This window comes from Oncorhynchus mykiss, chromosome 13 (genome assembly GCF_013265735.2).
Source record: "Oncorhynchus mykiss isolate Arlee chromosome 13, USDA_OmykA_1.1, whole genome shotgun sequence".
In the NCBI taxonomy this organism is placed as follows: Eukaryota; Metazoa; Chordata; class Actinopteri; order Salmoniformes; family Salmonidae; genus Oncorhynchus; species Oncorhynchus mykiss.
Genome location: NC_048577.1, coordinates 37817724 through 37889248, shown reverse-complemented (window position 1 = coordinate 37889248; position 71525 = coordinate 37817724). Strand labels below are relative to the sequence as shown.

The window sequence follows — 71525 nt, the reverse complement described above, 5'->3', positions numbered from 1 at the left end:
ATCCAGCAACCTTTCGGTTACTGGCCCAACACACTAACCATTTAGCAAAATACAAGTATTCTGAACATGTGTGACAGGTGTGTGTAGGGTGTAACTTTTATGTATTGGTCTTCAAAATATAACAAGTATTTCAGCATATTGATTATGAATTTGGACATTTAAATCATAAATCAAAAAGCCATGACAACAGGAAGCAGCAACAGTGTCATTTTCAATGTTTTTTTAGGGAATACAAACGGTACTTTAAAAACGATTTCTACTTTATCAGGTAAAAACTACTGAATGAGCCCAAAAAACGTGCTACGATTCATTGATTTTGATGATATTAGTGAAATCGTGAAAATATGTTTGTCCTGGCTAGTAATAATGCATTTATTATAACACTAGAGCTGTGTTGATTCCACGAGAGTCCGAGTGAGACAGAGAGAAAAAATAAAAACATAAATCTAGAGGAAAAGCCACATGTTGACAGATGTCAATAGGTTAAAAACACAGAGAGAGTTAGAGAGAGAGAGAGAGAGCGAGAGAAAGATACAGAAAGTGAGAGAAAAGAGTAAACCCATAGGACACATTACGGTGGAGGAAGCAGTCGTATTTGAAGCAGCGCCTGCAGAACAGCGTATGGAAGGAGTGCAGAGACTGCTCCCGCTGGACAGACTTGGCGAACGGCCCGTCTATGTTAGGGGTGCAGAGGGGGGGCAGCTTTACCGGGCTGGGGGGCTCCAGGAGGTCCTTGTACCTAGGGAAGTGTCATTTGGGGAAGAAGGGGATAAAACAAAACATAGCCTTACCATGCACAATATAACTTTGTATTAGGATTGTATTTTGGATGAGCATGGTATACTGCATGATATACAGTAGAAGTGGGAAACTACAGTAAGTAGCTGCATTCTGACTCAAGTAGGTCTATGCCAGGGGTAGGCAAAACTAGATCAGGCTGCGGGACGATTTTTGTCGGAGCGGATGGTTGGGGGGCTGGAAGATAATAATAATAATTTGTACATTGCAAATAGACCACAACTAAGCCCAAAAATAAACTGAATTTGGAAATAACAATAATTTCATACCTTGATTACATTGAGACACGATCAAGTCCATTTTTTTACATTTGTGGGAATACTTAGGAACAGATTTCCTAAATGAAATGAATATTTTGCTGAATTTTACAGTTATTTTCTGTTTAACGGAAAACAAAACATTATTATTCTATGTTTTACTAAAAACTTTGCGGGGCCCTGTTGCCGACCCCTGGCCTATGCTCATTTGCAGGTGGATTTGGATGAGAGTGTTCAGTTTGCGGTATTTGATAAGAAAAAGGCCTTTCAGACGGGGATGCAACTTTTCTATTGAGCGTGAGAAGAGAGGGCAGAGAGCATTATTAGCATCTCCCTGAGAGCTCCCATCTCCATGGTGAACACCAAGCAACGCTCGGCTAAGCACAGCACAGTTGATGGGCACTTTTCTTACTTTTCCTTCAGCTCCTCCGTCGTACCCTTGTAGGGGAACATCGAGGCGATGGCCGTGAATATCTTATCATGCGGGATCTTCTTATTGGCAGGCGAATCCCTCACTAAGGAAGGTAGTGAGAAGAAAAGCAAAGAGCAGATAATTAGCTACTCAACCACCCCTTTTCTAGTTCCAATTTCCCATTGAGATGTAATTGTATTTGCACTTCTTGCCATGTAAGCAATCATATTGGAACGAGTCCCGATCCTATTGAGGACTGTTTGTCCATGTGCTCTGTGTATTGAGAGAGTACCAATGAGTGTGTCAGTCATACTGATAAGTTCTGACACTGAGTGACAGTGTCTGATGACACAATATCTCTCTATGTGAGTGTGCCCCCCCCCCCCCCCCCACCAGTTCCCATAATCCCTGGTGCTCTCTATGCCAGAGGTCAAAGGGCCTTGTAACCAGAACCTGGTCGTATTGTATTGGTGTTATGACCAAACATGTTCCCCATCCACCCAGTCTGTCCCTGGGACTGGGAAAGTCTCTAGGTAAACAATGCCAGGCAGTGCCACTGTGTTGGGACAGAGTGACCTGCTGGCTCCTGTACAACATGGGGTACAGTACAGTCACAGTGATCAACCTGACCTGTACCCTCTGTTCTCTCATGCCACTGATAAGAGTAGGAGGACAAGTCTATAGCAAATACAAATAAGCATGCACATTTCCCTTCAGATAGTCCAGCATAGTAAAACCAGTGACTCTCATATAGAAAACAGCACGTATTACCTTTTGTTACATACAGTAAGCATCCAATCACATCTAGGAGACATGAACTACTGTATGTTAGTTGTGGTTACATCTTTCAGTCAAAAGACTCTGGAGGACACTCACCCTCTACGACACTCCTCCTCTTCCTCCTGAAGAAGGCTGTGGGCCCCACCTTGGCCTCTTCAGTCCCTTCCCCAGCGCTCTTCCTCACCCCCTTCTCCTCCTCCTCTTTCCCCCCTTTCTCCTCCGCCGCCTCCTCCTCTTCCTCCTCCTGGTCTGAGTACTGGCTCAAGGCCTCCACCAACTCTTTAAAGATCTCGTCGTTGATGAACCCTCCCTCTGGGAGACAAACCACACAGTCAAACATGTCCGCACCTACTGATGACATCATGCAATATACGTCAGCACATATCCCCTAAACAATTAAGATTTCCCCAGCAGCACACAGCAACGCACGTACTGTACCGATTGACCTCCTGGAGCCCGCCTAACCCCCACGTCTCCAATAATATAACTCTGTGATAGATCAGACTGACAGTGTGCGTAATCGAAACAGGACAGAAAGGTCTGCCTGGTCTAGGCAGGTAGGCAGGTCACCTCTGTCTCCATGGACACCGTCATAGTTGTCGATGAGCTCCTCCAGGAAGGCCTCGTCCTGCTCCAACACCTCGTCTCCCATGTAGGGGATGTTATGGAGGAACGTCTCATCCTCCACCTAGGAAAAAAAATATATTGTATTTGTATTTTATTTAACTAGGCAAGTCAGTTAAGAACAAATTCTTATTTACCCCGGTGTAACAGTATAGCTTTCATCCATCCCCTCGCCCCGACCTGGGTTCGAACCAGGGACCCTCTGCACAAATCAACAACTGACACCCACGAAGCATCGTTACCCATCACTCCACAAAAGCCGCGGCCCTTGCAGAGCAAGGGGAACAACTACTTCAGGTCTCAGAGCGAGTGACGTCATTGATTGAAACGCTACTAGCGTGCACCACCGCTAACTAGCTAGCCATTTCACATCGGTTACACTGGCCAAACCCGGACGACGCTGGGCCAATTGTGCCACGCCCTATGGGACTCAAAATCAACAAACACATAGTCACATCTGGCTGTTTGTGTGTTAATGTGGTACATGAATAAATCTGTGTGCAAATGTTCATATTAGGGTTTTTATACCTGTGTAATAACAACGTAGTAACGTTAGAAGCGACCTATCATGTTGTTGCACAGTAATTGAGAAATGACTTTGTTACTGCATAGAGATGAGCGTTTATTGTTATTACACAAGTGGAATAAGGGTGTGTCTTTTCCCTGGTGTGTATGTGCACTACCGTTCAAAAGTATTAAAACACCTACACATTCACAGGTCTTTCTTTATTTTGACTATTTTCTACATTGTAGAATAATAGTGAAGGCATCAAAACTATGAAAACAACCACCCACAAACAAGAGTGGGAAAACAGGCTACCTAAGTATGGTTCTCAATCAGAGACAACGATTGACAGCTGCCTCTGATTGGGAACCATACCAGGCCAAACACATAGAAATACCAAACATAGAACAAAAACATTGAATGCCCACCCCAACTCACGCCCTGACCAACCTAAAATAGAAACATACAAAAGGAACTAAGGTCAGGACGTGACACTGAGATTCTTCAAATAGCCACCCTTTGCCTTGATGACAGCTTTGCACACTCTTGACATTCTCTCAAACAGCTTCACCTGGAATGCTTTTCCAACAGTCGTGAATTAGTTCCCACATATGCTGAGCACTTGTTGGCTGCTTTTCCTTTACTCTGCGGGCCGACTCATCCCAAACCATCTCAATTTGGTTGAGATTGTGGAGGCCAGGCCATCTGATATAGCACTCCATCACTCTCCTTCTTGTTCAAATAGCCTGGAGGTGTGTTGGGTTATTGTCCTGTTGAAAAACAAATGATAGTGGGACTAAGCCCAAACCAGATGGGATGGTGTATCGCTGCAGAATGCTGTGGTTGCCATGCTGGTTAAATGTGCTTTGAATTCGAAATAAATCACAGACAGTGTCACCAGCAAAGCACCCCCACATCATAACACCTCCTCCTCCATGCTTTACAGTGGGAAATACACATGCGAAAATCATCCGTTCACCCACACCGCGTCTCACAAAGACACGGCGGTTGGAACCAAAAATCTCCAATTTGGACTCTAGACCAAAGGACAAATTTCCACTGGTCTAAAGTCCATTGCTTGTGTTTCTTGGCCCAAGCAAGTCTCTTCTTATTATTGGTGTCCCTTAGTAGTGGTTTCTTTGCAGCAATTTGACCATGAAGGCCTGATTCACACAGTTTCCTCTGAATAGTTGATGTTGAGATGTATCTGTTACTTGAACTCTGTGATGCATTTATTTGGTTGGTAACTCTAATGAACTAATCCTCTGCAGCAGAGGTAACTCTGGGTCTTTCTTTCCTGTGGCGGTCCTCGTGAGAGCCAGTTTCATCATAGCGCTTGATGGTTTTTGTGACTGCACTTGAAGGATCTTTAAAAGTTCTTGAAAATGTTCCGTATTGACTGACCTTCATGTCTTAAAGTAATGATGGACTGTCATTTCTCTTTGCTTATTTGTGTTGTTCTTGCCATAATATGGACTTGGTCTTTCACCAAATAGGGCTATCTTCTGTATACCCCCCTACCTTGTAACAACACAACTGATTGGCTCAAATGCATTAAGGAAAGAAATGTCAAACAATTACTTTTAGGAAGCCACACCTGTTAATTGAAATGCATTCCAGGCGACTACCTCATGAAGGTGGTTGAGAGAATGCCAAGAGTGTGCAAAGCTGTCATCAAGGCAAAGGGTGGGTATTTGAAGATTCTCAAATCTAAAATATATTTTGATTTAGTTTAACACTTTTTTGGTTACTATACGATTCCATAAGTGTTATTTCATAGTTTTGATGCCTTCACTGTTATTCTACAATGTAGGAAATAGTCAAAATAAAGAAAAACCCTTGAATGAGTCGGTGTTCTAAAACTTTTGACCCGTAGTGTATACTGAATGTGTGTGTGTTGTCGAGAAAGCCCCGTACCATGAAGTTCTGCTGCAGAGGGGACCAGGAGTACATGAAGGGGATTCCTGCCACGGTCGTCAGGGGCCGCACGGCAACCGCCTGAGCTTTAAAACGCTGGGAAGCCAAACTCCACCATGCACAACTGTGATTGGACCAGAGACAGATGGGTGAGTATGACAAAGTAGGACAGACCAGCACTGGATTATAACAAACAGGTAGGCTACTATTACCCAAATGGATAAAGACAATGCTATATCCACTGACACTACTCTGAAATGAACTAGGAAACAAATACCAAGACAATAGAGAAGAGCATAGTGAGAATTTCAGGAACACAAGATGCTGCTCTGTCTGCCTCCAGGCTGTTTTCATCATAGGTTCTGAGAGAGTTTAGTTATTGACCTCAGTAAGGCCGCCTCATGAACCCTTTTTGGCAGCTCAGGATCTCCCTGAAAGGGGATGAAACATCACAGTCCTCTGTCGGCCTGATGGGAGAGCAGACCCTGGCCTGGTTAATGAGGAGGCAGGAGCCAGAATGGGCTTGAAAGGGCTAGTTAATGGCCAAAATGTAGATTTCCCCTTAAATACACATACACAAAAGTAAATATTCTTCATGAGATGGCCATAAACAATAACTGGTAGTTCTGCAACATTTTTAAAAGGTCTAGAACTAACCTTTCTATTAAATGTATGCGGTCGACTCCCCTTTGAGGACACAAACTCAAGTACATAGTACAAATATTATGAAATATCTGATATTATGTTTTCCTATTCAAAAGTGGTACAATAGGGCTTGACATTACTGAAATGCTTTCTACATATAGTAACAATCAAATTATAAACGACTTACTGGAAGAGTTCACCTTTCCTATAACTGTAAAATAAATGTGATCACACAAACGTTCTCTGGTCACAGATTTTGTCCATCTGTGACTAAGAGAAAGTGTTCTTGTTTCAATTATACGAAATCATTTTTGATTTTTTTTTCCTGTTGAGAGCAATAAATCCATCTGAGAACATCAATGGGAGAGCTATTGCAAGCGCAGCCATGAGGTTCACTGGCACAGGAAATCGTTGCTTTGTCTGGATAGGCCAGAAAATGTGATGCGTCGCCTCCTACTGTATGCCTCGCTATCCTTTTGTCTCTTTCTCTCTCTCACCTTTTTGCCGGGTAGCGCTCCACCTGGGGTAGACAGGGGAACTGACTGGATCCTCAGCTTGGACCACTCCTCGTTCAGAAGGTTGGTACGTTCCTCTATCTTCTGCCGGTTGGACATGAACAAGGCCTGGAAAAGACAGGAAATGTAAGAATAGTTTGTAATAGCTATACACACAATCTCTCTCTCTCTCTCTCTCTCATTATCCTTACCTTGACCTCCTCTGCGTTTTTAAAGCGTTTCAGCTGACGGAGGCGCATGTACTCAGACTTCACCCTCTTCCTCCACTCCAACAGGCTTCGGGAGGGTATGTTGGAGGCAGGACAAGGTGTTGGGGTCAGGATTAGGGCCGGGTCCGGGACTGGGTCTGAGACAGGGACCTCTGGGGCCTCCTCCATGGTCCTGCACAATGATAGAATGATAGAGTTACTGGCACTGACACAAAACACATGGAAGTGCCCCAGTCAATCATGTTAAAGAACACTTTTCTATTACACCAATTCTTAAGGGTCAATTGTTGTGTTGTTAGAAGTAGCATTAAAGGAGGATATCACTGTTGGTGTGAGTGTGGTGTGTGAATTGGTTGTGCCTAACTCCAAAAACACGTTTTACTTGGATCTGGGATGTGATAACATCAATGGCAATTGGAAAAGTAATTTTCCAAGAGCTTCCCGTAAGAGAAGTGATCCCCCCCCCCCTCCCTCCCACACACACACACACACACACACACACACACACTCACTCACTCACTCACTCACACAGCCAAACGAAACGCATGACTCAAACTTCTGCATGCGTGTGCGTGCGTGAGCGAACCACCGCCCCCTTCTGTTAGCAAAAGCACCAAGGACTGCGTTAAAAAGGCTTAAAAAAACACCTTCCAGTGCATCCTGGTCAGCGCTATAATGTGCCATCGTAATTGTATCATGTGGGACTAGAACAACGGAATCATAAAATAACGGGCCTATAATAAAGTGAAACCTCAAACACGTCAAACGTGTCATATACCGAAACCAAATGGCAGTCTGTAAAACACGTTCTCCCCTGCACATACAACATTAGTAAAAGTGGGCGTTTCTCTTCTGAAAGCCAATATGAAAACAGAGCAGCTAAGTGCGTAGTACACTTTTCCAGGATTTCATAACCTCTTCTGCAGAATTCTATAACCCTATCCCACAAAATGTTGTGGGATTGGTGAGAAGCAAAATAAATGTCGCGCTGCGTAAAGGCTTTTCGTTTTCAGGGCAAATGATTCGTTTTAACCGTACCAGGCATTAGCCTTCCTTAGAATCCTACACCAACAGTCGATAACAGAAGTCACATACGTTGATGCATCGCCTATCCATTTCAATTATGTTCGTTTTACGCAATGGACAGCTTTCACGCCCAACCAATAACATTATAATGTGAATGTTCTAATGCGCTTCTCTGGGATGCGCGCACACATGTCCAGTTTTGATACAGTGTCGCAGTTAGAATTACCTTTAAGGGTCCTCGTGTCCTCTTATTTGTAGCGACTTGAGCTCGCCACTACAGCGTTGAACTCCCCGTATGAAATCCACCATAAAATACGGATTTCTTCGCTACGGACGCGACGTAAATAATAGGGTCCGTGTATTTGGGTTCACACGCCGATGGGATCCGAAGATTCCTATGTCGTCCGCAAGCATGCTGAAATTGAAGTTGTACAGTTAAAAGCTGCGCACTTAACTGGCTCAGTTAGAGAGTGACGTCTGTATTGTGACCACACTGTGCTTGGTAGCTGGACTATGGTAAAAAAGCGTGCGACTTGAAAGTATATGGACATTTGGATAGCCCACATGTAGCTTAGGAATGATTCTACTCACAAGGGCTACACGTCTGCTATAAGGCTACTACTAACATTATTACTACTATCAGAATACTATTACTATTAGTCAACTATTACATAGGCGACTAAGCTACTATAGGCTACTAATAACTAGTGGATAATACTAATTTATCAAAATGCTACAGTTGATAGGTAGTCATAATAATGATGTTTAATATGTGTTGTTATTTGTTCATATAATGAGATATAATTTAAAAAAAGAAGTAAAATAGAACAAATGCTATACCTATACGGATGTAATGCATTTTAATATGAGGGTCAGGTGATGGTATTTGGGAAGGTTATTTAGTAACATCATTCGTTCATCACCAACAACCTTTGCTCTCATACTGTATATTGGTAAGGTACCCTGTTCTATTTTTCCATAATTCATGTATAAATGTCATTCACATGTATACAGGGGTAATAACAAACATATATTATCAATGAGTATTGTTCCTCAATCAATCATGGAAGAGGAAGATCATGCTGATCATGGAAGAGGAAGCCTCCAGCCTCGAGTCTAGCGCATGTTGTTTTCCTTCTCTCAAGGGGCGGGTGCGCAGTGCGAGCTGGGGCTGTGGCACGCTACTCATAGTCACGTGATTCTCAGAGGAAAGAGAACTCGACTGGTCCAGTAACACAGACAACCCAGCGGACCAGCCAGTCCCATGTTAGCTGTGTTCAACAGTCAGTGCTCATTAAACAGTAGCCTGGCCTACCATTACAGACGTACTTCTTTTTATGATACAAACAGACATAGGTCTGTTTAAATTAAATGGGAAATAACTGTCTGGAAGATAGAAGGAAAATACTCTATGCTAAGCATAATCTATTATAGAGTGTTCATAAATACCTTAGAAACAGTTAATAGATACATATTACCTCATGATGGCAATGTAAATGTTACATAAATGAAGTACTGTGAAGGTAGGAGTGAAAACTAGCAAAACTGCTGGTGAAAGTGAACCCTGCTGTCCTTTTTTCCATACAGAAGATGGCACTGTAGGGCTTCTTTTATTAAAGTTGTCCATTATATTACAGTTGTACCAATATCACGATATTAGGCCTACATTTCTTCCAGGGTGTATAATGACAAGTCTATGGCTGCTTTATGATCTGGCCATTGACAAGCAACAGGATGGAAAAGGACAACATAATCATCTTCAAAACACCAGGCCCAACCAGAATAAAATAATGATTACGTAATGAAATCATCTTCAAAACACCAGGCCCAACCAGAATAAAAGAATGATTACGTAATGAAATCATCTTCAAAACACCAGGCCCAACTAGAATAAAAGAATGATTACGTAATGAAATCATCTTCAAAACACCAGGCCCAACCAGAATAAAATAATGATTACATAATGACATCATCTTCAAAACACCTGGCCCAACCACAATAAAATAATGATTACATAATGAAATCATCTTCAAAACACCAGGCCCAACCAGAATAAAAGAATGATTACGTAATGAAATCATCTTCAAAACACCAGGCCCAACCAGAATAAAATAATTATTACGTAATGACATCATCTTCAAAACACCTGGCCCAACCACAATAAAATAATGATTACATAATGAAATCATCTTCAAAACACCAGGCCCAACCAGAATAAAATAATGATTACGTAATGAAATCATCTTCAAAACACCAGGCCCAACCACAATAAAATAATGATTACATAATGAAATCATCTTCAAAACACCAGGCCCAACCAGAATAAAAGAATGATTACGTAATGAAATCCACTTCAAAACACCAGGCCCAACCAGAATAAAATAATTATTACGTAATGACATCATCTTCAAAACACCAGGCCCAACCAGAATAAAAGAATGATTACGTAATGAAATCATCTTCAAAACACCAGGCCCAGCCAGAATAAAAGAGTGATTAAGTAATGAAATCGTCTTCAAAACACCAGGCCCAACCAGAATAAAATAATGATTACGTAATGAAATCATCTTCAAAACACCAGGCCCAGCCAGAATAAAAGAATGATTACGTAATGAAATCGTCTTCAAAACACCAGGCCCAACCAGAATAAAATAATGATTACGTAATGAAATCATCTTCAAAACACCAGGCCCAGCCAGAATAAAAGAGTGATTAAGTAATGAAATCATCTTCAAAACACCAGGCCCAACCAGAATAAAATAATGATTACGTAATGAAATCATCTTCAAAACACCAGGCCCAACCAGAATAAAATAATGATTACGTAATGACATCATCTTCAAAACACCAGGCCCAACCAGAATAAAAGAGTGATTAAGTAATGAAATCATCTTCAAAACACCAGGCCCAACCAGAATAAAAGAATGATTACGTAATAAAATCCTCTTCAAAACACCAGGCCCAACCAGAATAAAAGAGTGATTAAGTAATGAAATCATCTTCAAAACACCAGGCCCAACCAGAATAAAAGAGTGATTAAGTAATGAAATCATCTTCAAAACACCAGGCCCAACCAGAATAAAAGAATGATTACGTAATGAAATCATCTTCAAAACACCAGGCCCAACCAGAATAAAAGAATGATTACGTAATGAAATCATCTTCAAAACACCAGGCCCAACCAGAATAAAAGAATGATTACGTAATGAAATCATCTTCAAAACACCAGGCCCAACCAGAATAAAAGAATGATTACGTAATGAAATCATCTTCAAAACACCAGGCCCAACCAGAATAAAAGAATGATTACGTAATAAAATCCTCTTCAAAACACCAGGCCCAACCAGAATAAAAGAATGATTACGTAATGAAATCATCTTCAAAACACCAGGCCCAACCAGAATAAAAGAGTGATTAAGTAATGAAATCATCTTCAAAACGTATCTAGTTGCTGTCTTCTGACGTCAACCATATGCTCAGTCTTTACTGTGTATCATCGGGCCTTATTGATAATTTATTGATCACTGAGTCACATTTAACACAGTATGGTCGGTCCACCTACAATGGAATCATTTTTGTGTACAATTAGTTCTGGTTCTCACTCATTGTTACTGGCTGTGTATTCCTGGGGCCATTAAGCATCTCAGAGTTGGAGTGCTGACTTGCCTTTTAGATCCTAGATCAGTACTCCTACTCTGAGATGCTTGATACATACAGCCCCTGATCCGTAATTCTGACACTGCAGGCAGTAAGGCAGTTTCAGTGTGTCACCTACAGTGCTCTTCTATGGTGCGTTTTTCTAAGCCTGCTCTCTCTCTTTCCTGGCACTTCCACAATGGTGCTTGATCTGGGCCGTGGCGAGTTTATACCAGACTGTAAAACAATAGCAAACATGAGAAAGGAGGAAGATATGCTTGAGAGCGAGGCCCTTATCAGTGGAAAGTTCTTAATTGTGCTCTATGTAAACGGTGTGTGTAACTCTTGGCACCTGGAAAGAGGGTTTTATGTGGTCAGATGTGCCAGTGGAGATGGATCAGTTCAGAAGCCTACCGGTGCAGCTGGCGAAATACACTACACAGTTATTAATCATCTCAAATAATTCTCTGATTGAGGTGCTGAGCAAAGCGTTTCTCGACGTTCCTCAAAATGTGCTTGTGTCTTGTAGCCCATTGAACATTGATTTGAGGCTCCAAAATGGAATCGTTTGGTAGAAGCTGATGCGTTAGAGAGAGAAGAAGTGTAGCTGAGTTTATGTTGAAAATTCTACGATGGAACCAACAGTACAGATGACATGTGTTGCATTATCCCTTGATGGCTCTGCGCAGATTCAGAATAGCTAATGTACTCAAGTCCTTAAACGTTGGAGGTTTATTCAACCAGTTGTATAAAGAAAAACAAATCATTGATCGGTGTTGAAATGTGGAAGTCATTTCGGCCCAGAGTCCCAGCAAGCTCAGTCCCAGCTGAGGCAGACAGTACATCAGTGACGTGGATGGATGCATCATGAATGCGTCATTCTTTGTGTGTACTGGAGGGCCCAGAAGTGTCTCAATGCACTACAGCAGCTCTGTGGATACGCCAATGACAGCCTTGCAGGGGGTGAGACATTCCACGGATTTACTGCTGCGGGGAGAGATTTGTCATCCGCCATTACCTCACACAATAACTACAGAAACACAGAAACATATCTCCCCTCATCACCAGCCGGGACTTCCCCCACACTCCTTGTGCTGACAGTGACAGAAAACCCCAATCATATTTGACCTACAGTATGTACACATCGCTGTTAGTGTTATGTTAATAAACGTTTCCCAACAAACAAAGTGAAGTTGATATAAGTTTCCTTACAGACTTGATTCAGCTCCGTCTGTTTCTCACAGGGAGCTCTAGCCTTGAGACATATCAAAATGGCAACACGTTTTTTTTTATTGACAGTTTGTGTTGTCAAAGAGCACGTTGAAGCTATCCATTTCAGCCTTTGTGATCTCAATCATTGGGAATCAACACTGAGGATACATCTTAAAAATAGTTTCCCACTTCAAGCAAGCTACACTGAGTGTACAAAACATTAGGAACACCTTCCTAATAATGAGTTGCACCCACTTTTGCCCTCAGAACAGCCTCAATTTGTGGATGACATGGACTTTGTGGAAAGTGTTCCACAGGGATGCTGGCCCATGTTGACTCCAATGCTTTCTACAGTTGTGTCAAGTTGGCTGGATGTTCTTCTTCTGGTGGACCGTTCTTGATGCACACAGGAAACTGTGAAAAACCCAGCAGCGTTGCAGTTCTTGACACTCTCAAACCGGTGCACCTGGCACCTACTACCATACCCCGTTCATCTACACTGATTGAAGTGGATCTAACAGGTGACATCAATAAGAGATCATAGCCTTCACCTGGATTCACCTGGTCAGTCTATGTCATGGAAAGAGTAGGTGTTCTTAATGTTTTGTACACTCAGTGTATATCCAGTCTATTTGAATAGACACTCACACCTTTTTGACAGCTGAAGTCTAGCAGGCTGTATTTTTGTGTTTCAGAGAAAGATATCTGTGTAAAGAATGCAACTCAGAAAAATGTCCCCGGAGCGTACATATCCATTCTGACTGGACTGGAATTGGTCAATTGTTGAGCTGACATGATACTACTCTAACCCAATGATTTTAGTTCACTGTCAGTTGAATTTGAGGGACCAGTTTACAACTAAACCATTTACTTCAGAGGCTGAAATACAATGCATTAAACCACATATAGCAAAAAAAAGTGAGTCTATTTTCTCAAACCATTATTGAAAATGTTTTTACCTGTTTATCTGGTCTGTGGTGATTCAAAATAATCCACTGTTCTGGTCCATTAATTGAAACATGACTGGAACTGGAAAGGAGTCCAGGGGGACTTTATGTCATTAACATACTTTACTCAACCAAAACAAGAAATATAACTGCCATCTGTCAATAACAAAATCATTTCCATAGTTGACCAATCATCTATATTATAGTTCCCCCCCCCCCCCAACTTCGGATCTGTTGGCGTAACTTCTAAGGTATTGGGTTGACAGTCGTTGGACCAGGGTTTGTGTCCTGGTTGGTGCTATGCCTGAATTCACTACGCTGGTTCAGCTTAAATAGTTCAGCTGCAATGTGATTTCTAGTTTGCTCAACATTTGGACATATTGTTGTAGCTGAACCAAAATCAATTCTCAAGTTGAATTGTAATGTTCCCTCGACCTAAAATGTCAAGTTGAGTGAACATACAATTCAACTTGAGAATTTATGTTGGTTTAGCTAATATGTAAACATAAAGAAAGTTGCACACTCTAGTTATGCTCCAACTGACATTTCAACGTTGGTTTTACAGGAACACATATTAGTTGGCAAATCAGTTTACTCACAGGATTTGAGAAAGTGAGAAAGGCTACAGAGTCATCAGCTTGTCAGCAGTCTATTTTCAAAACGAAGACCTTTAGTGACTACTGTACAGATAGATGTCTGTTCCTTCCAAACTGAACGTCTGATAGAGTGTGAGGAAGAATAGAAGAGAGAGAGAGAGAGAAACTAGGAAAAAGAGTGTGAGGGAGAGAGGGAGAGAAAGAAAGAAAGAGAGAGACCAATCGAGTGAGAAGGAGAGAGATGAATTGTATTGTAAGTGGTAGTGGGCTACAGTAGCTCTCCCCTTATCTGGGGCTGTCTGCCCTATTGTGGGAACCCGCCCAAGCCGCCCATCCTAGGAAACGAGAGCTTCCTGTTGTTTTATAGAGCTTTCCTGAGAAAGGTTGAGATATGTAATCTGGGTCCACCAGGGAAGAGGAACAGAGCAGTGTCAGGCAGAAATGAAAGCTCCTAATCCGTCTCCCGTGTCTTCTTCTTCTTCTTGCTGCTTTCTGCCTCTTCTTCTCTGGGGTAAGTAGATGATTTACAGAGTACTATATGTATATAAAAAGGGCCAGGGGTATGGAGAAGTATGTTGAATTACTGAGAGAAAAAGTATGTAAAATATTGCCCTAGATTTCAGCTCTTACAGAAAGTGGAATACTTAGAAGCGCACAGTGAAGTAAGGGATTGTAGTAAGAGCTTGGCAGATCTAATATTAGATTTTTTTTTAAAAAGTAGCCTAGACTTAGTGATTTTGATTTGTTAAAAACATTTTCTTGCTCCAATGGTGAAGAAACATAGGTTAAATATAGGTATAATGATATGGATCTGGTGTCTTTCGTGAAGATTTTAAGCAGATTGTTGTTCTAATTTAGAGGATCTGTTTCTACCAACAAATATATCAGAGAATGGAGTTGAGATAATCACGGTCTTCACAAAACACAATGTCACAATAACCGTATAATAAGGAACACCTCAACTTTAGACTCAATTTCCCAGACCAGATCACTCTCCTTCAAAAAAACAAAACAAACCAAGTTATCCAAAGATTACATTAAATAGTTTGTGTTTGAGGAAATGGCTGAACTGTTTCAGACTTTATTCAGAGAACAAAGGGAGGATACACTCCCTGCCACTGACCAGCTCTCTCTTCATTTGTTTCTCCTTCCCACACTCCTCTCTTTCTGTCTGTCCTATATGTTCATCAGTCTTCTGTCAACTCATTTCTGCATTTCTACTTGCTTGTGTTTGTCTTTGTTTATTTCGCTGACTGTGCACGTGTGAGAATGTGAGTGCACACTTTTCTGGAAAGAACTCTCCTGGTGACATTGGCCCTGTTTCGTGTCTGTCCCTGTAGCACTGAGCTCTACAGCAGCTGGTCTGATAGGACATTACGAGGCGCCACAAGCTACCACACCAGGTAACTGACTGTTGTCCTCTTCTTGTGGTCTCTACATCAACTAACACAACTCATCAATGTCAACTAGTGTTAAAGACCAAGGGAACAACAACGAATGTTTTTTGTTAGTCTGTCTTCACTTTGATGGGGGTCCCATTGGGGTCCCGTGTGGCTCAGTTTGTAGAGCACGGCGCTTACAACGACAGGGTTGTGGGTTTGATTCCCACTGGGGGCCTGTACAAAAAAGTATGCACTCACTACTGCAAGTTGCTCTGGATAAGATGTAAATGTAATGATAACTACAATTATATCAATACTTTGATTAAACAGTATGTTATTCTCAATTAGGTTTCACATCACGGCATGACTCAACAAGAACTGCAAACGACCAATACCATGGTAAGTTACCAGATTCAACTTTTTAGGCAACATTTTAATACCTATTTCACAATATTGGTATTACACAACATAATGATCATAGATGGATTATGTTTGAAATGTTTGTAAAGGTGAAACCCCCCATTCATGTTCTAAACAAACATTACCGCAGAGGTTTGTCCTTCGTCATCGCTATCGCGCAACACTTTGATGTGAAATTATATTTGAATCCATGGGGGACTCTGTTGGACAAGCACTGTAAACACATGGGTTCAGAACAAAACTGTTCAACCTCTTAAAAAAAAAAAAAAAAGACAACCGAGATGCAGCTCTCTGCCAAGAGTCCTAGGCTTCTAGCATAACGTGAGGCCAAGACAAACCTGTGGGGAGGTCTCCACCAGTGGTGAATCAGCAGCAGCTGACACAAGGCCTATAATTGTCTGGGGTCAAAGATTAAATTAAACCTTGTTACAGGCAGCCCCCCAACTGGGCTGCACTTCCTGTATTTGTTCACCATTCACCCCATGTGACGGGTGTGTTCAACACATGAACTCTAGAGTTGTGAAACAACTGGAACTTTGGAGCTGCTAGCTCCCCTTCACTGTTCCTCACCCTACGATTTCCCTTTTCTCTCTCTCCGCTCCCCTCCAACTCACCCAACTCTGAGCTCCTCCTCTGCTGAAAAGACACATTTCCTGATGTCATTACTAAATCAAAACCGTTGCTCAGCAAACAGATGTGTTCAGGGGCCCAACCACACTGCGTAGCATAGATTGTCCTGAGAATACATCCTCTAAATCTTTTTAAAGTCACTTTAAATGTTATTATTTCATCCCAGTAATCGACAAAGACTTGTTCTTTTGAAAAACGTCCTTTTTTGATAAGGAGCTTGAGGTACGAATAATCGTTTTAGTGGTCTAATGCGTTGTCTTTGAAGAGCAGTATGAAACGGAGACCGTAGTCTGCTGAGGTAACAGTCATGCAGCTCCACGTGGCTCAAGGTACTACATAAAGATCCAGGAGAAGTCCACCCATATTCCCAGCCTTATCCTATTGTGTGAACGCTGAAAGTCCCATTGAGTTGGAGCTTTGCATTACTTGCCTCTGGCTGTTGGGCAGATAGAGAGTAGGTCGTTGCAAACAGCTGGCTGACTCTAATAACGTCTTCCAGATATGAATCCACAGCCGTCTGCACAGCACACCGTGCGTAGTCATGATTACATCCACCCTAAACGCCCTGGTCCTAAATGTTTACTTATGTTTTCCGATTTGGCAGAGGCAGCCCTCAAGGCAAATAAATCACAAGCTGCACAAGTCAGCCAGGCCTTTGACTGTGAGAAATGGAGACTAAAATGTTTGAGAGTTCAAGAGTAAAAGGTTTTCAGATGTGAGTCCAGCCCAACTTGGGTGTGCTCCCTTTAATTTGAGAGAGAGAGAGAGAGGACAATGTTTTGAGCCTCCACCCCTTTAAAAGGCAAGACAATCCTAAAGAAATGCACTGGAGAGGGGAAGAGCTTGCTGCCAAGGCGCAGGGCAGACAGACAGATCCTTGAGGAACATCGCGGGTAACACCGATCTGACATCTGGTAGCCGAGGGTAATGCTGCGTCTAGCTGCTTCCACCCATGTCTAGTTTCCTGTTATGCCCTGCAGGGCTCGGTGTTAGAAGTTCAGGCTCAGTCTAGATGGTCGTCAGTCAGTGGGGGAAACTCTCTTATGTTCACTTTCTCTGACATGAAGGGAGCACTTGTTTTCTTTGGGATGCTCCTCTCTGTTCTCTCTGGTGAGTGTGTGGGCTCGGCCCGGGCCGGCAGTGAACGCACGTCCCGCGTTGCTGGACAGTCGGACTGAGTTGCTGACACGATGTGTGGCAGTAAAGATAACATTTATTGCATGCTTTGTTTTGATTGGGATCTAAAATGTTGCATTGATCATTTGAAAAAGATTTTTAAAAGATTTCAAAAAAGATGTTGAATGACACAGCTGTTCAGTCTGTCTGTTTGAGAGGCTGTTTTTAACAGACATTTCTGTTGTGACTACAACCATTGGCCAGTCAAATGAATACAAATGTATTGTAATTTTTTCTTCTCAGACGTTAGCCCCGAAGATAGAGGATTCTCCAGTGGATTAGGTGGGCCATTATTACTTTTCTGACTCTACATGTAGGCTAGCTAGTAATGTTGAATCAGAGGTGACACTGCTGCTTCTGCTTGCTGTTAAATCAACATAAGGTTAGACTGGGACTTGTTAGTAATAATGTGTAACCATGAATCTTCTAGACATCCTTCTAATCCTACATTTTATGGATTCGTTTTAGATGATGGAATCATTTCAAAGAACTGATTTTTTAACGTCACAATATTCTCTCTCTCTCTCTCTCTCTCTCTCTCTTACTGTACAGGTTGTGGGAATAAGTATGTTAACTGTGAACAATACTGTGAAGTTTGTGAGTATTTTCCCCCAAGGACGGAGTGCTACGTGACCTTATTTGAGGAAACCTGCTACAGTAATTTTGTAGGTGCCATGGAGTCATTAAACAACACAGACTGGTGCAACTGGAACAATGTGAAGAGGTAGGCCTAGATGCTTATTTTAATCCACGTATTATTCTGTTTACTTTGTTTCTGATCCAACTTATCATGCCACTGGTCTTGCATTGTCACTTAGTTCAAACAGTAGTTTTGAGAAACCCAACACATAGTCAAGTGAAATCAGAGTTAACTCACTCATTAATGGTCCATCCATACCATGAAACTCTTAATAATGTCTTTCAGACACATAACGTTGCCCTCTCTTGAACTAATAGTACCCCTCCTATCCCTCCCTGTAGGATGTATAACGCCTTCACCATGTGCACAGAGGAGATAGCAGAGTGTCTGCTGATCCCCTGGCCCAACAGGATGGTGGAGAATGTGTTTGTAAACATCCACTCCAGGTTCTTCCGGGACTGCCCCAACGAGGCACTGAGCGACCCCCCGCCCAGCATTGTGTTTGCCTTGGTAATGACCCCCATCTGCCTCATCCCCATCATGGTGGTCCTGGTGGTGCTCAAGACCAAGAACGGAGATGGCAGCTCCTGATAGGACGTCCTGGATCAGTCCTCATCCACCCTGCCTCACCTCCATGTTCAGACTCACTCTCGACATCCCCCGAGGATTCAAGACTGGGGCCATTGACACAACTATTTTACAGAGAACTGCTTATCGTCTTCCACCCACTGATGGCTTAGCTCTGTGGAGTCCTATCAAAACAATCTCAAAGCCCAAACACTTTACACGTGACCTTTTTGGATGCACCGATACAGAATGAGTAGTACCACATCGGCATTGGCATCGTCCAAGGACACAGGGGTTCAAGAAAGGGTCCATCGGTGTTGTGTAGAGTGTCAGGTCAGCATCCTCTGGGTTGCTTCTTGAAAACTCATCTTCTCCACATTCCTCGATGCTCCTCTAACGAAAGGTGGCGACAGCCATGTAAACGTTTCGACTCCCTACACGCCCTAGGAAAGTATTTAAGATAGTAGGGTTCATGGACTCATGTCCTTCTTGACAATCCATTCCATGACCATCTCCATCCTGTCCCAGATGTGAACCCTGACAGTGACTATGCTAAAATGGTTACATGTTTTACAATATTTTAATTGTTTATATATATACAGTGGGGCAAAAAAATATTTAGTCAGCCACCAATTGTGCAAGTTCTCCCACTTGAAAAGATGAGAGAGGCCTGTACAATGTGTACAATGTGATTTTCTGGATTTTTTCCCCCTAATTTTGTCTGTCATAGTTGAAGTGTACCTATGATGAAAATGACAGGCCTCTCTCGTCTTTTTAAGCAGGAGAACTTGCACAATTGGTGGCTGACAAAATACTTTTTTGCCCCACTGTATATATGTATATGTGTGTGTATTTGAAGAATGGCAAAAGTCAGGATATTCTTCAGCATTTGTGAAATTATTGTGGTTAGGGGAGGATGACAGAAGCTGTAAAGCTTGTTAAGATGATGGAAAAGCGATTTTGTTAGTGGATTTCCTACCCTCTGGCTGGGAAAACGTGAGTCTCGCATTGCTGGACATTCCAATTGAGTTGATAACCAATGACAAAGGCTTTCAGTTTGAGGAATTCCCACTCTCCATTTACTGTACACTCAGAAAAAAAGGTGCTAACTAGAACCTAAAAGGGTTATTTCGGCTGTCCTCGTAGAACCCATTGAAGAATCCTTTTGGGTTCCAGGTAGAAACATTTTAATAGAACCCCTTTGGGTTCAAAGTAGAACCCTTTCCAGAGGGCTCTACGTGGAACCCAAAAAGGGCTCTCCTATGGGGGCAGCCGAAGAGTGTCGTTATCCGTATAGGATCTCCATTATGTTTATTTCTGTATGTAACTACAGAACGAAATGTGATGTACCCTCTCACCTGGTTGCTTCCCTGTCCTTGAATGGGTTTTGTGTATATTAGAATTGTATGATGCTTCTGGAGAGTCCTCTTTTCCCCCCGAGTGTAGGGTTTAGAATGTATGCAGTATGGGGCCATGATGAAGGGTTTTGATCAAGTATTAGTCTGTGAGGAAGGTAGGGGTCAGGAACTAGGCACAATATGTGAGTAGCCTACGCGCAACATGTAGTCTATGAGATCTGTTTCCAGGAATTGTCTATTTCCCAGCATTAAGGGCCCAGCGCCTCAACCTCTCTCTCTCTCTCTCTCTCTCTCTCTCCCCCTCTTGAAAATGACGGTCCCCACTGTCGCCCATGATGAGCCAGTCGACGCTTGCCTGAGAGATGAATCAAGCACTAGATCAAAAGACTACAAATGTTTGGTCTCCCCCCGTCCCCCCCCCCCCCCATGCTCAGTATAGCAATGAGCACTGACTGAAGACAGAAGGAAAAACAAATGTCTATCTTTCCCCTTTTATTATGCTGTCGTGAATGACACTGAAAGCACTGAATTGCATTCAGTTTCAGAAACAAAGAAATATGTCGGCTTATGTATTGTATTTCTGCTCTTACTCTGGTCATAAGACGTACTGGACTTTGTACTGTCTGTGAGAGGGGTGTGGGTCTTAGTCAAAGCATAGCCTCTTCCCTCACACAATGTACTGTATATAATTATATTTTGCAATTAAATATGTTAAAGCCAAATTAATCGCTTGACTTTGTTTTGTAGGCTACGGAAAGGGATTGCAGAAATAGATATTGTATTTTTGTAAAGTTCGCAGAAGGTCCAAAGTGAATATCCCAACTGGATCTAATTGGTTTAAACCCCATGCCTTAATGGAATGCACAGCTGATAACGCAATGGATGATTCATCAAGTTTTTACTCGTTCAGACCCAGTGCAGAGATGGGTGTTATTGTGAATTCCAAATAGACCCTTTGCCCCTTCACCCTATAGGGCACCCTTGTAGATACAAAAATAATAAATAAAAAAGTATTTGCCCCGTCTTGTGACTGCATGGGTGGCATTTCCACCATTCTTTATTGCAGTCCTGCAAGAGTCCATTCAAGCTGTTTTACTCACAGAACATAGCTTGTGTGTTTCTGTGTGAGGTCTCCTCTCTCAGGAAGAAGTGGCAGCAGCTGTGTAATCTACACCCTTATCTGTCATAGACAAGACTGTTGGGTGGATCTCTGCGTCTGTCTGGCTGTGTGGGGTGGGAAATTGTGTTCGATGACCCTCTTCCTCTCTAGAAGTCAGGTCATCCTCACCCACTTCCAGTGTCACTCAGGTCCCAGAGGGTCAGAATAATAGAATTAGAATTTCTAGAATGGACATTCCCATGGTCAGAGGGCATACTGCATGTCCATTCTGTGAACTATATGTGTATGGTCATAGCACACCTTACCATGCAGGACCAGCCAGTTAGAGCTGCCCATTTCTGCAAGGACCCAATATGCAGAGATCTCATAATACAATACATGCATATATCTACATCAGCGGCTGGCCTCCCACCTCTCCTCCTTTTGCCTTTGCTCAGGTGTTTGCTCCAACACCAAACCATTGTGAGGTGTGTGGTTGTGTCAGCGGTTGTAGGGGTCATTAAAGAGACATGAGCTTCAGTAGGCGGATGATTGGAGAATGATTGCGCTCTACAAGCCACCCTCACAGCAGCTGTGAGAGAATACAGCAGAATAGGGCAAAAACAGAGGTCCTTTGTCAGGTCATCTCATCCTCCACCTGCCCCACCCCGCATTCTCCTTCTCAGACTCCTCACTTGCCATTGTACCACACTTTAAATACCTTGGAAGCAGTTTTTAACAAGAGCAACCTGCACCAATGTTGCAGTCTACCAGGCAGTGTGTGTATCTACAGTCCTTTATGGATGTGAGACACGGACAGTCATCAGTCGACACTTAAAACAACTGGAGTCCTTTCACATAAAATGCTTCCAACGCGTTTTGAAAGTGACCTGGCAGGGCCGTGTTTCACACTTAGAGATCCTGCTAAGAAACAAAAGCAGGAGCATTGAGGCGTCCATCACACACCAGCAGCTTAGATAACTTGGCCATGCCATCCGGATGCTAGAGGACCGCCTTCCTGGAAATATGCAGTACAGACAGCTACAACTGGGCCGTCGCACCGGGCAGAAAAAGCACTCTAAAGGATCCCTTGAAGACACTCACTAAAGAAGTGTGGGGTAAACTCTGCCTTCCTAAAGGCTGTTGCCACGGACCATTCCACATGGTGTGGGCTCTGAGGAAAAAAGGACCGAACAGGCCATTGTGTGCTCTGACTGTGGCAGACAGTGCATACCACATCAGATTATACAGTCTTCAGCAAACCCACAAGCAGTAGTGGATGTCATCATCAAATGCGATGGACTACCTTAAGTAAGTAAGGAGTCATTTGTTAAGAGGCTTGCTTGGCTAGACTACTTGAAAAAACTGTTTTTTTTCTTCTTGCAAAACATTGCCCTCTATAGGTTAGTCTCTCAAATAACATTTCAAAACTATTCCATACAGACATTAAAAATTATTTTGATTAAATTGGCAAATTTCTTTTAAAAAAAAGAGTCATTTAAAGACTGAAACCCTTTGAAACGCAAAGACACTTTGGGTCTGTGTTCAGTCCCTCATTCATTCGATTCAAGATTATTGCAAAATATTAGATACATTTTGATACATGTACCGGGTATATCTAAATTCCTGGTTAGTATAGTTAACTATTATGTCATGAAACATACAGGATTAATCTGAATCCCAAACTAATTTGATGCCAATAATGTAAGCAATTTGAGATAGTTCTCTGAGCACATCTTTCTTTCGCAAAGTACTCGGTTCACTCTGACATAATAGGCCGTCATGAGTGGAATCTCAGCGGCAGACCAACTTTAGTAACATCCTGTACGTTCTCACCTGTCCTCCAACAGACAGAAAAGCATTAAGTGCTGCCCATACTGCTGTCCCAGTTGCTCCTGCTGCTCCTACTCCAAACCTTCTCTCTGCTGCAACACGAGACACCCCAGCTGCCCATACTGCCCCCATCAGAGCCCCTAACGTGGATTCTGCCTCAAGCATAGGTGAGATCTTCTGGATGGCCGCTATCGTTGCACTTCCAGCAGCCCAGGCACCCAAATACATTTTACCAGCTCCATCATAGCGTCACAGATCAATCAGTAACAACACTCCAAAATAACCAATCCAAACAGCTGTTTGTTGTCAACACTCCAGTGAAGATGTCTTATATCACAACAGAGCTTGCCTTTATGGATTCTAGTGTCTCTGGGAACGACTCATCTGCTAGAGGGAGTGAGGACAACATTTTTAAAAGCCTTTTGTTTCTTTATTCTTCAAAACCACACAATCAAACCAACGGTACCCTTAACACAGTGCTCTTCACACACAGATCTTATTGTGCATATAACAGCAAAAACAAACACTTGACATGAGATTAATCTACATGCATAAACAATAACAGCATGATGTTAAAGGGCAATTCCTCCTTTTCTCAACATCATGTTCATCATCTCCAACACTGAACCAGTGTCTACATACACTACATGACCAAATGTATGTGGAAACCTGCTTGTCGAAACATCTCAAAGGGGGGACGGCTTTCCACTAGATGTTGGAACATTGCTGTGAGGACTTGCTTCCACTCAGCCACAAGAGCATTAGTGAGGTCGGGCACTGATGTTTGGTGATTAGGCCTGGCTCGCAGTCGGCGTTCCAATTCCTCCCAAAGGTGTTCGATGGGGTTGAGGTCAGGGCTCTGTGCAGGCCAGTCAAGTTCTTCCACACTGATCTCGACAAACCATTTCTGGACCTCGCTTTGTGCACAGGGGCATTGTCATGCTGAAAAAGGAAAGGGCCTTCCCCAAACTGTCACAAAGTTGGAAGCACAGAATCATCTAGAATGTCATTGTATGCTTCACAGGAACTAAGAAGCCTAGCCCGAACCATGAAAAACAGCCCCAGACTATTATACCTCATCCACCAAACTTTACCGTTGGTGCTATGCATTCAGGCAGGTAGCGTTCTCCTGATATCCACAAAATCCCAATTTGTCTGTCAGACTGCCAGATGGTGAAGCGTCATTCATCACTCCAGAGGACTTACACCACTCCATCCGACGCTTTGCATTGAGCATGGTGATCTTAGGCTTGTGTGCGGCTGCTTGGCCATGGAAACCCATTTTATGTGCTGATGTTGCTTCCAGAGGCAGTTTGGAACTCGGCAGTGAGTGTTGCAACAGAGGACAGACAGCACTCGGCGGTCCCGATGTACCACTTCGCGGTAAGCCGTAGGAAGCTTCATGAGGTAGTCACCTGGAATGCCTTCTTAAAAGTTCATTTGTGGAATTTATTTTCTTCTTAATGCGTTTGAGCCAATCAGTTGTGTTGTGACATGGTAGGGATGAAATAGAGAAGATAGCCCTATTTGGCTAAACACCAAGTCCATATTATGGCTAGAGCAGCTCAAATAAACATAGAGAAACAACAGTCCATCATTACTTTAAGACATGATGGTCAGTCAATCCGGAAAACTTCAACAACTGAAAGTTTCTTAAAGTGCAGTCTCAAAAACCATCAAGTGCTATGATGAAACTGGCTCTCATGAGGACCACCACAGAAAAGGAAGACCCACAGTTACCTATGCTGCAGAGGACATGTTCATTAGAATTAACTGCACCTCAGATTGCAGCCCAAATAAATGCTTCACAGAGTTCAAGTAACAGACACATCTCAACATTAACTGTTCAGAGGAGACTGTGTGAATCAGGCCTTCATGGTCGAATTACTGCAAAGAAACCACTACTAAAGGACACCAATAAGAAGAAGAGACTTGCTTGGGCCATGAAACACAAGCAATCAACATTAGACTGGTGGAAATCTGTCCATTGGTCAGATGATTCCAAATTTGAGATTTTTGGTTTCAACCGTTGTTTTTGTGAGACGCAGAGTAGGTGAGCGGATGATCTCTGCATGTGTGGTTCCCACCGTGAAGCATGGAGTAGGAGGTGTGATGATGTGGGGGTGCTTTGCTGGTGACACTGAATGTGATTTATTTAGAATTCAAGGCACACTTACTAGCATGGTTACCACAGCATTCTGCAGCGATACGCCATCCCATCTGGTTTTCACTTGGGACTATCATTTGTTTTTCAACAGGACAATGACCCAACACACCTCCAGGCTGTGTAAGGGCTATTTGACCAAGAAGGAGAGTGATGGAGTGCTGCATCAGATGACCTGGCCTCCGCAATCACCCGACCTCAACCCAATTGAAATGATTTGTGATGAGGTGGACCGCAGAGTGAAGGAAAAGCAGCCAACATGTGCTCAGCATATGTGGGAACTCCTTCAAAACCGTTGGAAAAGTATTCCAGGTGAAGCTGGTTGAGAGAATGCCAAGAGTGTGTAAATCTGTCATCAAAGCAAAGGGTGGCTACTTTGAAGAACCTAAATAAAATATATTTAGATTTTTTTAACACTTTTTTGGTTACTACATGATTCCATAAGTGTTATTTCATAGTTGTGATGTCTTCACTATTATTCTACAATATAGAAAATAGTAAAAAATAAAGAAAAATCCCTGAATGAGTAGGTGTGTCCAAACCTTTGACCGGTACAATATATATATATATATATATATATATATATATATATACTTATTTTGGTAGGGGGCCCCCAGTGGTCCTGATGGGCTAAACAAAGCATTGTCACGGGCTGGCCCACGGTCCCCAGTTTGGTCTGCCATGATATACATCTATACCTTTGGTTTCCCATCCAGGTTTTTAACCAAGCCCAATCCTTCTAAGCTTTGATATTCGCCACTGACTATTACCATTGTTTTATCTTGAGATTGATTCTTGAGAGATCTTCACTTAAATACTAAATATATTCACTGTTGCTATTGAAGTCATTCCAAAGGGTAGTTTTAACATAGCAAATGTAATGTGACCATACTTTATCACTCATAACATCAATGATGCTATTTAGGGCCTATATCAGTATCAACTGATATAGCTTCAATTCAACCCACGGTTCAACTAAAAATATACACTATAAATAGGGCTATGGTTTCAATCACATTTGATCTACAACTTAATAATGTATATGCTGGATTCACAATTCCATCTCAAGCAACAATCTAACTAAAAGAACAAGACCAAATCAAGTCAAACTTTATTTAAAGTACATTTCATGTCTGCTTTTACTGCATTATCTTGGTTGAGATGGAGACGTGAATCCAATCGATCAATTCTTCATTTGTAGACAAACTGGATTTAAAGCCTGACAGTCAATGGCACAATCCAAGCAGAAGATACATCTCTATGTTGATATTTGGTTGTGTCGACAACCAACCACAATTCAATATCAGTTCTGCAATATAGGAAACAGCCTAAAGTTAAGGCTAGCTTACAAACGGATATGACAATATTTATTCAAACTTAAAATGAGCTACACATCCATAGCCACATTTTGAGGGACTTTAACTATAATGTGTCTTCTAATGTAATCATAGAAAGTGTGTATGTTCAAGATCAAACGCTGCGATAATATTCTGCCCAGAATCTCCAACGCCATTGGTCACTTGCACCATGTACTTTTGTCACGCCCTGGTCTAAGTATTTTGTGTTTATCTTCATGTATTGGGTCAGGCCAGGGTGTGGCATGGAGTTTTTGTATTGTGGTGTGTTTTGTCTTGGGGTTTTGGTGTTGGTATTGGGATTGTAGCTTAGTGGGGTATCTAGCAAAGTCTATGGCTGTCTGGAGTGGTTCTCAATCAGAGGCAGGTGCTTATCGTTGTCTCTGATTGGGAACCATATTTAGGCAGCCATATTCTTTGAGTTTGTCGTGGGTGATTGTCCTTAGTGTCTTGATATCTGTGTTCCGTGTGTATATGCACGAGTATTAGGCTGTTTCGGTTTTCGTTACGTTTATTGTTTTGTAGTGGTTGTATTTAGATTCGTGTTGCTATTGTTAAATAAACATGGATCGCAATCCACACGCTGCAGTTTGGTCCGACTCTCCTTCACCACACCTAGAAAGCCGTAACAACTTTTAATATAATATTAACTGCAATCCAGGTCATTTGGTTGTGCTATGAGATGAAGCACAATGATAACGCATTACGTTGTTGTATAAATAAACTAAGTATCTGACATTGTATTCCCATTCATTGTTCTGGTTTTAAATGGTTCAAAGTGCAGTGATAATAGTAATATAATAATAATTTAGCTGACAACTGGCAATGGCAATAATCATACAAGCTAACAGGCCACAAACAGACAAATAATGGGGCAGTACAACAGAACAGGGGTTTGCAGAACGGCATCTCGGAACACACAACTAGACAATCCTTGTCCCGGATGGGCTATTGCAACAGATGACCACACCGAGTTCCACACCTATCAGCTAAAGCCAAGAAGAAGCAACTTGAGTGGGCAGGCGATCACCAACACTGGACAATTGGGAGTGGAAAAGCATTGCCTGGTCTGATGAATCCCAGTTCCTGTTGCTTCATGCTGATGGCAGAGTCAGGATTTGGCGTAAGCAACATGAGTCCATGGACTCATCCTACCTGCTGGCGGTGGTGTACTGTTGTGGGGAATGTTTTCCTGGCACACATTAGGTCCCTTGATACCAATTTAGCAACAAATGTTTTCCGACACCTTGTAGAATCCATGTCCCGGAGATTTCAGGATGTTCTGGGGGCAAAGTGGGGTCCGGTGAGTGTAGGTTGATCAGCGTCTGAACCAAATATTACCCAACATTTAACTTTGAAATTACTTGGTGTGCCCAGTCAGTGGGTCATCACTAATTACATTGCCCTTATTTCAATTGGGGATTGTCTAACTGCTTGGTGATGGAAAGTCTACAAACCTGTCAACAGACCAGCCTACGTATTGAATACATGGAATTAGATTCTGATGATACCAATTAATTAACCCATGCACGCAATGTGCTAATTTCCTTTTTGATCAGAAACAATATTTGATTTGATGTGCATGAAATTGTTTGGTGAAATATGCATAAAGAGTAGTTGCACCTTTTAATAGTTGTTTTTCCTATTTTGATCATCATGATGTATTTGGATCATCATGATGTGTCTGCAATGAAGATCTATTGATTACATCGGATGTAGACTAACTACAGTGCCTTGCGAAAGTATTCGGCCCCCTTGAACTTTGCGACCTTTTGCCACATTTCAGGCTTCAAACATAAAGATATAAAACTGTATTTTTTTGTGAAGAATCAACAACAAGTGGGACACGATCACAAATGCTCTCCATCCAACCTCACTGAGCTCGAGCTGTTTTGCAAGGAGGAATGGGAAAAAATGTCAGTCTCTCGATGTGCAAAACTGATACATACCCCAAGCGACTTACAGCTGTAATCGCAGCAAAAGGTGGCGCTACAAAGTATTAACTTAAGGGGGCTGAATAATTTTGCACGCCCAATTTTTCAGTTTTTGATTTGTTAAAAAAGTTTGAAATATCCAATAAATGTCGTTCCACTTCATGATTGTGACCCACTTGTTGTTGATTCTTCACAAAAAAATACAGTTTTATATCTTTATGTTTGAAGCCTGAAATGTGGCAAAAGGTCGCAAAGTTCAAGGGGGCCGAATACTTTCGCAAGGCACTGTATTTTTCTTTCTCAACTTGACTCAAGAGGTATGATTGTTTATTGCAGGCAGTCGCGTTCTTTTGGTCATGTATTATCATTATAGTTTTGATGAATGTATTTGCTGTTTTGAGACAACAACTACATTTTAAAAATGCATTTACTGTTATGCAAAATACCCCAGAGTTCCGTGCCTTGTGTACACTGTTTTAAAGATCGACAACATTGTTCAAATAATGTTGTGAGACGTCTCAACGTGCAGATTAAAGATTCAAGTCAAGTGATATAGAAGAGACCTCTCCCGGCCACATCGTTTCCTAGATCTACTGCTGACATAGGCTGACACGTCGCTGGCGGCTGTTCTCGTCTCTTCTCCCTGCTTCCCTCCCTGGGAAAGGACCAGAGGGTTATGCCACAAAGCAGGATCAATAAGTTAGCCAGCTGACTTTGATAAACAACCCAAAACAACAATAGATTTGATGTTTCATTAAGAAAGCTCAACTCAGACATGCATGTTTGATTGTTTATTCAACTTGATTCAACTTGATTCAATTTGATTCAATCTCATCCATATGGTGTACACACCCCTCTGTGGACCCGTTCACTTACGTAACACCAGTCGTTTCTGACAAACACATGTACTTGGATTCATTTATGCTTTTCAAATCCTTTCATTTCACCTTGGTGGGATAACCTAAAGGAAGAAGAAGCATAGTCTGTAAACACATCCAAACAGATCCAACGATGTGTTTTTTGAATCAATATGCAAATGATGACATTAAGGTTACCAATTGCATTAGGGAACTAAATCTGTAACTAAAGAGGGAGGTACAAGACCACAAACGATGTATACATTACCTGGGTATTTGCATTTCAGTGCGAGTTCAACCATCATTGGTCTGTGGGATTGTGCCCTGTTTATTCTGGTAACAACTGGATCACTGGCTGTCTCGTGGTGTGTGTGAGTCATGATCGGGATGGCCTGTACTCGATACCATAGGCAAACTGCAGTAACTGCAGTCAAAACACAGTGGAACAAACCCAGAATGCAGTAACTTCACTTAGTAACTTAAGTTGCTGCTGCTTGCCTTGGTTTTTACATGGATTTTGTAGTTACTGGAAATTTGACACTACAGTATTTTCACTGAAACTGGAGATAATTGAACCAGGACACAAGATAAAAACAGATACTACAAAACCTGATTTCGGTCTTTTGGCCAAATGTGGAGTTACTGTGGTTTGCAGTTGTACAGTAGTGTCAGTGGAGGCTGTTGAGGGGAGGACGGCTCATAATAATGACTGGAATGGTGTAAATGGAATGGTACCAAACACATCAACAATGTGGTTTCCATGTGGTTGATACCATTCCATTGACTCCATTCCAGCCATTAGTATGAGCCATCCTCCACTAAGTAGTGTAAACCTATGACCCTATCACTCTTGTTTGCACGTCTGGATATACAAGAGTTAGAGGAGGGGGTCGGAGGGGAGGGGGTGGCATGTTTGTGAGTGAAAGAGCTAGAGGACATCCTGCAGATGGGCTGACTAGCTGACAGATAGGACTGAGTGGCAGAGCATGCCCACTGGGCACAGACGTCAATTCAACATCTATTCCATGTTGGTTCAACGTAATTTCATTGAAATGACCTGGAAACAACATTGATTCAACCAGTGTGTGCGCAGTGGGTGGGTTTAGGTTGGGGGGTTAAGAGAAGGAAAAGCCAATGCACAGAACAAAGATGGGATGGGCAGTGGTTTGTATTGATCTCCTGTCTATCTTGCTGTCAGAGGATCAGTCCCAGACAGAGAGCTGGCGTTCATCATTTAGCCAATGTGAGGATGAGAGAGCACAGTCTGAGGATATGGAAATACACAGCAACTATTCAATAGAACCTTTTCGCTTACATGCAGACCGTGTGTCAATGTTTAAAGGTAATTCAGTAAATGGCCTACGCAAGCCACTAATTAGTAATTGTGAAATGTAGTGTATTGGCCTTGCAATAAGGGACGGCAGAGGAAAGGCAGAGAGAGAGACATGTTACTCATCCCCAATATGACAAGTTAGCACAACACATAGCAACCAAAGGGAAACAGATTGGATTTGATTTCATAGCCCTTTTTTACATGGACTCTGGAAAACAAAGATACTCCCAGCAGGGTCAGAGTGTATGTCTGATGATAGATAAAATAAGATAGATAGAGATAGAGAGAGAGAGAGAGACAGACAGACAGACAGAGAGAGAGACAGAGAGACAGAGAGAGAGAGAGAGAGAGAGAGAGAGAGAGAGTGAGAGTGAGACCCTGTGATCGTGAACATGAAAATACTGAGATCGCTCAAGGCAGACCCCAGTCAGCACATTCCACATGCCCATTAATAACAGTGTTTCACAGAGAGACCACAACTGCACCCCGCTTGCAGTTCATCTCCCACCAGAGACCATGCTTTTTGCACTCTCTGATGTCATCATGGTCATGTTCTCCATTCGCAGCCGCAGCTTCTCTAGCATTGGAGTCAGGCTAAGCTCAGGAGCCTCCATGGGGAGCTTCAACTCCTCATGCTCTGATATGGGCATGTCCATGATTTCCGGGAGGTCTGGAAGTGTGTACACAGGGACCGGAGGTAAGGGGATTTGCATCTCCTCCACTACAGCTTCACTTCACTTCCATGGGTGGGGGCTTTGGCTCTTGAGGTGATGGAGGGATGATCTTCGGTGGCTTCTCCATGGATGGTGGGGCTGGAGGAGGCGGAGGAGGCAGAGGAGCACCTGGGTACATACCTGGAGAGGGTTGCCACTCTGGATGAGGCCAACACCAAGCCGGAGCTACAGTTCAGGGAGCAGGGGCTCAGCCACGTCAAGGTCGACACCAGGGACATCAGCACCCATCAAGTGCCCATTGACGAGTTCCACTCCAAGGTATGTTTCTTGTAGGTTTACTACGATGGCCAAAACATGCATGAATTAAGATGGAGAAAACTCACAAATACTGATAGATTTTGTTGTGTTACTGTACATGGCATGAATATAATTTGTGAGTGCTGGTCGCCTTTATTCCTTCAACTCCCAGGTTACAGCAGCTGCCAGCCAAGACTTTTACAATACACAAGATTAACGAGAGTATCTGCAATTCGTTTCTGCATTTACTGAGCACTGATGCATTCATGACATATTGGGACCTATGCAAAATAACATTGGTGTCATGCCAAACTATTTAATGATGAAATTGAAAGGTGTCTACAGTGGCGTGAGATAATCTAACCTGAAACCTGATACTTTTCTCTGTGTGAAGTTCTTTGCAACCAGTACTGTAGTGGCAGAATTGGCCCTACCGGTGGATAACACCAAACTGGCTTCAGAATCCAGTCAGTCTAACATATCAGCTATTAGCAATTAGTTACCCTTTTTACTCAAGATTGATCTGAATATTTCAGGAATGAATAAAACAACATTATTCCATAGCATTACAATTGCTGAAATGTCAGATATCATATGATATATTGATAGTATAATTTGATCAACTGGAGTCCAAACTAAGTGTCAACCACACGGTTTGAGAGTGAGTCTGGCCTGCCCCAGTCTGTGGAGGCTGACATCGTGGGGGCTGAAGAGGATGCTGGGGGAGATGTCCCTGGCCAGGAGCGACCTGGAGATGCAGCTGGAGAACGTGAAGGAGGGGGTAGTTTACCTCAAGGAGAGCCATAAGAAGGTGAGTCTCGTAGTACAGTAGGGTAGCCTGGTCCCAGATCTGTCTGTGTTGTCTTGCCAACTCCTATGCCGAGACAGGTAATGGCGGGCTGAACGTAGTTATGTAGAGCACCTCAAGATAAAAACGTAATATTCATTATCGGCAAGTTAGACTAAATATTAGCACTACACAATCTGGTGGGCGATAACCTTCAATCTGGATAATAACACAAATCATAAGACTAGAGAAATTTGTTGACAAAATATTACGAAAACAAGCAACACCCAAACATTGCGGAGGGTAAGACGGGAACCAATTTCAAAACGAAAACGTGACTCTTCTACAGACACAGATGATTTCATATTTTCACCACTGGCAATGGTGAAAGTCGAAACCGATCTGTTAAAATCAATAAATGACAAACTGGGTATACTTGAATTAGTCAGTAAGGATATCAAAGAGTTGGATGTCAAGCCTCGAGATGAGTTACGAAAAAGCTGCGACATTGGAGAAGGAAACACACAAGCTAAAAGGGACAGTCAATAAGATTGAAACCGAAGTGAATGAATTTAAAAAGGAGAACATCGTTCTGAAGAAGCCTTACTTGACATAAAGAGTAGATCCATGCGAGAGAAGCTGGTACTTACTGGTATCCAGGAGAAAGAAGGAGAAGTTCCTGAATCTGTAGTTAAGAGAGTTCCCCCTTACAGTGCTTCAGATTCCACGCGAAGCTATCGACAAAATCCAACTCGAACCTGTACACCGCTTCAGACAGAGAGGGCAAATATTAAATAATGGTTAAAGCCTGGGTAAAATACTTGCTGGGACCAAAATTGGCATGAATGATCAGTTCCCAAAGGAAATTGCAGAACGGTGCAAAGTTCTGTATCCAATTTTCAAGGAAAATATATTTAAAGGGAAACGAGTAGCTCTCGTCGTTGATAAACTATATATTGATAACCAGTTGTTCAGAGACACAAAGACTACTCCATGGTTATTTAAAAAAGTACAAAGTTCTTATAGACGAGTAAAATAATGAAAACAATGAAAACAATACAATAAAAAATATAGCTTTTCTATATATCTTCAAACATAACTAATTGGAACAGACAAGCACTAATTCAACATGGTGAAGATATACACTCAGTAAACAGAAGGCACAGTATGTGTGGATGGTGTGGTGTGCGTTTATTTATTTTTGTTATGTTTGGGAAGGTATGGCGTTGAGTGAGAAATGAAATGGTTGCATATCCCAGAGCCAATGTATTGCTGTGAGCGGGGGTGTGAGAGAGCTTTCAATGTTGTTCAGATGATGGATATACTTTTTATAATGAATTATATGTCTTATTTATTTATTGTCCTATCATGGTGGAACTGTTTTAAAATAAATTATACATGTAATTTATTTGTTGTCCTATCATGGGGAACTGCATTTTTAAATAAATGATATATCTAATGTATTTATTTATGATCCTATGTTGATGGACCTGTCCACAACCCTATACCCTAGACACCCACTTGAATGACCCAGATACTAAGGAGAAGTCCCTAACTGTTTTATGGGCATGCTGTAAGTGGCCTGTATGCAGCCAAAATGCAGTCAGAGACCTAAAGCAGCACTGCCCCCTCAAGATTCTGAGCCTGCTTGGCAGGGTTGGTTCTGCAAAGCCAAAGCCCCTTAAAGGGAGAGCATACTATACAAGGAAATTCTCAAAGCTGCTAATGAGAACCTTGATGACGTACCTAGCCGGTGGGGATTCCGGTGGGGTGCCCCCACCCAGGCAGTGGCAGTGCTGGCAACACTAGCTGCAGTAACCCATGGGGGGGGGGGTCACACTCGGACATTCAGAGAGGGGGTATATTATTGTGACACTGGTGGCACAAAATCAAAAGTCTGACTGAATGGAGATGCTTGGGCATATGGTCAATACTGTGGACTGTGTTGTGGGTGTTTCAGGGAAAAGGTGTATATTTGACCTCCATCATCTAGGACGTGACAATGGTTCATAAAATCTTTCAATTTCTTCCCATTTTTTTTGCACAGTCTTGCAGGCCTTCTCATGCAGCTGCAACAGTAAGTGCGTTTGGAAATCAAGACCTTTCTTGAGTTGGGCTCTGGGATGGTGCTACTGTTGAGAATGTGAGCCTATGGTTGTGTGGGGGGAAAGGGTTGAGTGCGTATGAGTGTGTGGGTGTATGTGCGTATCCCACAACTGTTGCGAAGGAGTAAAAGATGTTAGGGACAATAGAGGATGATTCACAACAACTGTTTGCTAATATAATAATTGCTTGTTATAATGTAATTTTGGTAATGGCGAGACTGGTGAGAGGTAAATCCTTTTCATAAATTGCCTACATTACTACAAATATTAATAGCTAATTATGGAAAATAAGAAACAGGATTTAAAACAAAAATCATATATATATATATATATATATATATATTTGGATGGCTATATATAATACAAATCGAGGCGAGGGCAATGGAAATGCATTTGGCAGTTGATCTACTTCTGTTCTGTAAATGGCACTGTGTGCTCTTTTCAAAGGATGGATCACCAGTCTTTTCAGTGCTATGGGATACAGGGGGTCGGGGGTGGTCTGCCGGGCATTGGGATGACAAACCAACTCGGGAGGAGGAGGGATTTTAGAGGGTGGAATAGTGTGGACCAATTGGAGATTTACTTAGTAGCAATGCAAATATCATGGTACAGCTATATAGACACTCGATCATCATGTTACTTTTTAATGGTACGTTTACAAACATATATTTTGATAAATAGAATTGAAAGTTGTGTCTCATTATGGTAAGTGGTGAAACAAGTATAGCCAGTTAGAATTGTAATGGCTTAGCAGATAATAAGAAAAGACGATCAGTATTTACCTGGCTAAAAGAGAATGAATATAACACCTATTGTTTACAGGAAACTCATTCAACAATTTTAGATTAAGTTTTGTGGAAAAAGGACTGGGGGACGAAATCTATTTCTCCCATGGGCAAAGAAATTCAAAAGGGGTGATGTTTTTAATTAACAGTCATTTTGATCCAAATGTGCAAATTGTCCAAACAGATCATCAAGGTAGATGGATTATTTGAAATATGTTATTGTACAATAAACAGATATGGCTTATTAACCTATATGGTCCAAATAATGATGATCCAAGCTTCTTTGAAAATATATATAATAATTGATCAACTCTACAAGCAACATTAGACTCTATTATTATGGTGGGAGATTTTAGTACGGTTTTAAATACCTCTATGGACCGGAAAGGAAATCACACTACAAACCATCACCCTCAGGCACTTAAGGAAATCCTGAATGTCAAGGATATGTTGGAATTAGGACTAGGATTAGAACTAGGACAGAAGAATTTATAACTGACTTCTTCAGACATAACATAGGTACAGCAGATCCCCTTATTGTATGGGACACTTTTTTTTGCCTTTAGTGGCCATGCAATTCAGTACTCATCTATAAAACTAAAGCAATTTAGATCAAAAGAGTCCATATTAACAAAGGAAATTGAAGGACTAACACATTTTGCTGTGAGGAGGCAGAGTCATAAGATCATTTATTTTGGTATTGTCCACATGTAGCACATGTAGTTGATGTTGTTGTTGTTTCCTAGAAGACCATGTCATTCCGTGCCCCGATGAGTGGTCAGGTGCAGGTGGAGGTGGACGCGGCCCCAGCCCAGGACTTGAACACTGTCATCACTGAGATCAGAGAGCAGTACCAGGGCTTGAACACTGTCATCACTGAGATCAGAGAGCAGAACCAGGGCTTGAACACTGTCATCACTGAGATCAGAGAGCAGAACCAGGGCTTGAACACTGTCATCGCTGAAATCAGAGAGCAGTACCAGGGCTTGAACACTGTCATCACTGAGATCAGAGAGCAGAACCAGGGCTTGAACACTGTCATCACTGAGATCAGAGAGCAGAACCAGGGCTTGAACACTGTCATCACTGAGATCAGAGAGCAGTACCAGGGCTTGAACACTGTCATCACTGAGATCAGAGAGCACTACCAGGGCTTGAACACTGTCATCACTGAGATCAGAGAGCACTACCAGGGCTTGAACACTGCCATCACTGAGATCAGAGAGCAGTACCAGGGCTTGAACACTGTCATCACTGAGATCAGAGAGCACTACCAGGGCTTGAACACTGTCATCACTGAGATCAGAGAGCACTACCAGGGCTTGAACACTGTCATCACTGAGATCAGAGAGCAGTACCAGGGCTTGAACACTGTCATCACTGAGATCAGAGAGCAGAACCAGGGCATGGCGTCAAAGAGCCGTAGAGAGACCGAGGCCTGGTTCAAGAACAAGGCAAGGGGACAAACACACAGACATAGAATACGTCCCAAATTGCACCCTATTCCTGTAGGGTGCACTACTTTTAACCAGGGCCCATAGAGCTCTGGTAAAAAGTAGTGCACTATGTAGGGAATAGGGTGCATTTGTGACGTAGCCATAGTGTATGACTACAGGGACCTGAATGCACAACATTTCAAGATCATTATTTATATTCAAGAAATAACAGAATTGATGCTCAATAATAAATACTTATGTGGCTTTTTTATTATTATGTTTTCATGTCACATATTTGATAGATGTCTTATGAAACGTTTGTTCATGAGTTAATGATTTTGACCTGTGTGTGTTTGGTCCCCTCAGGCTGAAGAGGTGCAGCAGGAGGTGAGCTCCAGTACTGAGGTCCTGTAGACCACCAGTGTAGAGCTAAAGAGCGGCCAGTTCACCGCCAGAGACCTGGAGCTGCAGTGTCCCCACTCCGTGGTAAAGTGGCATTCCCAACACAACCGATGGAGAGGTCCATGGTAAGGTGGCATTCCCAACACAACCGATGGAGAGGTCCATGGTAAGGTGGCATTCCCAACACAACTGATGGAGAGGTCCATGGTAAGGTGGCATTCCCAACACAACCGATGGAGAGGTCCATGGTAAGGTGGCATTCCCAACACAACCGATGGAGAGGTCCATGGTAAGGTGGCATTCCCAACACAACCGATGGAGAGGTCCATGGTAAGGTGGCATTCCCAACACAACCGATGGAGAGGTCCATGGTAAGGTGGCATTCCCAACACAACCGATGGAGAGGTCCATGGTAAGGTGGCATTCCCAACACAACCGATGGAGAGGTCCATGGTAAGGTGGCATTCCCAACACAACCGATGGAGAGGTCCATGGTAAGGTGGCATTCCCAACACAATCGATGGAGAGGTCCATGGTAAGGTGGCATTCCCAACACAACCGATGGAGAGGTCCATGGTAAGGTGGCATTCCCAACACAACCGATGGAGAGGTCCATGGTAAGGTGGCATTCCCAACACAACCGATGGAGAGGTCCATGGTAAGGTGGCATTCCCAACACAACCGATGGAGAGGTCCATGGTAAGGTGGCATTCCCAACACAACCGATGGAGAGGTCCATGGTATGGTGGCATTCCCAACACAACCGATGGAGAGGTCCATGGTAAGATGGCATTCCCAACACAACCGATGGAGAGGTCCATGGTAAGGTGGCATTCCCAACACAACCGATGGAGAGGTCCATGGTAAGGTGGCATTCCCAACACAACCGATGGAGAGGTCCATGGTAAAGGTGGCATTCCCAACACAACCGATGGAGAGGTCCATGGTAAAGTGGCACGCCCAGCACGGCGGACTTAGAACTTCTTGGATGGAAGCACGTTGGTTTCTCATTTACCTGTCACATTATAAGACTCTCAGTTTGGACCCTATGATTTACTATTACAACATGCATCATGTTGCTCAGAACAAATAGGCCTAAAGAGTTTCAAAACAAGCCACAAGTGATTTTTACAGTGCCAAGGATCACTTCAGCTAAAGACATCACAACTCTTGCCCCTTGCTTTTCTGCTGTAGGGATTGAACATACATCTATTTGGAAAATAAATGCAAAATGACCTCCAGAAAAAACAAGTCAGGCCTAACCAAGAAGGAATGAGGAATCAGAGTTCAGCTCAGTTCTCACTGTGTGTCTGTGGCACTGCCCTTGTAGAAGGCTCTATGGAGGGGAACCTTGCGGAGATGGAAGCTTGCTACAGAGCTATGATGATGAGCCTACAGACGTCAGTGACAGGTCTGGAGAGCCGGCTGACCCAGATCATGGCAGACACAGAGCGCAGCTCCCAGGAGTACCAGGCCCGGCTGGACATCAAGACCGCAGGCTGCTGAAGGGAGGAGACATTGGGTGAGCTGACCTCTCAACTCTAACCCCTTGACTCTCAGTATGACATCAGTCCTCCTCCTCTCTGATGAAGGCTGTCTTGAGGATATTGTGTCCTTTGAAATCTGTTATCATGAGATTTTGTTTCATTGTGCTGACATTTGGGATTTTTCAAAACTTTCTCCTCCTCTTTTCTCCTCGTTTTTGTTCAATGGCAGCTAACTGTCAAGTTAGATGTACCTCTATATATTTTGCCCAGTATTAGTTAGATAAATGCTCCCTTATGTTCTGTTGTAGTGCAGTGTGAGTCATTACCTGGGACAGCCTCTAGGTGGCAGTCTTTGAAAGCAGATAAAGATGGCTCTCAGCACTTTAATAATAAATAAATAAATTGGTAACGTTAGTTCAGACCATGGAATGTTTTAGCAGATGAAGGTGCATTATTATCTTGCCAGTATTGTGTTTAACACCAGAGACAGGAGAATGTTCAGCTCTAATCAACTGATTCTCCTCAAATCAACGTGTAAAAGTACAGGAAATCAAGCAGGGACTTTAGCTGACTACCAAATGACTCCTGTGATACTGGCTTATGTGTATGTTGTTGTGCTTTGGCTGTTTTTGAGAAAATATACTAAATGCTAAGCTTACTATTGTATGAGTCTATACACACACACACACACGAACAGACTCACGAATGTAGTCACGCACGCACGCACGCCCGCCCGCCCACACCCACACAAAACACAATTACATACAACACAATACATGAAAGCATGCATAAGTATATGCAGGTGTATGAGTGAATACATGTGGGAGATTGAAAGAGGGAGAATGTGAAAGGAGTGAGGGAGTTTATCCTCTTTCAAAGATGTAACAGACAAAAAGCCCTGCTTTGCGCTGCCGAGTGGCCCCATCTGTTATAGGCGGCAGTGCCTGTCGCTGTTTCAATGCACCACTCAACAACGCTTCTGAGATTGAGCCTAAATAGAGCTAGTTTATGCTTCTATATTATGTAAATGCTACAGCGGGAGGAGAAACCTTTGATCTGGGCCTCTTTGTGGTGTAAACAGTTAACGTCGCTAAAGCAGAATGAATCTACCGCGGGGGGGGGGGGGGGGGGGGGGGGGGCGGAGTTAGAAATGCAGAGTTGGAATTGTAAATGGATTTGCTGTTAGAAACGCAATAACATCTGGCTGGGATGTGATTTAAGAGCTTCTGTAACGTTCTCTCCTAGCAGTACCCTCATTTTCACAAGGTTAATGATTGCATCCCTCCAATCGTAGCAGTACTATTAGCATAATAAGTGTGTACTCTATGTGTGTAAGTCACTCCCATTGTGGGGCTGGTGCAGTATTGTTGATGGTCTGATAGCTTTTCAAGAAATACCCATGCCTCTGCCTATGGGGCTAGGGAATTAGAATTAGACTGTAAGTAGAAGTGATAATGGTTTCTTCTCTGTGTTGGTATTTAGTGAATGATAGCTGTTAGGGGGAATAGACTTCCTTTTCACTGGCTGTCATCTCCTCCGTCAGTCCCTCGAAGCAGTCGGCAGGCCTACTGTTCCTCTGAAGAGCCTTTCAAATGCTCCATTTGCTTTCAATAGAGGTTTAATATTGACATGGTTGTGCTTCTCAAGGGTTACTATAATGCAAACCGTGCATTACGCCTTGAATGTGATGGAATAGGGTGTGCCAGGCATGGCCATTGACTCACTGCAACTCTGTGAGTCACTCATCTTGCTACAGATACACTATAATTTAGCTGATCACAGGTACCCTCCCTGTCTAAGCCGGGGGGGGGGGGGGGGCTACCCCATATAGAATTGTTTTAAGAAGGTCACACCAAGGATAGTTGCCTGTTTGAACAAAAACATGTTTTTAAATATATACAAAATGATTTGATGGAATATGTAATATTGCCTTACATACTGCACATAACCAGTGGTGTAAAGTAAAAAATGCTTAGAAGTACTACTTAAGTCGTTTTTTGGGGTATCTGTACTTTACTATTTATATTTTTGGCAACTTTTCCTTCTACTTCACTACATTCCTAAAGTAAATAATATACTTTTTACTCCATACATTTTACCTGACACCAAAAAGTACTCGTTACATTTAGATAGGGAAAAAATGCTGTGGCTTAACCAACAATGCTCGTAACAATTTTATTCATATTTACAGATGGCATACAAGTTCGTTATTAAGGCACATGAAAGTTCACATGTTCCAGAAGGCATTTCTGCTGAAAAACGCATTTTAATTTTAAAAAATGTTTTAAGTTCAAACGGCTCTCCTGTGAAGTCGTGACTTGTGACTCGCCTAGTTTCCTGAATCTCCTGAATCGGGTCACAGATGGTCCAATTCACACCTTTATCAAGAGAACATCCCAGGTCATCCCTACTGCCTCTGATCTGGCGGACTCACTAAACACAAATGCTTTGTTTGTAAAGGATGTCTGAGTGTTGGAGTGTGCCCCTGGCTATCCGTCAATAAATAAACAAGAAGATTGCCCCGTCTGGTTTGCTTAAAATAAGGAATTTGAAATGATTTATACTTTTACTTTCGGTACTTAAGTACATTTTAACAATTCCATTTACTTTTGATACTTAAGTATATTTAAAACCAAATACTTTTAGACTTTTACTCAAGTAGTATTTTACTGGGTGACTTTCACTTTTACTTGAGTCATTTCCTAATAAGGTATCTTTACTTTTACTCAAGTATGACAATTGAGTACTTTTTCCACCACTGCACATAACCTGCATGGTATAATGCATACCATAATGTTATTCAGAAGTTGAAGACTTCATATCAGTATTAGCTATCCATTAAAGGCCAGTATCATTTTCCTTCAGGGCCAGTGTTGCATAATATTTCCAGGCTCAATCAATAGAGAGAAACTCATCAAACACAAATAGCTTTAGCAAAACAACAACATTTATTCCATAGACTTGCATTGCCATAAGTAGATACAGACAAAGACAGCTCCTGGCCATGTGTTGTTAAGTAAGCTATGCACCCTCGTCCTCTGGTGAGTCATTGTTTGATTTACATTTCTAGAGAAGATGCCAGTTGAAAGAGGATGCTACTGAGAGATGAACAGAACAGTGATCTCTACAGAAAAGAGCAGATATCGCTTCTGCCTGGATTCATAAGCAAACTAAACTGTGATCTTAAGCAGATTTACTGAAAGGTGATGCCTTGAAATTCAGACATGTCAGCAACAAAACATACAAACAGTAGCAGTACGGCAGGATAGTAATATCTAATGGTGGAGGGATTGGTTACAGAGGTTCAACACAGCAGAGGTATACTGTAGTGCTGGTGGAGAGGGTGGAGGCTGGAGGTTCCCCTTAGTGGGCCTGCTGGCTGGGAGTGAACAGCTTGTCCCATACCTCCACCTTCATGATGGCCCTGCCCATGGGGGACATGGTGGCCTTGATGTCCAGGTAGTTCCCTTCATAGCTGATCCCTGAGCCATTGGCTTCTTCTCTTATGAAACCTTTCTGGTCCTTTTCGTTGTACATCTCTTTATACAGTGACGCATCACAGGCTCGGCCCTTGTTGAAGATGCCCACGGCGAACCAGTTCTTGTAGATGTTGTAGTCCCAGGGCACACCGAACATGAGGGCCACCGTCTCGATGTAGTCGTTCCGGGACCTCTCAAAGAGGTCATAGGTCAGAACGCCATAGCTGCCCGTTGCCTTGGCGCTTGATTTGCTGAATGTGCAGACTTCGATCTTTAGGGGCCGCACTGTGGGTTGGGGAGGGTTGTAGGTTTCCCCACTCTCCAGGAATACCCTAGTGAGGACACACGCACAACGTTACGCTTTCAACATTTCCTTGAATGTACAGCGTGACAATAACAATCGTTTGGTAAAGTGTGTACTCACTTTGGGTTTATGAGACAGTAGTTGTTTGTGAGATTGGTGATCTCAATGGTGACATTCCTCTTGCTGCTCAGGTTAGCGACCACGGCCTCTGCTGACTCTGCCATTTTGGAGTGGTTCTGATGTGTGCCTCTTTATTTCTATAATACAGAGGCTAGCAGGGTTAAGCCTTTCAGTTAGACTGCTGTGCAGAAATACATTTGTGGTTGACCCCCTGGAATGCCAAGGGGATCTGTATTCATATCTGATCCAATTCCGTCCAAAAATGTACTGTAGAATACAGTTACTGTAAGTGTCCCTCTGAAACCCTTCACTCTTTGTTACGACATGCCTTGCTCAGTGTCAAGAGGTTTTTTTTCTCAGAATCAAATACAGTAGAGAACAGTCTTCACTTTTCAACAGCAATTTCTTCTTCTCTGTTGGCCGTTTGACTGATGACACAGGCAGTAAACAGCCAGTTTAGAATGGGAGATGTCAGAAAAGCCTGAGAGCTGTGTGTAGTAAGGAAGATTTCAAGGCAGTTCTCAACAATAACAGAGCGGCTGCTCACTCTGCTCGGCTCATTAGGAAGCCTGGCGTTTTAATTACATTACTAAGTAACCGTGCAATAGCCAGTTTAGAGAGGGGAATCCTGGAGAAAATCATCTCCACTTTCATTTGCAGGGAAAAGGTTGCAAATCAAACGGATGTCCGACATGTAAATTGCACGAACAGATTCACATATGCCCAATAATGAATCTATAAATTGTCATCATACCAATGGTTACCGGTGGGAGAACCAAATGGAAATAAGATTTGTGTTAAAAATTGATTATGGATAGTGTTCAAATGTAGGTGGAATACTGTCACCCTTTCAATTACTATATAACCTCTAGTTCTACTTATTCCAGTAATACTCACAGTGGCCATGAAAAGGAGTAATGTCTTACCTGTAAAAGTAATAGGAGTAATGTCTTACCTGTAAAAGTAATAGGAGTAATATCTTACCTGTAAAAGTAATAGGAGTAATATCTTACCTGTTAAAGTAATAGGAGTAATATCTTACCTGTTAAAGTAATAGGAGTAATATCTTACCTGTAAAAGTAATATGAGTAATATCTTACCTGTTAAAGTAATAGGAGTAATATCTTACCTGTAAAAGTAATATGAGTAATATCTTACCTGTTAAAGTAATAGGAGTAATATCTTACCTGTAAAAGTAATAGGAGTAATATCTTACCTGTTAAAGTAATAGGAGTAATATCTTACCTGTTAAAGTAATAGGAGTAACATCTTACCTGTAAAAGTAATAGGAGTAATATCTTACCTGTTAAAGTAATAGGAGTAATATCTTACCTGTAAAAGTAATAGGAGTAACATCTTACCTGTAAAAGTAATAGGAGTAACATCTTACCTGTAAAAGTAATAGGAGTAACATCTTACCTGTTAAAGTAATAGGAGTAACATCTTACCTGTAAAAGTAATAGGAGTAACATCTTACCTGTAAAAGTAATAGGAGTAACATCTTACCTGTTAAAGTAATAGGAGTAACATCTTACCTGTAAAAGTAATAGGAGTAACATCTTACCTGTAAAAGTAATAGGAGTAATATCTTACCTGTTAAAGTAATAGGAGTAACATCTTACCTGTAAAAGTAATAGGAGTAATATCTTACCTGTAAAAGTAATAGGAGTAACATCTTACCTGTAAAAGACTTCTCTCAGCGTGTTCTCTCAGCTCCAGAATTTAGTTTAGTAAAAACGCACCTGAAAGGAGGGACCTTTTTTTTCAACCCTCCCCCTCTGTTGCAATGGTATTGTGCAACAGAGGCACTGAATAAGCTGAACAAGTAAATTCATGCACCCCTGAAGCTACGGTCATCTCTAATATGGTGCAGTTCTACAGGACGTTGGACAAGGCAGGAGACCAAGAACCATATAAATCCTGACAGGATAATGATCCATTCTGAGCCAATAGTCACTGAATCACATGGGATTATTGTATTATGGCGAGTATAAAGTCTCTTTATGATTCATTAAAAACTGACAGTTCTAGGAAACGTAATTCAATGTACAATCATTTATTCTTAATGGTAAATATTAATGATACGTGAAACTGTTCAGTAGATCAGGTGTGTAAGTGCATGTTAAAGGTTATCACTAAAACATCTTACACCAATTCATTGTTCAATGTTTTATTAAAACAAACATGTACAGGAGCAGGAAAAGAAGAATCAAGTATTGTGAACAATTAGACAGTAATATCTTCCAGTTAAATAAATATTTATTAATTGGATAACATTAACCACCTAAGTTGGGTGATTCTTATATTTAGTACGTGATTATGTATAAATATAAACTTTTTCCCTGCTGTGAGTTGGTAAAATGGCTCAGCTACCAGCTTGTCTACCCTCATTTGTGCCCCATTTTATCATAGAGCTCCACCTTAATGATTGACTTCCCAACATTGGACATGGTGGCCCTCAGGTCTACGTGTTGGGCCTTGTACTCCACCCCTGACCCACTGGCCTCTGATCGGACAAACTTGCTGAAGTCCTTCTCCTTGTACATGTGGTTGTACAGTTGCTTGTCGCAGGCGCGTGCCACCTCGAAGACGCCCACCCCCAGCCAGTTCTTGTAGAAGTTGTAGTCGTAGGGCACGGAGAACATGATGGCCATGCGTTCTGAGCACACGCGGCTCTGCATGTGGAAAAGGTCGTAGGTCAGGACCCCCACGGCGCCCGTGGCTGTGTCGTCATCCTTGGTGAAGGAGCACACCTCTGTCTTGGTGGTGCGGACGGTGGGCTGGGGTGGGTGGTAGCAGAAACCACTGGACATATACACCCTGGGGGGGTTAGTAATAGGAATGGGGGGTCATTAAAGTTCAAAACAATTATCTGAACATTCATGTTGCTGATAAAATGCAAAACCTTACAACTGGACTTAAAGTTGTGTGACTGTACACTTTTTCACTGTCCCTCTACTTTTAGTCATTTCACTGTTCCTTTCTTTCTGTCCAGCCACTCTGTGCTGATGGATGGAGTGCGAGTGCTGCTATGGATTCGTAAGCAACACAGAGTGAGCCAGCACGCGGTGTGCAATGAGCCACATTGTGTCACTTCATGATGGATCGGTGGATGTACTCAAAGCCACGTTACACATGAAAACCACCCATCCAAGAGAAGCCTGTCATAAAATATATTTACTCTGAGAAATTCCACCGAAAAGTAACAGACAAATAACAATCTGGGGATGGACAGCTGGTTTGTTAGTTGGCTAATTCATTTATTTTCCATAGTGGTGTACTGTATGTAATGTAAGGAGTATTAGAGTATTGAATGCCAACATACTTGGGGTTGATGAGACAGTAACCGGTGGTGACATTGGTGAGCTCTATAGTACAGTTCCTGTTGGTGGTTAGAGTGGCTGAAACGGCCTCTGCGTTCTCTGGCATCTTGGCTGGTCTGAGCGAGTTAGAGGGGGGAAAAAGCTGTATAGTGGTATTTAGATGTGTGGAAACAGAGTACGTCTGGAGTGTAAAGATAATGACAGCTGAAGACATAATAATTCTCTCATGAGAGTAGCTTTGCCAACACAATCAAAATAACATTCATTAAAAATCTCTTTATTCTTCCCTTTCAAACTCGAACCTCAGAACGGTTTGCAGGCAGATGCATGTTTCTAAAAGTCTAGGCAAGGTAGCAAACAAACCGTTCTGATCCCAATGCACCGCTTGCTAAATATTGTAGCAGGCAGAAGATGTGAATTATGATGAAGACAATGTAAAGATATTCACCTTCTAAGTTCAGAAAACTCCAGTTGTGTCAGGCAGAGTAGAGGAGATTCGTGTTTCCCCAGACTGGTGGAGGAGAGGAGGAATTGGCTGAAGTCACGCCTACTCCGATTACACTTTTGCGTGTTCGTGCACAAACACAGGTGTGGCACGGCACACAGAAAATGAGGCAAAATTTTGAACGAGAGCAGACAAGAAAATAAGGAAGAACAGGAAATACTGCATTCCAATGTATAGTTTGGACTTTTCCTGTATTTGCCGGTGTTCTACTGGCTACTGCTAGTTATTTTACATCCAATACTAAGGGAGAAGGTATTTTAGATTTTAAAAAAGTGTAAGGGATTTGTGCCAATGAGACTGTTGTAACAAATGCTATCCATACAGCCAGCAATACAACACTCATAGCACATTCCGCAGTACTGTGTTTTGTGCTCTGACATGATGAGGGAGAACAAATTGAAAACATTGCAGGTCTGGGTAAGATGTGGGTTCTGCATCTGTACATGTGCATGCACTGACCTGCAACAGATTCCTCACAGCCTGGTACCACCCTATCACAGCAATGCATTGTGACACAGCCTTTGACACACCCCAGCTTCACAAACCTCTCCCTCACTCACACTTGTCAATGGAAAAAGTAACACACCCTTCTTTTCATGTAAAAACCGAGCGGGGCAATAATTACTCAGCATCGACTGAGAAACCCCAGTGGATACTGGATGTCCAAAACGTCTGCTGGTTATTGGTGGCTGGGAATGACAACTGAAGGAACAAGAGCTACAAATGTGTGCATTGGAAACCCATGTAATTATCTAAGGTTGTCTGCATCCCAAATGGCAACCTGTTCCCTATATAGTGAACTACTTGTGACCAGATCCCTATGGGCCCTGGTCAAAAGTAGGGCACTATAAATGGAATAAGGCGCCATTTGGGACACACTAAATGCTGTGAGATGTGCTGGTGTAATTGGACCGTTGCTTACTGCTGTAATAGTGCTGCCAGATTTCAGACTTCACCAGATGGCGCCAAACATGCACTTACAGTTTGAATGGGCAGCCTTATGGACACATGGAACTTTCTTCACCAAGGTCGTAATGCTTTCAGAAATGCACCGCTGCTTCTGTGTGGTAATTGGACGATAAACCACATCCCCTTTGACCTTTCAATATCAGATATGAACATTTATTCCTGCACAGATTTTCTATACAGTGTTTATACAGTATACAGTGACAATTTTCTCTGAATTTCATGTTTTGGTCAATAACACTAACTGTGAATCACAGGAGGTTGGTGGCACCTTAATTGGGGAGGATGGGCTCGTGGTAAACGGCTGAAAAGGAATTGGTGGAATGGTATCGAATACATCAAACACATGGTTTCCATGTGATTAATGCCATTCCATTTGAGCCATTCCAGGCATTATTACTATCCGTCCTCCCCTCAAGCAGCCTCCACTGCTGTGAACACAGGACACACAGCAACCTTCAGCCATAAGGACTAGAATAAGGCATTCTTTCTGTATGAATGAGTCTGAATGTTAAATGCATCGTGGTATTTATGTTTGTGTAGGTGGGATATGTTAATCAAAAATCTCAACCTAATCATATTAGTCATACTATTTACACTCAAAATCCTCTTTAAACTTACACACCCAAAACTAAAAACCACAACCGGATAAGAGCTGAACACACAATAAACATTCGACAAGATGCAGTGAAAATCCAGTAGTCGGTCACAGTAATTGTTGTAGTTTATGTCTTGATTGTCTTTTATCTTTGTCGCTGGGGTTGATCTGTGACTGAAGAACTGCATATTACACTGTTATTACTCGTGCATAGAAGCTCAACGTTTCTGAAATATCATTGTTCTGTATATAGAGCCATTTCTTATTGACCTAACACACCTACTGTATATCACAATCACGTGCTCTGCTTGCTTGATGGCAAATTGCTATGGAATGTTCTACACATCGCACATTACACATGTTGGGAATAAGAGAGAGAGAGAAAGGCAGAGAGAGAGAAGGAGAGAGAGAGAGAGAGAAAGGCAGAGAGAGATAAAGGCAGAGAGAGAGAAGGAGAGAGAGAGAGAGAGAAAGGCAGAGAGAGAGAAAGGCAGAGAGAGAGAAGGAGAGAGAGAGAGAGATCAATTCACATTTTATTTGTCACATGCGCTGAACACAACAGGTGTAGACTTTACTGAGAAATGCTTATGAGCCTTTCCCAACAATGCAGAGTTGAAATATAAGACAGTCACAGAAAAGGAATGAAATAAAGTACACAAGAATGGAGCTATATGCAGGGAGTACCAGTATCAGATCAATGTGCAGGGGTATGAGGTATTTGAGGTAGATATATACTAGAAGGCAGGGTAAAGTAACTAGGCATCAGGATAGATAATAATAAGAGTGAAATAAAGAACAAAGAGAGAGAAAGAGGCAGACAGAGAGAGAGAGGGAGACAGAGAGGGTGACTGAGGCACTCAGACTCCTGACTCACTGTCTGCTGGCTTCCAGACGTCGTTTGCTGTCTATGCCAAACTTGTATCTTGCCCCATCTCTGATGCACCACATCCAAGACTGATTCTAGCAGTCACATCCATCTATAGTATATCTGGAATGTCAGACTAGCTTGTCAGGCATTTCCCTTTTTCTATAATCTGTCCATTGGTCTGAGTCCAAATGTGAAAATTTTGGTTCCAACCATCGTGTTTTTGCGAGACGCGGAGTAGGTGAACGGAGGATCTCCACGTGTGTGGTTCCCACCGTGGAGCATGGCGGAGGATGTGTGATGGTGTGGGGGTGCTTTGCTGGTGACCCTGTCAGTGATTTATATAGAATTCATGGCACACTTAACCAGCATGGCTACCACAGCATTCTGCAGCGAATACGCCATCCAATCTTGTTTGTGCTTAGTGGGGACTATCATTTGTTTTTCAACAGGGCAATGATCCAACACACCTCCCGGCTGTGTAAGGGCTATCTGACCAAGAAGGAGAGTGATGGAGTGCTGCATCAGATGATCTGGCATCCACAATCACCCAACCTCAACCCAATTGAAAGGGTTTGGGATGAGTTGGACAGCAGAACGAAGGAAAGCAGCCAACATGTGCTTAGCATATGTGGAAACTCCTTCAAGACTGTTGGAAACGCATTACAGGTGAAGCTGGTTGAGAGAATGCCAAGAGCGTGCAAAGCTGTCATCAAGGCAAAGGGTGGCTACTTCGAAGTATCACAAATATAACATATATTTAGATTTGTTTAACAATTTTTTGGTTACTACAGGATTCCATATGTGTTATTTTATAGTTTTGAAGTCTACAATGTAGAAAATAGTAAAAATAAAGAAAAACCCTTGAGTGAGTAGGTGTGTCCAAACTCTTGACTGGTACTGTATATATGCATACACACATTAAAATACAAAAACACAAATACGTCTCCAGTCAATACTTTAAACTGCCCGGAAGGCACCAGAACATCAAGATCAAATGTATTTGCAATTTTGTTCAAGCAATACGGTGCATTAAAACTAAAATACCATAGGAACCTCAAGAGTTAACCAATCCTGTGAATGGGTTAGGCAACTCAAGTGTCTACACTTCAACAGCAAAGTTAGATAAGGCTGAAGTTTATGATGTAGGGCCCACAAAAAGGGAGTCATGTAGAGATCTACGGGTCTTTTAGTGAAGTCCAGCCAACCTTTTGATACAGGATGCAGTGATGAGTATCAAAACTGTCACCTGTAACAAAACGAAGGGCACTTTGGTGGTGAGAATCCAAAGGTTTAAGACTATTAGCAGCTGCACTTTGATAAATAACATCACCATAATCAAGAACAGATAAAAAGGTTGACTGAATAATCTGCTTGCCTTAGAGAAAGGCACCGTCTGTTTCTGTAGAAAAAGCCAACTTTAAGTCTTAGCTTCTTAGCTCGTCTATATGTTTTTTAAACGTCAAATCCATATTGTCATGACGTGGCCCTCTGTGGGTATAGCGAGTACCCTCCCCCCTCTCTCTCACCAACTCTCTCTTCCCCCTACACCCAGGTTCTGTTATCTCAGGTCGTAAATTCAATGAGGAGACTCTCCTCAGGGCCAGGCAGTATATATATAGAGAGAGAGTTTCACAGTAGAACAAAGGAACTTCTTCTTCATCACAGAACTTGAGAACTAAACAATATCCATGTTTTGGAGAATGTGTAACCGGTCGGTGGAAAAGCCAGCTATGACCCGGTCCTTTTTGTTTTGCGATTGTGACCTCAGGAAAGACAATATGGCCACATTACCATAACTCTGTTTATACAGGAGCCTCCGTTATGAGGTTAGCATCTAATTATTGTATAAAATGAATGAGTAAAGATTAAACTATTTGTGAAATTATGTAAGGTGATGTTGAACCATTAATGTGAGAGAATTGTATTCCCTTCAAAGTTTAACTAAGTCATTGGCCCACCCCCATGAGCACAGACATTGATCTGGCATCATGGGACAGCCCTTTTCTACTGTTCCGAATAAAACCCCCACCTGATGGAATCCTCTTCAGACATGCCTACCTCGGTCAGCTGAGGGAGCGAAGGTTGAGTAGAGACCACAAAAAAACCTCAGTAGAAGCTAAGGTTGTAATGGTTGTTGAATCTCTGAAACTATCGATACCGATAGAATAAGAGCAAATCTTCGATACTGATTACTAGTCTGCAGCTAGGAATTATGTATCATGGAATGCGAAGACCGACAACCGCCGAAACATCTATTCTATAAGAATTTTTTGGAATGGGACTCTGAAGTATCCATTTTAACCACGAAAGACTCCAGGAAAGGAGAGAGCAGTTCGGATGAACTTTCCAACATAAAGATGGACGATTCCAACAGAGATCTCTGACCACACACTGAGCATATATTGATTGCAAGGATTCCTGAATGAGTGAGCGTTCCTGTGCAAAGGATTAGCATTTCAATTAATAATTATCAACTGTGTAGTCAACTGTGTAGTGACTCTCGCCCTTCTCAGTCCACACCCACTTCCCTTTGTCTACCAAGCCGTCACATCGGCTTAGCCCACTAGGGAACCGCCCCTATCATTTCTTTGTAACCATATCTACTGTTTGTTTGTTTATGCATCTCTGTGATTATTTAGTTAGTAAATAAATGATTAAGACAATTGATGTATGGATGATTCATAGTAAAGGCTAGGTTCGTGCAGATAACCAACGATTTATGACATTCGGAATGAGACTAACGTTCGGTACAGAATAATTCATTAGTTAGAGCAGATATTATAATATCTGAAGAGTTATAGTAGGAAAATTATAACTTTGTAATCTGAAGATTTTCCTTGGTGCCCCGACTTCCTAGTTAATTACATTTACATGATTTGTTTAATCACGTAATAATAATTACAAAGGATTGATTCGATAGCAGGAGCGGTAGAGATACTCTCAATGATCGGCTATGAAAAGCCAACTGACATTTACTCCTGAGGTGCTGACTTTGCACCCTCGACAACTACTGTGATTATTATTATTGGACCATGCTGATCATTTATGAACATTTGAACATATTGGCCATGTTCTGTTATAATCTCCACCCGGCACAGCCAGAAGAGGACTGGCCACCCCTATAGCCTGGTTCCTCTCTAAGTTTCTTCCTAGGTTCTGGCATTTCTAGGGAGTTTTTCCTAGCCACCGTGCTTCTACACCTGCATTGCTTGCTGTTTGGGGTTTTAGGCTGGGTTTCTGTACAGCACTTTGAGATATCAGCTGATGTAAGAAGGGCTATATAAATACATTTGATTTGATGATTTGATAAAATAACAGTCTTCAATTTAATGAGGCCAAAAACACGACGATATCAATCTAAATGCCTAAGTATTCATTTGCGGGAACTCGTTCTATTGGAGAACCATGTAATGAGTGAACATGTAGTTCATGTGAAACAAGAGTTTTAAAACAACATGCATTTTGTTTTTCCTGTGAACTTCAACGTAGTGCGAACAGTTTCAGTCAGCCTGCCATTACCTGGCCCTTACCAATGACTAAGCATTCAGTTTTCAGGAAACGTTCAATCTTTCCCGTGTCTAGACCCTATCTATCTATGGTACCCATTTAATGTAACTTTCCAGCCAGTCAGTGGGCCTACATGTTTAATGGCCCGCCAGTTACACATTGAATGCTTGACTTGCATTCATTCCAGTATAGAAGAAATGCTAAATGTCTAATCAACAAGGATTGTGATACAATGATCGTATGCAAATTCACCATTTTACATATCATGTTATGGTTGTGCAGAAGTCGTATAAATGCATAGGTCTCGGTGAATGAACTATTTTGATGAATCCTTCGAGCCATCGGAATAGTCTGTAAAAGGTAAAGGTTCTCAAACACAGGGTGATGGGGAGGTGGGAGGAGACGGGGATTATGTAAACTTCAGCGTGTGATTCATTTTGGCCTGAGACCTATCTCTGGTGATGGCGGTAAAGCGGGTAGAGGAGAGAGAGGAGCGTGCTGATTGATTGCCGCAGTGGGCGCAAGGTTCTGCACGTTAACTTTTTGATGAATAGGCTGTCAGGGCCCGCGAACAACCAAATATGGCCCTGTAAATGAATGCTTAAGCGATTATGCTATAAGTATAAATATTAAACGTCCATTAAGGGGGATTACACTTGGTGCCACTTTGAAAAAGGGATAATAAAAGGGGAGGGGTGGGGAAGAACCCTGAACAGTCCAGGTGCTTGGCTGCCTGTGTGTTTGTAATTCTCCTCTAACAAATGTTATTCTCAGCAGAGGGGAGAAGTCCTTGACATTAATCTCATTTATTCCATGTGTGTGTGTGTGTGCGTGTGCGTGTGCGTGTGAGTGTGTGTGTGCGTGTGCGTGTGAGTGCGTGAGTGTGTGTGCGTGTGTGCGTGTGCGTTTGTGTGTGTGTGTGTTTGCAGACCCGCGTGTGTTTTCAAGAGGGCGAGAAGAGGAGGACTAAAGATAGGGAGGCTTTAACTTGACAGAGCATGCCAGTGCATCCCCCTTCTCAAATTACGGAGCGATTAAAAGCATCCACGGTGGTGCACTTGGAGTGAGAGTGTGAATAAATGCCTGGTTTAAAGATTATTTGTGCTCAGCATGGAATAATTCCCCCTCCAAAGAGAAATCAATAGCGCTGTGCTGTATGAATACATTTGTGTCATTGCCTGCCGAGGGGACAAGGAGAGGAAACCTTGCTCAGGAAATGGGTTTAGACAACACACATGAAAATGACTGAAACCCACAACATCCAAACGATCAGTGCTGATCCAGGGAGGAAAGCCTGAGCAAGTAAGAAGGCATTGAGAGCAAAACCAGTTCAATATGGAATTTAAAGGCCCAACTGTCTTCAGTCCATTTAGTGACAGGCATAACGAGACACGTGATCCAAATTGAATACTAACAGCTCTATTTCACATACACATCCCTCCCAATGTGATTTCAATCTGTTAGAACTCAGTAAGAGAAAATTCAAATTGGCAGTATAGGAATCAGTAACTTTTGAAGCTCCTGCGTTTGATTAGTCTAAATATGCAAATATATTCAAGTAAGCATATTCTATCTAATGTTTGGCAAGAATCCCATTCCCCCCCCCCCCCCCCCCTCCCATATGTGTTTTTCACCCTCATTTGAGTACTGGCTAATCTTTTTCAAATGGGCACAGATCTTTTCTGCTTAATTATTAACTATGCCAAAACAAAAACAAAAATGCACACACACAAACACTCTCTTTGTCTCTCTCTCTCAAATATACTGTACACTCTGGCTCTGCTGGGAGTATCTTTGTTTTTCCATAGTCCATGTAAAAGGACTCAACATCTCTCGCTCTCTCTCCTCTCCTCTCCTCTCCTCTCCTCTCCTCTCCTCTCCTCTCCTCTCCTCTCCTCTCCTCTCCTCTCCTCTCCTCTCCTCTCCTCTTCCTTGTTGCAAGACCAATACACTACATTTCACACTTAGTAATTAGTGGCTTGCGTAGGCCATTTACTGAATTACCTTTAAACATTGACACACGGTCTGCATGTAAGCGAAAAGGTTCTATTGAATAGTTGCTGTGTATTTCCATATCCTCAGACTGTGCTCTCTCATCCTCACATTGGCTAAATGATGAACGCCAGCTCTCTGTCTGGGACTGATCCTCTGACAGCAAGATAGACAGGAGATCAATACAAACCACTGCCCATCCCATCTTTGTTCTGTGCATTGGCTTTTCCTTCTCTTAACCCCCCAACCCAACCCAACCCAACCCAACCCAACCCATGCCCTGCCACTCAAGTCCCCTCTACAAACACATGCCGTCCCCTCCCCTCCTTCCAACCCCTCCTCCTCCACTTCGCTCAGTCCTCCATCCTGCTTTATAGGAAATATAATCCCATTGACCCAAAAGCCGATGGGAAGTGTTGCTCTGTAAACAGACTGGTGCTCAATAGGAGACGCTGAGCACCCCAGGGAGGGAACGACTGCTGTAGAGGATAGGTGTGTTTCTGAAGGAGGTAGTGGGGAGGGTGGGGAGGGGGGGCATCTGAGAAGTTTGGCATCATTTATCACTTTTATTGCTTTACTGTCTTGTTGCTATCTGCCACCATCCCTGGCCAACCCCCACTGCCCTTCCTGCACCTGTGACCCCTGTTCCTACGCCACGTTCCCTTCGATCACTCCAGGTTCCTCCTGTGCAATTAAGCGGCGGCAGAGGGCGGGGAGATGAAAGGTGTGACATTTTGCTTTTGACTGCAGATGAATTCGGAGCGACGGAATGGACGGATGTGTCCAGGCGTAAATATGGATTTATTTTCCCTGCGTTCCCACACTACTCCACTTTCCTCACTCTCTGAAGTGATGGGGCTTGGCTTTAAGAAAGGGCGACATGTGCCTCAGACTCATCCTAAATCATGAGTTGACAGTTTAAAAGGGCACGATGCAATGGATGTTTTGTTTTCTGTCTCCATGGTTATTTTTCCCATTGGATGAGCTGGGCTATGTCTCTTGCACCTGTGTGTGTATTTGGTGTGTTTTTGTTGGAGAGAGTATGTGTTACTTTTCAACAAAAAAAAACCTAGTTATGGTCCCTTCTGTCTTTATAGTGTCAGTCACAGAGTGTGTGTGATAGCTGTACTGATGGACAGAGGCCATTGGTTGAGATGGAGCAGAGCAGCATGAAGGCTGTGGGCCCTGAAAAGAGTCTACCCAACCCAAGTTCAAATGTGTCACCCAAACACTAACAAACACTTTAATCATCTAATAATTTATATTTGCTCACACTCAGTCTCAACCCTCTCTTTAGATCTCCATAATCTTAAGGATCTGCCCCCTTTAAAAAAATTGCCTAAAATGACATACCCAAATCTAACTGCCTGTAGCAAGGATATGCATATTCTTGATACCATTTGAAAGGAAACACTTGATGTGGAACTGTTAAATTAATGTAGGTGAATGTAACACATTAGATCTGGTAAAAGATAATACAAAGAACACATTTTTTTGGACCATCATTGAAATGCAAGAGAAAGGCCATAATGTATTAATCTAGCCCAGGCGCAATTTAGATTTTGGCCACTAGAAGGCAGTAGTGTTTGTGCAAAGTGTTAGACTCGTCCAATGAACCATTGTATTTTGGTTAAAAATGTTGTATCAAGACTGCCCAAATGTGCCTAATTGCTTTTATTAATACATTTTCAAGTTCATAACTGCGCAGTCTCCTCAAACAATAGCAGGGTATTCGTTCACTGTAATAGCTACTGTAAATTTGACAGTGTAGTTAGAATAAAAATAATTTAAGCTTTCTGCCCATATCAGATATGTGTCACGACTTCTGCCGAAGTCAGCTCCTCTCCTTGTTCGGGCGGAAAATCGGTCGATCGACGTCACCGGCTTTCGAGCCATCGCCGCTCCATTTTTCGTATATCCTTTTCTCTTGTCTTGTTTCCATACACACCTGGTTTTCATTTCCCCAATTAACTACTTGTATTTAACCCTCTGTTTCCCATCATGTTTTGTGTGTAATTGTTTTCATGTTAGGGAGTGTTAGTTTACGCACTCTACTTTTATGTTCCATTTTTTGAGCGAGTTTGATTCATTTAGTGCTCTCGTTTTTGGAACTATAATAAAAGTGTGCCTGTTCATTATAATGTGCTCTCCTGCACTTGACTTCGCCTCCAATACACCATCCTGACACTATGTCCTGGGAATTTGTTGTGTTACTGTAACGGCCGTTGGTGGAAGAAGGTGAGGACCGAGATGCAGCGTGGTAAGTGTTCATCATTATTTTAACAAACTGAACACTAAATACAACAAGGAACAAAAGAAACAACCGAAACAGCTCCGTCAGGTGAAAAACACAGTAAACAGAAAATAACTACCCACAAAACCCATGTGGGCAAGAGCTACCTAAGTATGGTTCTCAATCAGAGACAACGACAGTCCCTGATTGAGAACCATACCCGGCCAAAAACAAAGAAATACAAAAACATAGAAGAACATAGAACGCCCACCCTAGTCACACCCTAGAGAATAAAAAGCCTCTCTATGGCCAGGGCGTGACAGTTACTTACTCCATGCTAATCACATTAGCCTACGTAAGCTCAACCATCCTGCAGGGGACCCACCGATCCTGTAGAGGCTTTAAAGGAAAAGTTTACCCAAAATCCCCAAACTCCTAAGTGATTCCATACATTGAAACTTGTTCAGTGGAGTTTCCCCTCTCCCCCTCTTTCTCTGGAGTGCAGAACTGAGACAGCTGCAAAAATGAGTCATGTGACTCGTGACATTGCTGTATGCAGGCCTCACTCTGCTCCGCAGTCAGTGGTTGTGTGATTCACCCATCCGCAAACTGTGGATAAATTCATTGCTTTAGGGAAAGTGTACAGCTGAATGAGCTATTTTTGTTAAAAGTACTATCAGTTTTGAGTCAGGAAATGTATACTTTTCCACCTAAAATATTAGTGATTATTTTATATCATTATTTTATGCAGCAGATTGCCACAGCAGCGGAGAAGGGTTACAACTGCACATGAGCACCCTCGTGGGGGTCACATCGCTACTTAGAAACGTCACTATGATATGCACTTACATGGAGGTTGGTGTCACATGTTTTTTTTTGGGGGGGGGGGGGGGGGGGTAGATCTAGTGAGGATATTGAAAGACACAGTATGTAAATGTTGGGGTGACCCGAAAAAAAAAAATAGGCTTATAGATCTGTCATTCTCACTGAAAGCAAGTCTAAGAAGCGGTACGATTTCCGTTTCACCTGGAAGACAGTACAGTGGCGTTATAGTTCTCTTAAGAAAAACAACCAAGAACATGTCTGACGACGTGAGGAGGAAGTGTAGCCTACTAGCGGGACGTTGACGTTGTCGAACCTTACTTAGTTGAGCCAGAATAGCCTATTCTGACAAAAAATGTAGGCAAATTGAACTTCAGATGGCAGCCACCGTTTTAGAAACCCTTCCCCAGGATCAACACAGTCTGGTGGTTGAATGCACAAGACAAGAGGTTTAAGTGAATGCACAAAGACAAGAGGTTTAAGTGCCGTTGTATGGCACATCTACATGATATGGTGTAATGGTAATTACACAATAAGAACACCTCAAACGTCAAGGATCAGGCTACATACACCCAAAACGCTTGCTTTCTCTTCTCACACACACCTTTGTATTTTGGCACTGTGCCAGATCCAGTCCATGGAAATACAGTAGAAACAGCTGTGTGTTTTAGTACCCTTCAGCTTTCTACCCCCATCATTTCAGATTGCAGATCTCGTTAATTTGCATCGTCGCTGAAGTGCTTGCTACACACACACACACACACACACACGCACACGCACACACGCACACGCACACACACACACACGCACACACGCACACACACACACACACACACACACACACACACACACACACACGCAGCGATGTAAAGTTGGCTGCAGGAGTTTGTACGTCGTATTTACTACTTCTAATTGCTGCTAACCATCTTCTGCATCTCCATGTATCTTCTACCGGAAAACTGTGACATTTTGTGTCTTCTTCCCTTTATTTCCTGTATAAAGTGCAGCCGGGGAGCAAACACCAGCCTGCTCTTGCTACCATCTCTTTTTCCACTTTGCATAACTAACTTCACTTGTCATAGGGCTAACTCTATGAACAGTCACACCAGCTCCTTCTCCCAAAAGTAATGCTCCATATAAGGGCACAATGTGAGCAGGGTGTCCCCCAGGATGGCGGACATGGTTGCGCATAAGTCGCACACAGTTGTCACCCATCTCCACTGCTGTGGCAATCTGCTACATAAAATAAGAATATCAAATAATCACAGATGTTTTAGGTGGGAATAACACATTCTACTTTTGACAAAAATAGCTTATTTGGCCGCTTTCAATAAAATAGTGAATTTGCCAGGTTTGTAGATTTGTGATTCACGCATTCACTAACAACGGAGAAGAGCGAGCCTGCATCCAGCAATGTCAAGTATCATGTGACCCGTTTTTGCAGCTGTCTCAGTTCTGCAATCCAGGGAGCAAGAAGGGGAGAGGGCAAACTCCACTGAACAAGTTTCAATTTATGGAACCACTTGGGAGTTTCTTGATTTTGGGTAAACTTCTCCTTTAACCTTTGCTTCACACTGAAGTAGAAATGGTCCTCAACTCTCAAGACCTGCTTTTGAATCACCAGAAGGAGAGGTTAATGGCATAATTATTCTAACAAACGTTTCAATGATATTTAAATGTCATACTTTGGAATATGAGCACAGAAGATACATGCAGTATGAGCCTATTTCACATTCAAATAGCCTGGTTCCTCTCTAGGTTTCTTCCTAGGTTTTGGCCTTTCTAGGGAGTTTTTCCTAGCCACCGTGCTTCTACACCTGCATTGCTTGCTGTTTGGGGTTTTGGGCTGGGTTTCTGTACAGCACTTTGAGATATCAGCTGATGTAAGTAGGGCTATATAAATACATTTGATTTGATGTTGAAATTCTTGGCCCATTCAGTAATACATCTTTCAAATCTAATTGAATAGAGCACAGCAACCTTCATGGGCTATGCAAACTGCCATCATTTGATATACATGTGATTTTCATGTAACTGGGACTGGCGAGTGGTGATCATTCCGTCAATGTGTTCTTGGTTACCCGTCAATAAGGGAAAATAATCCCATTTGTCTAATACAGTTTAATAACCTATTCACTTGCCTAATTATCATTTATCGAGTGAAATTAACATTTGTTTTAAGACACTGCTCTCTATAGTTGCCACAGTGTGTCTATTCTTGTTGATCACTTACAGTAATTGCAAACGTATCAGTTGTGTGAAATTGTAGACGTGATTGAGATGGTAAGAGAAATGTACCAGAGTATATCTGAAGACAGGGACATTGAATCATTCTCTACCGCAACCACTAACACCATCTATTGTTTTTTGATTGCTAATGACCTGGCATCCACAGAGGCTGAAGGTCAAAGTTCCTGCCTTCTCCTTCTCGCCAACGACCCCTTTAACTTGACAAATCCATCATCACTATTGACACAGCTGCTCAGCTTCGACGAAGTCCCCCCCCCCCCCCCCCCCCCCCCCAAAAAGCAAAAACAATGCCAGGTGCATCAGGTGCATGTTTCTAAAAAATAAAAAAATGTCTCCACTCAAGAAAACTTGAACAAAGAGGGATGAGTATGATCCCACTCCAACAGAAACAAGCTCATTTTGAGGCAGCCTGTGAACATTGTAGTGTGGGTGCTAAAACATTTACAGAGCTGCCTGCCGTGATTGCCATCCATGGCAATAGAGCTACTTGGAGAGGACCCTTGAGTACCTGGTTCATTAAAGTGGGTTTTATACAACAAAGGGAGGCAGCGATAAATGAAATATAATTCTGCTCTACCACGTTTACCACGTTTTGCTCTCTCTCTCTCTCTCTCTCTCTCTCTCTCTCTCTCTCTCTCTCTCTCTCTCTCTCTCTCTCTCTCTCTCTCTATCTATCTCTCTATCTCTCTCTCTCTCTCTCTCTCTCTGTCTCTCTCTCTGTCTCTCTCTGTCTCTCTCTGTCTCTCTCTCTCTCTCTCTCTCTCTCTCTGTCTCTCTCTCTCTCTCTCTCTCTCTCTCTCTCTCTCTATCTCTCTCTCTCTCTCTCTCTGTCTCTCTCTCTCTCTCTCTCTCTCTCTCTATCTCTCTCTCTCTCTCTCTCTCTGTCTCTCTCTCTCTCTCTCTCTCTCTGTCTCTCTCTGTCTCTCTCTGTCTCTCTCTCTCTCTATCTCTCTCTCTCTCTCTGTCTCTCTCTGTCTCTCTCTCTCTCTCTCTCTCTCTCTCAAATTCAAATTCAAATTCAAGCTGCTTTATTGGCATGAAAAACATTGTGTCAATATTGCCAAAGCAACAATGTATACAATATACATTGTAACAAAATTGTAAATGATAGCAAATAATAATATAAAATGGTAGTAAATAATAATAAAAAAATAAATACAATAAAATGGTAACAGTCTACAGTAAACATTAATAATTATAGTAATAACAATAATAGTAATAATAAGTAAGTTACTGTTTACTATGCAGATGTTATTATTCAGTGTCCCTCAGGCTATGGCAGGAAAATACATATTTGGCTGCAAGAGGAGCCATTGCTCCTTCGCCCATGAGTATTCTTAGTTTTTCCTCTGGGTTCAATTTGTAAAAATGTGGAATATATGTAGTCATTTCTGTGAATAATGAATCTCTTTGTGAGGAATATTTATCACAGTAAAGGAGAAAGTGCATCTCTGTCTCTACCTCCCCTGTCATGCAGTGACCACATACACGCTCCTCTTTGGGTAGCCATGTCTTTTTATGTCTGCCGGTTTCTATTGCCAATCGGTGGTCACTCAGCCTGTACTTGGTAAGGATCTGTCTCTGCTTCGTATCTCTGACAGAGTAGAGATAATCAGCCAATTCATATTCTCTGTTTAGGGTCAGATAGCAATTTAGTCGGCTTTGGGATTTTGTTTCGTTTTTCCAGTATTGTAAGTATGATTCCTTTGATTGGTTCATGATTTTGTTTATTGGAATTCTTTCTTTTGAAGCAGTGCTGGTGTCAGCTTGATTGGTGAGGTCCAACACCAGCTGACTGAGAGGGCTCGTTTCTGGGCTCAGCTCTTGGGCTTGAAGTGCTTTAAATTGCAGACTCGAATTTGGACTTGAATTTAGATGTAGCCAAAATTTTAATGATCTTTTCTGTATTTTCATTATTACTGGAAAACGGCCCAATTCTGCCCTACATGCATTAGTTGGTGTATTTCTCTGGACTTGTAGAATTTTCCGACAGAATTCTGCATGTAGGGTTTCAATTGGATGTTTGTCCCACATTTTAAAATCCAGTTTATTGAGTGGCCCCCAAACCTCACTTCCATAAAGTGCTATTGGTAGGATTACACTGTCAAATATTTTAGTCCAAATTCTAATTGGGATGTTGATTTTGAATAATTTCATTTTTATTGCATACATTGCTCTGCGGGCTTTTTCTTTGAGTGCCTTCACTGCCATATTAAAGTTTCCCGATGCAGATATGGTCAGACCAAGGTAGGTGTAATTTTTTGTGTGTTCAATTAAGGTGTTGTTCAGGGTGAATTTACATTTTTGTTTTTGACATCTGGGTTTTTTTTGGAAAATCATGATTTTAGTTTTTTGGAAATTTACTGCCAGGGCCCAATTATGGCAATATTGCTCCAGAATATTAATGTTTTGTTGAAGACCTTCTTTGGTTGGTGATAGAAGTACCAAGTCATCAGCATATAGCAGGTATTTCACCTCTGTGTCAAATAGTGTGAGTCCTGGGGCTGGAGATTGGTCCAACATGTCTGCTAATTCATTGATATAAATGTTGAAAAGATTTGGACTCAAATTGCAGCCTTGTCTCACACCTCGACATTGTGAAAAAAATTCTGTTCTTTGGTTTTTGATTTTTATTGCACACTTATTTTCTGTGTACATACATTTTATTAAGTCATACACCTTACCACCAAGCCCACTTTGTAGAATTTTGTAGAATAGCCCTTCGTGCCAAATCGAATCAAATGCTTTTTTAAAGTCAATAAAGCAAGCAAAGATTTTGCCCTCTTTTTTTTGGTGGACGTGTTTATTAATTAGTGTGTGTAAGGTGTATATATGGTCAGTAGTGCGATGGTTAGGGAGAAAGCCAATTTGACATTTACTTATTACATTTTTTTCTTGAAGAAAGGTTTGAATTCTTGAATTCAAAATGCTACAGAAAATCTTTCCCAAGTTACTGTTGACGCAAATTCCCCTGTAATTATTGGGGTCTGATTTGTCTCCACTTTTGTGGATAGGGGAGATGAGCCCCTGGTTCCAGACATCAGGGAAGCAGCCAGAAGTTAAAACCATGTTGAACAATTTAAGCACAGCATTTTGCAACTCAGGTGTGCTGTTTTTCAGCATTTCATTTCTGATGTTGTCTACACCACAAGCCTTTTTTGATTTAATAGATTTTAGCTTTTCATTTAGTTCTTGTTGGGTTATTGGGTAATCTAATGGATTTTGGTTGTTTTTAATGACTGATTCCAGGATGTTCAATTTTTCTTTAATTTCTAATTGGTTCTGGTTTAAGTCTTTTTGTGGGATGTTTTTGTATAGATTATCAAAGTAAGTTTTCCAAATTCCTACATCTTGTATGGCTAATTCTTGTGGCTTTGTTGTGCTTAAATTGTTCCACATGTCCCAGAACTGATTTTGGTCAATTGCGTTTTCAATTTCATCAAGTGTCTTGTTGGTATAATTCCATTTCTTGCATTTCAGTGTTTGTTTATACTGTTTCAGAGTTTCAAAGTATTCATATCGTAGCTCTGGGTTGTTTTGCTGCTTATGTTTTTTGTTTGACATTTGTCTTAGGTGTTTTCTAATTGTTTTACATTCATTATCAAACCATTTGTCAGAAACATTTTGATTTTTGCTTCTGATGTTGCATTGCTTTGGTTTTCTCAAATTTGCTTTCGATGCTGCTTTTTGGAATATGCAGTTGATGTTTTGGGTAGCTGAATTGACACCATCTTTATTGTTTTGGTACTGTGAGTTATTGAAAAACTGTATAGAGTTCATCATTTCATTTGAGTTCAATGTTTCAATGAATGCCTCTGCACTGTTTGGAGCCCATCTGAACGATTGGTTTATGTTGTAAAGTTTATTGGGCTGTTTTTTTGAATGAATATTGGCGGTTAATTTCTTCAGAAACACGTTGATCTGACTGTGATCTGACAATGGTGTCTGTGGTCTGACAGTGAATGCACTAATGGAGGAGGGGTCAATGTCAGTGATGGCATAATCGACTACACTTGTCCCAAGAGCTGAGCAGTAAGTAAACTGACCTAAAGAGTCCCCTCTGATTCTACCATTAAGCATGTACAGGCCTAAGGCTCGACAGAGATGTACTAACTCTTTTCCATTTTTGTTCAGTATTTGGTCAGGACTGTTTCTATTATTTATAATAGGGCTACTGTACAAGGAGGGGTGTCCAAATATGTGGTGGTTACCTCCCGCATCAGTGTAGTCAGGCTCAGAACCTGTTCTTGCATTGAAATCTCCACAAAGAAGCACTTTACCCTGCGCCTGAAATGTAATGATTTCTGTCTGGAGATTGTCAAAAAACTGATCATCATAATATGATGAATCTGAAGGAGGAGCATAAGCTGCACATATGTATACATCATTGTCACAATAGATTGTACCTTTGTTAAGTTTTAGCCAAATGTGAGTGGTACCTTTTTTCATTTCATTCAGTGCTAAGTCCTGCTTATGCCAAATGATGATTCCACCTGAGTCTCGGCCCCGTTTAACATTTTTATGTTTGATTGATGGTAGTAAACTTTCTCTATAGCCTGAGGGACACTGAGTATCTATGTCTCCACGACACCATGTTTCCAGTAGGATTATGATGTCCTGTCCCTTGATGTTTTTAATCAATTCTGGATTAGTTGTTTTATAACCAAAATGTGAAGAGTATAGGCCCTGGATATTCCAAGAGCTGATAGTTAATGATCTCATTTATAATAAGTGATATTCACTGGTTTGAGTAAAGTACATCGAAAAAAAACAAAAAAAATAAAATATGTATATATACATATATATACATACACATATACATATATATACATACATACATACACATATACATACATATATACATACACATACATATATATATACATATATATATACATACACATACATATACACACATACATACATACATACATACACACACACACACATACATACATACATATATATATACATATATATACACATACATATACACATATATACATATATATATATATATACACATACATGCACATACACATATACACACATACATACATACATACACACACACGCACACACACACACACACACACACACCATTACATATAATAATTATTATAATACCGGTGTCAATACATTTAGGAATATTTGTAAACAAATGAATAAGAATGGAATAAGATTGCATTGTACTTATGTTATGTGCAATCTGCAACCCTGTGTGTTTGTGTGTGTGTGTGTGCGCGTGCGTGCCCGTGTGTGAATTAAAGGGACTGTCTAGCTCAGTAGTCTGCATATTAGTTGCAGTAGTTGGCGCACCTCTCCTATCTCTGATTGTTCTAGGGGTCTTCTGCCAGAGGTTACCTCAGCATATGTAGGCTGACGATCTAATTGATACATGGTGTGGACTGCATCATGTGGTCTACTTCCCTGAAGGGCAGTGTTCTGACCGACCCTGGAGTAGTGGTCAGAGCTGTGTTGTGATGGGCTGGGTCTAGTAGAGCTGTGTTGTGATGGGACAGGTCTAGTAGAGCTGTGTTGTGATGGGCCGGGTCTAGTAGAGCTGCGTTGTGATGGGCCGGGTCTAGTAGAGCTGTGTTGTGATGGGCCGGGTCTAGTAGAGCTGTGTTGTGATGGGCCGGGTCTAGTAGAGCTTTGTTGTGATGGGCCAGGTCTAGTAGAGCTGTGTTGTGATGGGCCAGGTCTAGTAGAGCTGTGTTGTGATGGGCCAGGTCTAGTAGAGCTTTGTTGTGATGGGCCAGGTCTAGTAGAGCTGTGTTGTGATGGGCCGGGTCTAGTAGAGCTGTGCTGTGTTGGGCCTGGTCTAGTAGAGCTGTGCTGTGTTGGGCCTGGTCTAGTAGAGCTGTGCTGTAATAAGCCATGTCTGGCTCTTTTCTCCTCGGGATGGTGGAGGTACTGTTGTTTCAGAAGGTGGGGCGTGGGACCTTTGTTGCTGGGGTGATGGGTGTGTGGGTCCCTGCCAAGTGTTGCATCTTTTAGGTCCTTGGCAAAGGTTCTGATACTGTCCTGATCAAGATGTATATTATCATATAAGTGTTGACATGTCAGAGTGGGGTGGTGAGCCGTTCTGACGTTGAGCAGTGAGGCACAGTCCACAGTGATCTGTTGATTTATTTTGTCGATCAACTTTTCTGGGAAGTCTTTTCTTGGTAGGAGGGTGGACACAACTATATTGGTTGTTGGGAACATAGCCTGTGCCCGTTCTGCCACTCTTCTCACTGCCCCAGATACATTTTCACCTTTGGCATGAAGGTCGTTTGTGCCAGTGTGGATGATGATGTTGTCAGGGGTGTCAATCCTGGTCTGACTGAGTAGCTGCATTGCACTCTCAGTTGTAGGACACCAGAACTTATACACCTGGTGTCTAGGGAATAATCTTTCCTGGACTAAGAACTTCCCATTTGAATCAATTAGAATTGCAGTTGTGGGTGATTGTCTGGGTGGAGCAGACTGGGAGGCTGGTATTCTGACCTGGGCTGGAGCAGACTGGGAGGCTGGTAGGTTAACCTGGGCTGGAGCAGACTGGGAGGCTGGTATTCTGACCTGGGCTGGAGCAGACTGGGAGGCTGGTAGGTTGACCTGGGCTGGAGCAGACTGGGAGGCTGGTAGGTTAACCTGGGCTGGAGCAGACTGGGAGGCTGGTATTCTGACCTGGGCTGGAGCAGACTGGGAGGCTGGTAGGTTGACCTGGGCTGGAGCAGACTGAGAGGCTGGTAGGTTGACCTGGGCTGGAGCAGACTGGTAGGCTGGTGCAGTGTCATCCGGCTGTGTAGTGGAGGCCATGCTGGTCTCAGGTTCTGCTTGTGTTGTACCAAGCTGGTGGACATGTTTTCTCGATGCAGAGGACACAATGACTCTCTGCCGGTTGAGGGTGTCAATGTACCTCTCTTTTTGTTCGAGCTCCTTTCTTGTTGTGCTCAGATGGTCTCTGAGGTCATCATTTGTCTGACTCAGCTTGTCCATTCTGCTTTCTAATTTAGCTATGGATGCTCTGCTCTCCTCCCTGAACTGTTTCATCTCTTCTTTGAGTTTCTGGACAGTGTCCTCCTCTTGAAGCTTCTTCTCTCTGAGTTCTATGACCTCTGCTTCGACTAGAGAGAGGGTGTTGTGGAAACGTTGCATAGCAGGTGTTCTTATTGAAATTGTCATGTCCTTGACTCTGTCTGCTGCAGGTGAGGTAGGTAAAGGGACGTTGAGGGCTTCCTGCTGGGTCACAGAGACCATTGGGGTCTGCTTTTCTCCATCTCCCTCCTTGACTTTTTCCTCATTTTCTGAGATGATGTCAGCGTCTTCTTTTAGGGTAGCAAACCTATTCTCAAAAGCCTGGAGGCTTGAATCATTGCCTTGTATCAATACAGTTCCATTATTATATAAGTTTACTGTTTGATATGTGTTGCTCTGGTCAGCTTCTTCAAAAATGCTGATCTGACATCCTTGGCTGATGCCCCTCTTTTTTGAGAAAGGGAAATGGTTGCAAATAACCTTTTTCCATATGTTCCCTCGATTGGTATTAAAAATTAAATTTGCTCTTGTTTTGTAACTGGTAAGATCTGCAAACAGGCATTCATGGTTCTGTCCCATCAACAAACCTTTGAAACTTTTCTTAGCTTTCTCTGTTTGGATGTCTGGTGGGTAAACAATTTCCATAGCAACGCTGGTGATGTTGGCTACAATGTTGCAATAGAAGTGCTGTTTCTTGTATAATGCTCTCTTGTTTCTTCAGAGGACTGTTTCACTTTGTTGTCCTTTTTTCTTTTCTTTTTTCTTCTGTCCTTATTTTGTCCTTATTTTGTCTTCCTTTCTTCTGTTAACTAGATATTTTTTTTGTTATTCTTTGTAAGCTAGCTAGCTTCTTCCAGGAGAGTCCCTAGCAACTGCTTAGCAACATGTAAACAATTCAGCTAACAATTCAGCTAGCTAAGATAACTGTATAATTTTATGAAATATAGTTACTTTTTCGAAATCCTGTCTTTTTGGTTTGTTGCTTGTATTGTCTTCTATTGAGTCTTGCAGTTTTCTTTTGATTTTTTCGATGTACTTCACTCTAAAAAACCATTTGAATCTCAATATATACAGGAGCTCATTTTTCAGCAGCTGCTCAATTTGGAACTCCGGAACTCTCTCTCTCTCTCTCTGTCTCTCTCTCTCTCTCTGTCTCTCTCTGTCCCTCTCTGTCTCTCTCTCTCTCTCTCTCTCTCTCTATCTCTCTCTCTCTCTCTCTCTCTCTCTGTCTCTCTCTGTCTCTCTCTCTCTCTCTCTCTGTCTCTCTCTGTCTCTCTCTGTCTCTCTCTCTCTCTCTCTATCTCTCTCTCTCTCTGTCTCTCTCTGTCTGTCTCTCTCTCTCTCTCTCTCTCTCTCTCTCTCTCTCTCTCTCTATCTCTCTCTCTCTCTCTCTCTCTGTCTCTCTCTGTCTCTCTCTCTCTCTCTCTCTCTCTATCTCTCTCTCTCTATCTCTCTGTCTCTCTCTCTCTCTCTCTCTCTCTCTCTCTCTCTCTCTCTCTGTCTCTCTCTGTCTCTCTCTCTCTCTCTCTCTCTCTCTGTCTCTCTCTGTCTCTCTCTGTCTCTCTCTCTCTCTCTCTCTATCTCTCTCTCTCTCTCTCTCTCTCTCTCTCTCTGTCTCTCTCTGTCTCTCTCTGTCTCTCTCTCTCTCTCTGTCTCTCTCTGTCTCTCTCTGTCTCTCTCTCTCTCTCTCTATCTCTCTCTCTCTCTGTCTCTCTCTGTCTCTCTCTCTCTCTCTCTCTCTCTCTCTCTCTCTCTATCTCTCTCTCTCTCTCTCTCTCTCTGTCTCTCTCTGTCTCTCTCTCTCTCTCTCTCTCTCTATCTCTCTCTCTCTCTATCTCTCTGTCTCTTTCTCTCTCTCTCTCTCTCTCTCTCTCTCTCGCTTTTGCTCTCTCTCACTCTCCATTGGAGGAGGACGAGTTAGAACCAAATTAGTGGGTGTAAACATGAGAGCCAGACATTGGCCAAACAGAGACACAGAGGCAGGCAGGTGCTCTGAGCTCCTCTGTCTCTCTGTAGCTCCCTAGCTCAGCTTGCCAGTTCACAGAATGTCAAGCGTGCTCCAAACATGCTGCGTTTAGAGAGCGCAATGACACTCAACCTGCTCAGAGACACAGAGAGGCCCTTGAGTTCTTCTTTCATGTGTGTTTATCCACTGAGCAATTTAATTCCATTGTTTATTTCCTCTTTCAAGCATTTGTAGGTTAGATAATGGCTCTATCCCTGGTGGAGCTTCTCAATATGTAGCTAGTGACTCAATAAAGTCTGGGGTTTGTCTTTTGTCTACCTGAGTGACATTGTGATGTGGCCACAGCCGTCACACTGGCACACCCTACTGAAATCAAATGATGATTTGATTTATTCGTCACATGCTTCGTAAACAACAGGAGCAGACTAACAGTGAGACGCTTCCTTGTGGGCCCTTGCCAACAACGCAGAGAGAAAGAAAATAGAGAAATAATCAAAAAGTAAATCATGTAATAATAAAAGTACTAATAAATACACAATGAGTAACGATAACTTGGCTCTATACACGAGGTACCAGTACCGAGTCGATGTGCAGGAGCACGAGATAATTGAGGTGGATACAGGAATAAAGTGACAGATAATAAACAATAGCAGCAGTTTATGTGATGAGTCCAACAAAGTAAGTGAAAAAAAGGGCCCGTGCAGATAGTCCGGGTAGCTACAGTATTTGGTTAACTATTCAACTAATTACTCAGCAGTCTTATGACTTGGGGGTAGAAGCTGCTCAGAGTCCTGTTGGTTCCAGACCTGGTCCATCGATACCGCTTGCCGTGCGGTAGCAGAGAGAACAGTTCTATGACTTGAGTGGCTGAAGTCTTTGACAATTTGTAGGGCCTTCCTCTGACACCGCCTGGTATAGAGGTCCTGGATGGCAGAGAGCTCGGCCCCAGTGATGTGCTGTATACCAGGTGGTGATGCAGTGGTTCAGCTGAGGATTTTTTGAGGATCTGAGGACCCAAATCCTCAGATGTTGTCGTGCCCTCTTCACGGCTGCATTAGTGTGTGTGGTCCATGATAGATCCTTAGTGATGTGGACACAGAGGAACCTGAAGCTCTAGCATGTATATGAATGTTAGTTTACATGAACGTTGGTCAACATCGGTTTCCCTTCTTTATTGGCTTGATTGCCCAATAGCGGGGGACAAAGCACCCATCAGACAACGACAGGACCAATCAGGGGCATTGATCCACTATGGCTCCTAATCAGCAATAATCAGCCCGCTCTTTAGCCCAGAGGATACCAGACTATTGATCCTAACATAGTCTCTTAACTCTTCAAGCATTCTTTTTCATTAGTACTGTGACCTAACAGCACACAGAGACAGTGAGAGAATTGCTCTGGAGAGGGAGAGAGAAAGACGGAGTGAGTGAGTGAGTGAGTGACAGTGAGACAGTGAGTGAGTGACAGTGAGACAGAGAGAGAGAGAGAGAGAGAGAGAGAGAGAGAGAGAAAGAAAGAAGCAGTGAATAAGCAGCCAGCAATTAAGAGACAGACGACAGTTGTCTTTCAAGGGAATTCTCTGAGAAAGGGAAGGCGTTGGGAAGTTAAAGGCCAATTAGCCTCTTTCTGATAACTGAGCTTCAAGAGAAGGGTGTGATAAAAAAAGACAGTTTGTTAAGGAGATCATTCCTAACTTCCATGCAACATACAGAAAGGTGTCTGGATGTGTGGATCATGGATGCCTGTTCTTCCGGAGAGATGGAGGGAGATTGTGAGGATGAGATATGGATGGTGGGAGACACAGAGACCATTAAGGCTTTGTGGTTAGTGATGGGTCAGTAGATCTGGCTGGATCTATCTACACACAAAAAGCAGTTTGATGACACAGCCAAAGTCACATTCAGACTGGCTTTGAGAAAATAGTTGTGACTGCACTGAAAGGCCAAGAGGGGGAAGAGGGTTTCACATTCTGTTGAAGCGGTCATCACCACTGAGCTAAAAATATCCCAAGCAGCCCAGTGTTATATCACCCAAACCATAATGATACAGTTACTGTTGTGTCTAAATGAGATGATTGATTGATCCAGCCATATTAAGTAGCATCAAAGGAATCTCTTGGCATTCTGGAGAGAAACAATAACATTTATCAATGTAAAATTGATTGAAATGGGAACATGATACCTATATTGCCTTTGAATGGGCCAAGTGAGGGTACTTTAGATTTGTCTTTACTGAATAAGAAAAACCAAGTCAATGCCTGTGGCTGGAAAATAAACACTACATTTGATTTACTTATTTCCCCCGATTAGCTTTAATCTCTGCCGAACTTCCCCAAAGGCCCTCTGCTTTAACTGAATGACTTTGGCTGTGTAATTGTTTTGGTCACGTTGGGGGGAAAGTCAGTAAGTGTGTATGTGGGGGTGGATGTGGCTGTCTTGCCAGTGAGAGGAACCTGGGGAATAATCAGATTGATCTGGAGACAGAGAAACTTACAGCCTGTGTCTGTGTTGGCACCTCTGCAGTTGGCAGACCTTAAAATATCTTTGTTTGTGAGAGGTTGAGAAGAGCAACAACAGTGGGTCCCTGATTAAGGTCTCACAGCAACACCCCAGAAGAGAGAGAGACAGACAGAGGGAGAGAGAGAGAGAGAGAGAGAGAAAGAGAGAGACACAGAGAGACACAGAGAGAGAGAGAGAGAGAGACACACAGAGAGAGAGAGAGAGACAGAGAGAGAGAGAGAGAGAGAGAGAGAGAGACAGAGAGAGATAG

At 42.3% G+C, this 71525-nt stretch overlaps 4 protein-coding genes and 1 long non-coding RNA gene across 7 annotated transcripts in view; 1 reads left to right on the top strand and 4 right to left on the bottom strand.

The window, feature by feature from the left end:
• Positions 1-8177, bottom strand: part of LOC110486277 (histone-lysine N-methyltransferase EZH1) — an 18285-nt gene extending 10108 nt beyond the window's left edge. The window contains 9 exon segments of the mRNA XM_021557737.2: positions 576-739; positions 1468-1570; positions 2344-2559; positions 2818-2935; positions 5294-5386; positions 5388-5417; positions 6436-6561; positions 6645-6834; positions 7915-8177. Coding sequence (XP_021413412.2) covers positions 576-739; positions 1468-1570; positions 2344-2559; positions 2818-2935; positions 5294-5386; positions 5388-5417; positions 6436-6561; positions 6645-6830 — 1036 coding nt within the window. The 5' untranslated portion in view covers positions 6831-6834; positions 7915-8177.
• Positions 8178-14394: 6217 nt separating this feature from the next.
• Positions 14395-19575, top strand: LOC110486276 (receptor activity-modifying protein 1). 2 transcript variants are annotated; one of them, XM_021557735.2, is made up of 6 exons: positions 14395-14590; positions 15420-15482; positions 15810-15860; positions 17931-17969; positions 18240-18411; positions 18669-19574. In XM_021557735.2, exons 1-6 carry the CDS (start codon positions 14521-14523, stop codon positions 18916-18918), a joined length of 645 nt encoding a protein of 214 aa, XP_021413410.1. In that variant the 5' UTR covers positions 14395-14520; the 3' UTR covers positions 18919-19574. The 2 variants fall into 2 exon arrangements, with proteins under 2 accessions (XP_021413410.1, XP_021413411.1); XM_021557736.2 differs by lacking the exons at positions 14395-14590; positions 15420-15482; positions 15810-15860 and adding an exon at positions 15886-17621 and having other exon boundaries at positions 18669-19575.
• Positions 19576-29431: 9856 nt separating this feature from the next.
• On the bottom strand, positions 29432-33479 carry LOC110486275. The gene is made up of 3 exons (XR_005035534.1): positions 33236-33479; positions 32589-32720; positions 29432-31839 (listed from the first exon to the last, which is right to left on the bottom strand). It is a non-coding gene; the product is annotated as an uncharacterized LOC110486275 (long non-coding RNA).
• Positions 33480-41725: 8246 nt separating this feature from the next.
• LOC110486274 (DELTA-stichotoxin-Hcr4a) lies at positions 41726-44522 on the bottom strand. Its single transcript, XM_036940970.1, has 3 exons — positions 44384-44522; positions 42704-42840; positions 41726-42611 (listed from the first exon to the last, which is right to left on the bottom strand). Exons 2-3 carry the CDS (start codon positions 42805-42807, stop codon positions 42164-42166), a joined length of 552 nt encoding a protein of 183 aa, XP_036796865.1. The 5' UTR covers positions 42808-42840; positions 44384-44522; the 3' UTR covers positions 41726-42163.
• Positions 44523-44857: 335 nt separating this feature from the next.
• LOC110486272 (bryoporin) lies at positions 44858-47589 on the bottom strand. 2 transcript variants are annotated; one of them, XM_021557731.2, is made up of 3 exons: positions 46475-47589; positions 46029-46168; positions 44858-45523 (listed from the first exon to the last, which is right to left on the bottom strand). In XM_021557731.2, exons 2-3 carry the CDS (start codon positions 46130-46132, stop codon positions 45091-45093), a joined length of 537 nt encoding a protein of 178 aa, XP_021413406.2. In that variant the 5' UTR covers positions 46133-46168; positions 46475-47589; the 3' UTR covers positions 44858-45090. The 2 variants fall into 2 exon arrangements, with proteins under 2 accessions (XP_021413406.2, XP_021413408.2); XM_021557733.2 differs by having other exon boundaries at positions 46029-46142; positions 46475-47587.
• Positions 47590-71525: the final 23936 nt, after the last annotated feature.

Excerpts from the sequence above, each read along its gene's own strand:
- LOC110486276 (XM_021557735.2), top strand. The coding sequence starts at position 14,521 with ATGAAAGCTCCTAATCCGTCTCCCGTGTCTTCTTCTTCTTCTTGCTGC. Across the intron at positions 14,591-15,419 it reads TCTGCCTCTTCTTCTCTGGG|CACTGAGCTCTACAGCAGCT; the intron begins GTAAGTAGATGA and ends CTGTCCCTGTAG. Across the intron at positions 15,483-15,809 it reads GCCACAAGCTACCACACCAG|GTTTCACATCACGGCATGAC; the intron begins GTAACTGACTGT and ends ATTCTCAATTAG.
- LOC110486274 (XM_036940970.1), bottom strand. The coding sequence starts at position 42,807 with ATGGCAGAGTCAGCAGAGGCCGTGGTCGCTAACCTGAGCAGCAAGAGG. Across the intron at positions 42,612-42,703 it reads TACTGTCTCATAAACCCAAA|GGTATTCCTGGAGAGTGGGG; the intron begins GTGAGTACACAC and ends TGTCCTCACTAG.
- LOC110486272 (XM_021557731.2), bottom strand. The coding sequence starts at position 46,132 with ATGCCAGAGAACGCAGAGGCCGTTTCAGCCACTCTAACCACCAACAGG. Across the intron at positions 45,524-46,028 it reads TACTGTCTCATCAACCCCAA|GGTGTATATGTCCAGTGGTT; the intron begins GTATGTTGGCAT and ends TAACCCCCCCAG.